General features: G+C 43.0%; 2 protein-coding genes across 2 annotated transcripts in view; both read left to right on the top strand.

Moving 5' to 3' along the window:
• LOC134077312 (beta-1,4-galactosyltransferase 1-like) overlaps window positions 1-1,007 on the top strand; it is an 11,621-nt gene extending 10,614 nt beyond the window's left edge. The window contains exon 6 of the mRNA XM_062532846.1: window positions 675-1,007. Within this exon, the coding sequence (XP_062388830.1) occupies window positions 675-804 (130 nt within the window). The 3' untranslated portion in view covers window positions 805-1,007. The remainder of the gene's footprint in view (window positions 1-674) is intronic.
• Window positions 1,008-7,511: 6,504 nt separating this feature from the next.
• On the top strand, window positions 7,512-40,825 carry LOC134077320 (beta-1,4-galactosyltransferase 1-like). The gene is made up of 6 exons (XM_062532859.1): window positions 7,512-7,767; window positions 38,216-38,451; window positions 39,107-39,294; window positions 39,766-39,888; window positions 40,216-40,320; window positions 40,696-40,825. The coding sequence occupies exons 1-6, from the start codon at window positions 7,512-7,514 to the stop codon at window positions 40,823-40,825; spliced, it is 1,038 nt and encodes a 345-aa protein (XP_062388843.1).
• The last annotated feature ends 26,675 nt before the right edge of the window (window positions 40,826-67,500 follow it).

The following is a 67,500-nucleotide window of genomic DNA, read 5'->3' on the forward strand; positions in this document are numbered from 1 at the left end:
AATCTGTCCACAATGGTCTAGATGGGCATGTTTACACCTCTGCAGTCGACATCACATGGATATCACATGGCCTTAACTTATCGCAGGAGCAAACTTCTGCTCCGCAGCAGAGCAGTTTCCCTCCAGGTACTGCGGAGCACAGACCGGCCTAGACCCTGCCTTCATGACGTCGGGACTGCCTATGGCTTTTACATCCCTGACGTAGGCCTATGTGCTGGCGTTTAGATGGCTCTTCATATCCACAAGGGCCTGTTTCGTCACATGGTCACTTCGAGACTACGGGAAGTAGAAAGTGTCCAACTTTATAGCAGTTTTTGTATCAGGTTTGTATCCCCGCCCCTGCTGGCACCGGCAGATCTCGCTGCTGCAAGAGGTGAACTTGAACGCGCCTATTAAGATAGGACGGTGACGAATGACAGGAAGCTAGGCCGTAAGGTCAGACTTGTACAAGCCGGTCCCAAACATGGTATGGACGAAGTAGCTAGCTGCACCACAGTGAAAAAGATCTTGTTGGGAAAAAAAGTGTCTGCTAATAAATTTCAATATGAACAAAATCAAAAATAAAACTACTGATTAATTGGAAAGATTCTGGCATTTACACATTAGTAGATAATGTGAGTGGTGGGAATGTCAGCTGATCATTCCCTGGTGTGTCGTCTTTGCTTCTGGTGCAGGTTCGACAACTTACAACTCACTATACGAACCTTCAAGAGCGACGGTCTGAATTCCCTGCAGTACCATGTTGTGAGTGTTGAGAAGAACCCTCTTTACACAAACGTCACAGTGGACATCGGCAGGACATGACGACCAAATACCCAAACATGGCTATGCTGCACCAGTGCTATGATGACCACAGACCCAAACTATGCTGCAGTGCTATGCCAGATAGCAAAACTACAGTGGGACAGAACTGGGAATCTACCACAACATTCGGCACGGATCTGCATAATGGACCTGATCCGATGTCCACACGCACATCGGTCCAACATTGTTTTGGATCTGTTTGACTGATCTGGTGGCAATAAGGGCTAAGACTGGCCCAGTTCCATATGCTACTCATGTTACTGACTTGTGCCAGATGCTCCCAACAAACATGATAACATCCTGGCAATGATTACAGAATTTCCACGACATGCACCCAGCTATAGCTTTTGACCTTAACTAGTTTCTCTGTGTGACAGTTATTAAGGGAGAGAAACATCTACACTGTAAAAAAAAAACTCTTAAAAAAACAGTAAATTTCCGGCAGCTGGGGCGCCAAAAAAATACTGTGCGGTACCAAAAAAACACTGTGAAGTAACAGAAAATTACTTTCTCGTAAAAATACGGTTATTTTTCATAATTAAAATACAGTTTGTAGTTGTAATTTTAAAAATATTTTGCCTCATTTTCATGTTTTTAATGTTTAATTAGAAATATTTTCACCTACATTACCTACAAATATGGTTAATAAATGTTGTATTACGGATAATAATGCTTACATTTACAGAAATGTGCTGTTATTAGTTGGTTTTCATGGATATTGGTTGTATTATAATTTATATTTGATGTGATATAACAGTATATGACACACAAAATAATGTGATTCATCTTTCAAAACATGTCGCAAAAATGTGGAAAAACATGATATTGGGTTTACTATTGCAATAATTTACTGTTAATTTTAAAATCCCATCAAATACATATTTAGAGGTCCCTCCCCAATAACGCCATATGTTAGAAACCCTTCCACAATAATACTAACATTATTGTGGGGCCCGGGTTTCTCCAGCAGCGCCTCTGCAGACACATAATGCAAGTAAGCATTGAGTGCCCAACTTTGTGACACTGCCAAGGGGGCAAAATAATGCTATTGAAAAAGTATTAAATTTCGCATTGCACCCAAGAAGAAATACACATTCTCTCCAAAATGTCCATGTATTTTAATCATGGTCTTCTCTATAGTGGTAATCCTGACAAATCCCTTACACAGTCATTTTCTGTGGAATGTTCAATCAGTTGTTCTATGACATACAGTACACATCCCAAAAAGCCACAATAAAGAGTAATGAGGAAAAATTAAACATTATAAACAAATGTGAGCCCTAAGTACTAAGGACTAAAGACTCAGACTTAATTGATCTCAGGTGCTAAGTGTGTGAGGCCTCATAGACCTCTGAAGTTCGCCTACAAAAAAGCCACCATCTTTGCCCAAATAAGGAGATCCGGCATCTTGAGATTTTTTTCTCAAATAACATGGGGATTTTGAATTATCGCAAATGTTAAACTATCACGAGGACGAGTGCAGACGTTTTGCACTACAAAGTTGTGTCCTCTGCCTTAGTGCATACTGTGATCTTCGAAAGGTGAAGATGGCACACTTTGATCTTTGCTATCCCAGAGCTAACTTACAATGCAACTTGCCATAGGCAGTTAGCTTCAATTAACACCCGGAACTCCTTATATGGGCAAATTTGGCAGCATTGGATCCTATTTGTAGGCGAACTTCAGAGGTCTATGGGATCTCAGATAGGTATTTGAGATTGGGACAACACTTCACAAGATCACATGTGTCAGTATAGTTGAAAATCCAATGTTGATTCAACGTTATACAGAGGGGACACTTTCAATATCACTTCAACATCAGGCTTCAACATAGTTTCAATGTGTCAAACCATATGAAATTACGAAAGATTTGTTAACGTTTTTCAATTAGAAATATATGCATTTCTGATGGGTTTTTTTTGTAAAAGAACATGAATATAGTGTTTTTCACAGTTACAGTGATTTCTTGCTATTTTAAATTTGACATGTGAAATCACAGTCTATTTTTGTAAAATAAATGGCATTTCCAAAAATAATTTATTCCAGACAAAATCTGTAAAAAAACACAGTAAAATCCTGACATATCACATTTATTTTTTACAGTGTATCGTCATTGCTAACTAGCACACGTTACTGACTATGAATTGCACATTTATCAACTCATTTATTTTCTTAACACTTGGAGGTCCGGGGCCTTTTCAGGCACTTTGAGGCAGTCAGCTATACCTTGAGATTTATAAGTTTTTTATCTAACTAAAAACATATATGCAAAAGTGGCATATATGGTTATATTCTAGAGGTCCTCCACAATTGAGAGTAAAGTGGATGTAATGAAATTACTTTTTAATCATAATTCAGTGTAAACACAACTATTTAAAAAACGATGTGTGTTTAGAACAGTTTTTTAGACTTTAGAGGGTTAATTTATCTTTGGTTGCTTCTTTTATTTCAACGATCATGTCCAGATGATTATTTCAGACATTTGTCAGCTGGATGTTTATACTAGGTTAGGTCTAATACTTTAATGTCTACGGTGTCTGTTTTCCCAAATAAACTACTACGTCAATGGTCATATCAGGTCATTTTATTGTTCAAAACATCAGTAGAGTAGGTTTATATCTAAAACATGAAGTTTATAAAGTCATACAATTGTGATAAGCCATGTCGTGAATGTCTGCCTAAATTCATATGGAATAGGGCTCAACAGTCCCGCCCCTCCTCCAAGATAGCTTATGTTCCGGATGTAAGTTTGTCATTCATTTCCCAAATTGACGTCTGTGCAGTGTCTGTGCATTTGTTCATTTCAACAATTAGCCAGGTCTTGACAGGTCTCCCAGCCTGCACAATAAAACCCCTTCAAAAGATCCAGAATGCAGCACACTTAATTGGTCTACAATCAACCCAAAAGGGCACATGTCACCCCACTGCTCATCTACCTACACTGGCTACCCGCATCAAATTCAAGACTCTAACGCTTGCCTACAAAGTACTCTCCGGCTCTGCTCCCACCTATTTGGATGCCCTCATACAGGCATATGCGACCACACAACCGTTGCACTGCTCAGCTAAGCGACATCTAGCTCTTCAGAACACTCAGGCCAATCCAAACTTTTTTTCATCTGTTGTTCCTCCTTGGTGAAACGTTCAACCAGTTCCTACTATAGTAGTGACATCCACCTAGCCTGGCAAGCCAAACTACACAGAAATGTATAGTCTGGGGTCGGACCATTCACAGAGTTGATGAAGCCTGTGGGTGGGATGAATAGTTGTCTTTCAAACTGCCTCTGCACGTAATAGGCCAGCATTTGTGACCAATCGTAGCCGGTTGGCAAAACGGCAACAGGGCTGCCAAGTTTCAGAAAATGGCAAGAGTGAGATGCGTTCGTCGAACATTTTTTTGACTGTCACACTCAAAGCGTGACACTTGGCAGCTCTGATTAGAGTCGCTTTTTCAAGTGTGAACTTACCAAGACAGAGGCAAATAGATGTTATACAGCTCTGCAACAAGTATAGGACAATGACAGACGTAGCAGCCTTAACGTTAACTTGGAAACTCAAGGAGAAACAGCGAATCAACAGTGAACAAAATCTAGCAAGCAGGAGAACGTTTTAAATCTAATTATCGGAGTCGGCGCTGTTGTGTGTGAAAGATAAGTTAGATGCCAAGATCCGCCTTTCGCTGCTTCTGATTTGTTTATTGCGTGAAGCCTTCCGTGGTTGGTTAGATTTAGGCACAAAGGACTGATGGATTGGTTATTGCGGTCAGTCAATCAGAGTTGGCAAGGCAAGGACCAACGTTTATTATCATCAAAACAAAAAATATATAGCGCACTGAATGGGGAAATATTTTGCGTGAGAATGCCAAGTCTCAAAGCGTGAGACTTGGCAGCCCTTCGGCAAATACATCCTTCTTTAAAATGACTTGAGTGCTTCTTTCTGCTCAAACTTCAAAGAATAGAAAAGCCCAAGTCTAACTCTTCCAAAGCCGAGCGCGCTTCGTTACTCTCATCCATCTTTTGTTTTTCTCTGGTTGTGCGATATGGTCTCAAACCCAACTCGTCGAACAAGGACGCATTGTCCAGCCCCCTGGCGTCTTATCGGAAGCCGAAGGTGAGCTAAGGCGGGCTCAAGGACTCCGTACACAGATAGAGCGTTCTGATTGGCTAGGCTGAACTCGAGCCTGGCGCAGGCTTGTCCTCAACGGTGCGACCCTAGACCATCCCGCTAGGCAAAAATATTTTTGGCCACTAGGGTGCGTCTAGATTTCTAGGCTAGACATCCACCTCCATCTTCAAAAAACATCTGAAAACCCAGCTCTTCAGAGAACATCTCCTCTCATAGTCTCAGCAAAGACTATGAGAGGAGATGTTCTCTGAAGAGCTGGGTTTTCAGATGTTTTTTGAAGATGGAGGTGGATGTCACTACTATAGTAGGAACTGGTTGTGCATTCATTGATCCACTTATTGTGTTTTTTGTTTATTGCTCTAAAAAGCTTAAACATGTGTTTTTAGGGTGACCACCTCCAGTCAGACAAAATGTGGGACATGTAGCATGGTAAAGAGGGACAATGTGGGACAGACGTAATAACTTAACTTAAGATATATTGCCAGATCTAATTTACTAAGCAACATTTTTTTTTAATCTACCGACATAAGATTAAGACACTACCTAGGCTAAAAGACAAAACATTAATTTTGCAACATCTCATCTTTATTGGGACTATCAAAATTGTCAGCTGTCCAAGGGACCAGGCATTATGCAGCTGAAAGAATGCATTCAGTGAATCAAATTCTTAAAATACAACACACAAAAATATATTAGACCCACCTAGCCTAAGTTCAACCAAATACAAGGCCTATAGTCTATAGTTAAGGCTATAGTTAAGTTGAACTATTTCAGTGCAAATACTGTAGGTAAACCAGAATCTTTTATGATTTGCATGTTTCTTTGATGTGTTTTTTATTATCTGAGGTTATTTTCATCGGAGCTTGTTTGTCTGTTTGTTTGTCTGTCTGTTGGTTCGCAAGATAACTCAAAAAGTTAAGGATGGAATTTTCAGGAAAGGTCTGAAATGACCCACGGAACAAACGATTAAATGGGAGTTATCCAGGAGGCGGTAGTGTTTTCGCTCAGCCTCGGTCTGCGCTCTCGGAGTGTTTTTTTTAGTTTTGTTAGACTCACTTGCACCATGTCGCTTCACATCGTATTCTTCACCATGCCCCAGAGAAAAACGCAAATGCAAAATGCCCTCTCTGCTACAGGTCTTTGCCAAGAGTATATGTTGCGGTCCATTCGCTAAAAGTGCATCTTCACTTTCTCGTGGCCACACTGGCCATGGCTGCTTAACCTGACCGAAGAGCGCGCTCTCCAATTTGAGATCTTTGACAACATTGCGGAGGCGTTCATGCACCAGGCAACAGTTTGATTGAGTACGACTCAGCCTATCGACTACCTATTTTATTGCTCTCCTTTGAACTATTGGACATACAGTAAGTTAACACTACGCCTGTGGGCGTATCTGTGTATTTATTTTCAATTGGCCAGGGTCGAACGAAAAAGCGGGACAGATGCTCAATTTGCGTGAGGCGGGACAAAGGGTGAAATTGCTGTACAGTACAACGTAAAGCGGGACAGGTGGTCACCCTATGTGTTTTACCTTGTTGTATGTCGTCTGCAAAATGTCCGCCTCCTTTTTGTCCCAGTAATAGTCCGAAGCTGCCATCTTTGCCCATATAAGGAGCTCCGGGTGTTAATTGAAGCTAACTGCCTATGGCAAGTTGCATTGTAAGTTAGCTCTGGGGTAGCAAAGATCATAGTGTGCCATCTTCACCTACCGAAGATCACCGTAGCCACTTGAAGGCAGAGGACAAAACTTGAACTACAGTTACACAAGTAGTCACACGACCAAGTATGGTGAGACAAAATAAAACATGGTGCATTTCTAAGCAGGTAAAATAAAAGAGATAACTATATTGAGTGGCGGAATAATATTGGGAGCACTTACTTAAACTCTGCGCAGTAATATCCTCACTCCAAAGTGAAACTGAAAGTGCAGGAGTGAGGATATTACTGCGCCACACAATATAGTTATCCCTCTTACCTGCTTAGAAATGCGCCACGTTTTATTTTGTCTCACCATACTTGGTCGTGTGACTACTCGTGCAACTGTTTTTCAATAGGGAAAACATGGAGGTGTTTGGTCGCTTCTAACTTCATCTCTGTTTGGATCCTAATGAATGCATTGGGCTAGCGCGTCAGAGCCAGTGAGTGCACGCATTGAAACGTGAGAGGTATGTATCAACTCGTCTTAGTTAGGGGAATAACATAGTTTAATATGAAAAAACGGTGAAGTGTTCCTTTAATCATTTCATCTATTTAATTTGTGTGCCCTGTGTTTTAATTCATACGCTGAATACATTTATTGGCTTCACTGCTGCTTTACTGCCTCTGGCTTACGGCCTAAAATGCTGTCAGACATCTCCAACCACACAAGGAACTGTTTGTTTTTTTATTTAATTGCTACTTCCATATCCCATAAAGATACAGTCGTTATCACATCCAAATGCACATGCGCAGCAGGGTTGTGAATACAGGGGCAAAGTGCACCAGGTGCAAACCAGGTCAGATATGTTACTTCTGTGTGCCGTTGCTCCTGCGTAGACTTTCACAGACGGCTTGTCTTAACCATTACAAAGCAGCAGTTGATCATGAGTGTCTGGCCCTGTAACCTGAAAGGTGCCACCTGCACCTCGCTGTTTTGTCTTGGCGCCGTCAATCTTACTCTGGCCATGATCTACGTGCTGTTCTTTAAGGATGGCCGGCTGTTTGCCACTAGCTCCAGGCCGGCACACCTAGCTATGGTCGCACCCAAGACGAATATGGTCGCACCCACGAATTTGGTCGCACCCACGAATGTGACAGAAGCAGAAATGGACTTGTGTCCCGAAATCCCTTCACACTTGGGTAAGTAATTATTTATAATGTAGGCTATTTCTGACTCTCAACTTATATTATGTTGTGTCCTCAAATCGTTATGTTTGTGATGTGTAAAAAAAACAAACAAACAAACAAACAAAAAAAGCATTTTAGAAGACTGGTCTGGACTGTTTTTTAAATGTACACATTGTTATCACATCTGGTGTATAGCTACCTCCATTAATTATAGCGGAAGCTACTTGTTACAGCAGACACAACACGAACGGAACACTTCAGTTATGCACCTGGTGTACAGGTAGCTCCCCTGTAAGCGTGAATACCAGAGGAACAGACAATAAAGAGAGGGTGGTAACACTTTACATTACAGATCGGTAATAAGTGGGTAATGTTATGGTAATATGTATGCAATTTCATGGTAATAATATTTTTAAACCACATGTTACAAACAATTAATGTACAAGTTGACAATTACTGTGCAATTACCATACAACAACAATGAAAAATATAGCCGCAAGCGGCGATGGCGGGCCCGAGCACCTGCGGTGCGGAGACCTATGAAATTTCGGAATGTAACAAAGCAACATGTGCGTGTTGGTGGGCATGTGCATGAGCAACACACATGCCCACCAAATTTGGTCAATTTTCCTGAATGTATGTGTCAACCACAACAGACAACACGCTAGGTGGCGCTATAGAGTCCCTAAGCCACACCCTAGGCCAGAGCTCTATCTGTGACTATCGATAGCAATAACGCACAAGCCCACCAAATTTGGTTCATTTTCGTGAATGAGTGTGTCAACCACAACAGACAATGCGCTAGGTGGCGCTATACAGTCTCTAAGACACCCTTGGCCAAAGCGCTGTCTCTGAATAGCTATAGCAATAACACACATGCCCACCAAATTTGGTTCATTTTCCTGAATGTATGCGTCAACAACAACACACAATCTGCTAGGTGGCGCTATAGTCCCTAAGCCACACCCTAGGCCAGAGCTCTGTTTCTGACTAGCGGCAGTAATAACAAACAAGCTCACCAAATTTGATTCATTTTCGTGAATGTATGTCAACCACAACAGGTAACACACTAGGTGGCGCTATAGAGTCCCTAAGCCACACCCTCGGCCAGAGCACTGTCTCTGAATAGCTAGAACAAAACACATGCCCACCAAATTTGGTTCATTTTTGTGAATGTACTGTACGTGTCAACCACAACAGACAATGCGCTAGATGGCGTTATTGAGTCCTTAAGCCACACCCTTGGCCAGAGCTCTGTCTTTGACTAGCAAAAACAATAACACACGAGCCCACCAAATTTGGTTAATTTTCGTGAATGTTTGTGTCAACCACAACAGACAATGCACTAGGTGGCGCTATAGAGTCCCTAAGCCACACCTGAGGCCAGAGCTCTGTCTCTGAATAACTTTAGCAATAACCCACATGCCCACCAAATTTGGTTCATTTTTGTGAATGTACGTGTCAACCACAACAGACAATGCTTTAGGTGGCGCTCTAGAGTCCCTAAGCCACACTCTAGGCCAGAGCTCTGTCTCTGACTACCGATAGCAATAACACACAAGCCCACCAAATTTGGTTAACTTTCGTGAATGTTTGTGTCAACCACAACAGACAACGAACTAGGTGGCGCTATAGAGTCTCTACACCACACCCTATGCCAAAACTCTGTCTCTGACTAGCTATAGCAATAACACACAAGTCCACCAAATTTGGTTCATTTTCGTGAATGTTTGTGTCAACCACAACAGATAACATGCTGCTAGGTGGCGCTATAGAGTCCCAAAGCCACACCTTAGGCCAGAGCTCTGTCTCTGACTAGCAGAAGCAATTCCACATGTAGCTTCCAAATTACATCCAATTCAAAACCTTTTTTCTGCCTATAACACCAACTTCCTGTTTCTTAATAAAACGCCATAATTCAAACCTTCGCCATTTCGATATACTTTTGAAATTCAAAAATCTGGTCGCAATTCCTCTCGGGCAACCCCTCAAGATCATTTTACTGCTTATATGACATGATTTCGATACACCGTCGAAGAGAAGTGTTTCAAAATACGTGATGTGCAAAAATCATAATCATAATCATAACTCAAATTCTTCTAAGATTTACTATATTGTTTAAATGTAACAGTTGTTCAGATTAATACAACACATATGCCCACCAAATTTGGTTCATTTTCGTGCATGTATGTGTCAAACACAACAGAAACCGCGCTAGGTGGCGCTATAGAGTCCCTGAGCCACACCCTAGGCCAAAGCTCTGTCTCTGAGTTTCGATTGCAATTCTACAAATGGCTGCCAAATTACAAGAGTTTTAGAGCATGCCAAGTTGGTGAAAAAAAAAAAACAGGTAAGACGGAAAAAGAATAATAATAATAATAATAAATATAGCCGCAAGCGGCGATGGCGGGCCCGAGCACCTGCGGTGCGGAGACCTGTGACATTTCGGAATCTAACAAAGCAACATGTGCGTGTTGGTGGGCATGTGCATGAGCAACACACATGCCCACCAAATTTGGTCAATTTTCCTGAATGTATGTGTCAACCACAACAGACAACACGCTAGGTGGCGCTATAGAGTCCCTAAGCCACACCCTAGGCCAGAGCTCTATCTCTGACTATCGATAGCAATAACGCACAAGCCCACCAAATTTGGCTCATTTTCGTGAATGTGTGTGTCAACCACAACAGACAATGCGCTAGGTGGCGCTATACAGTCCCTAAGCCACACCCGAGGCCAGAGCTCTGTCTCTGAATAACTATAGCAATAACACACATGCCCACCAAATTTGGTTCATTTGGGTGAATGTACGTGTCAACCACAACAGACAATGCTCTAGGTGGCGCTATAGAGTCCCTAAGCCACACCCTAGGCCAGAGCTCTATCTCTGACTATCGATAGCAATAACGCACAAGCCCACCAAATTTGGTTCATTTTCGTGAATGTGTGTGTCAACCACAACAGACAATGCGCTAGGTGGCGCTATACAGTCCCTAAGACACCCTTGGCCAGAGCGCTGTCTCTGAATAGCTATAGCAATAACACATATGACAACCAAATTTGGTTCATTTTCGTGAATGTATGTGTCAACCACAACAGACAATGCACTAGGTGGCGCTATAGAGTCCCTAAGCCACACCCGAGGCCAGAGCTCTGTCTCTGAATAACTTTAGCAATAACACACATGCCCACCAAATTTGGTTCATTTTGGTGAATGTTTGTGTCAACCACAAGAGACAACACACTAGGTGGCGCTATAGAGTCCCTACGCCACACCCTATGCCAAAGCTCTGTCTCTGACTAGCCATAGCAATAACACACAAGTCCACCAAATTTGGTTCATTTTTGTGAATGTGTCAACCACAATAGACAATGTGGTGGCGCTATAGAGTCCTTAAGCCATACCCTAGGCCAGAGCTCTGTCTCTGACTTGAGATTGCAATAACACACAAGCCCACCAAATTTGGTTAATTTTCGTGAATGTTTGTGTCAACCACAACAGACAATGCGCTAGGTGGCGCTATAGAGTCATTAAGCCACACCCTAGGCCAAGCTCTGTCTCTGACTAGCCATAGCAATAACACACAAGTCCACCAAATTTGGTTCATTTTCGTTAATGTTTGTGTCAACCACAACAGATAACATGCTGCTAGGTGGCGCTATAGAGTTCCGAAGCCACATCTTAGGCCAGAGCTCTGTCTCTGACTAGCGATAGCAATAACACACAAGCACACCAAATTTGGTTCATTTTCATCAATATATGTGTCAACCACAACAGACAATGTGCTAGGTGGCGCTATAGAGATCCTAAGCCACACCCTAGGCCAAAGCTCTGTCTTTGATAAGTAGTAGCAATAACACACAAGTCCACCAAATTTGGTTCATTTTCGTGAATGTTTGTGTCAACCACAACAGATAACATGCTGCTAGGTGGCGCTATAGAGTCCCGAAGCCACACCTTAGGCCAGAGCTCTGTCTCTGACTAGCAGAAGCAATTCCACATGTAGCTGCCAAATTACATCCAATTCATAACCTTTTTTCTGCCTATAACACCAACTTCCTGTTTCTTAATAAAACGCCATAATTCAAACCTTCGCCATTTCAATATACTTCAAAAATTCAAAAATCTGTTCGCAATTCCTCTCGGGCAACCCCGCAAGATCATTTTAGTGCTCATATGACATGATTTCGATAAACCGTCTAGGAGAAGTGTTTCAAAATACATGATGTGCAAAATTCATAATAATAATCATAACTCAAATTTGTCTAAGATTCACTATGTAGTCGCAATGTAAAAGTTGTTCAGATTAATAGAACACACATGCCCACCAAATTTGGTTCATTTCCGTGCATGTATATGTCAACCACAACAGACAGCTCAATAGGTGGCGCTACAGAGTCCCTGAGCCACACCCTAGGCCACAGCTCTGTCTCTGAGTAGCGACTGTAATTCCACATGTAGCTGCCAAATTACAAGAGTTTTGGAGCATGCCAAGTTGGTGTAAAAAGGCCGCACGTGCTAAGACGAAGAGAGAATAATAAGAAGAATCTGATCAAAAACAATAGGGCCTTGCACCTACGGTGCAGCCACTTTCAGTGGCCGCACCTCGGTGCTCGGGCCCTAATAAATATAGCCGCAAGCGGCGATGGCGGGCCCGAGCACCTGCGGTGCGGACGTGTGACATTTCGGGATCTAACAAAGCAACATGTGTGGGTTGGTGGCCATGTGCCTGAGCAACACACAAGCCCACTAAATTTGGTTATTTTTTGTGAATATATGTTTCAATCACAACAGACAACATGCTATGTGGCGCTATAGAGTCCCTAAGCCGCACCCTATGCCAGAGCTCTGTCTCTGACTAACGATAGCAATGACGCACAAGTCCACCAAATTTGGTTCATTTTCATGAATGTATGTGTCAACCTCAACAAACTATGCACTAGGTGGCGCTATAGAATCCCTAAGCTACACCCTAGACCAGAGCTCTGTCTCTGTCTAGCGATAGCAATAACACAGAAGCCCACCAAATGTGGTTCATTTTCATCAATGTATGTGTCAACCACAACAGACAATGTGCTAGGTGGCGCTATAGAGTCCCTAAGCCACACCCTAGGCCAGAGCTCTATCCCTGACTAGCGGTAGCAATAACACACATGCCCACCAAATGTGGCTCATTTTCGTGAATGTATCAACCACAACAGACAATGCGCTAGGTGGCGCTATAGAGTCCCTAAGCCACACCCTAGGCCAGAGCTCTGTTTCTGACTTGCGGCAGTAATAACACACAAGCTCACCAAATTTGATTCATTTTCGTGAATGTATATGTCAACCACAACAGGTAACACACTAGGTGGCGTTATAGAGTCCCTAAGCCACACCCTCGGCCAGAGCTCTGTCTCTGAATAGCTGTAGCAAATATGCCCACCAAATTTGGTTAATTTTCGTGAATGTACGTGTCAACCACAACAGACAATGCGCTAGGTGGCGCTATGGAGTCCCTAAGCCACACCCGAGGCCAGAGCTCTGTCTTTATCTTGCGGCAGCAATAACACTCAAGCCCACCAAATGTGGTTCATTTTTGTCAATGTTTGTGTCAGCCACAACAAACAATGCTCTAGGTGGCGCTATAGAGTCCCTAAGTCAGACCTTTGGCCAGAGCCCTGTCTCTGACTAGCAATAGGAATAACACACAAGCCCATAAAATTTGGTTAATTTTCGTGAATGTACGTGTCAACCACAACAGGCAATGCGCTAGGTGGCGCTATAGAGTCCCTAAGCCACACCCGAGGCAAGAGCTCTGTTTTTATCTAGCGGCAGCAATAACACACAAGCCCACCAAATTTGGTTCATTTTTGTGAATGTTTGTGTCAACCACAACAAACAATGCTCTAGGTGGCGCTATAGAGTCCCTAAGTCAGACCTTTGGCCAGAGCTCTGTCTCTGACTAGCAATAGGAATAACACACAAGCCCATAAAATTTGGTTAATTTTCGTGAATGTACGTGTCAACCACAACAGGCAATGCGCTAGGTGGCGCTATAGAGTCCCTAAGCCACACCCGAGGCAAGAGCTCTGTCTCTGACTAGAGATAGCAATAACACACAAGCCCATCAAATTTGGTTCATTTTTGTGAATGTATGTGTCAACCACAACAGACAACCCGACAGAGCGTTCTTAAGCCTTCTTTAATCATTGTCTAATATTAAGGAAAGTTTAAGATCTATTAACCAAGGTGTTGTCACACACACACATGGCAAATAAGTTGCAGGATTGTGGTGCCTTCTCTCATCCTCAAGTTGGGTTATCATCTGTTGGCCTTCTTACCACCACCAGAGAGGCATGGGGGATGGGTGAGAGAGTGTGTGGGGGGTCGGTATGCAAATGAGGGAGGGGGGGGGCATGGGGCTAAGATAGAGAGAGAGATAGAAAGAGAGAGAGGGAGGGAGGCAGAGGGGTCAAGGGGGATGCCATGTGTGTGCGTAACTCTCTGGAAAGCTTGCGCGTGTGTAATGTGTGTGCGGTTAAATGTGGTTCTGTGTGTGTGTAACAGGACCAACATGAAGGCGCGGATGAGAAAAGATCGTAACACAGAGCCATCCTCATAAGAAAACCTAAATAACTCACTTTCTGTTAATATGGTTAAAGTCAAAATTGCAGCATAGGTTAATATGATTATTATTATTCATCAACTCGCTTCAAAATATTTTAGCTAAAACTGTGTCCACCACAATCATTAATGCGCTTTTAAAAATCACAAACAACACCAAATTCAAAACTTTGTATATGACTGTCACTACAAACACACTAACTAATACTCCATCAAATTTCATCCAAATTAGTCACTGTTTTCTGCCTATAACACCAACTTTTTGTTTCTTTTATAAGACACCTAGATTCAAACCTTCGCCATTTCAATATACTTTTGAAATTCAAAAATCTGGTCGCAATTCCTCTCGGGCAACCCCTCAAGATCATTTTAGTGCTTAAATGACATAATTTCGATAAACCGTCTAGGAGAAGTATTTCAAAATACATGATGTGCAAAATTCATAATCATAACCATAACTCAAATTCTTTGAATATTTACTATAGAGTGTAAATGTAAAAATTGTTCAGATTCATACATAACACATGTCCACCAAATTTGGTTCATTTTCGTGTATGTATGTGTCAAACACAACGGAAACCGCGCTAGGTGGCGCTATAGAGTCCCTGAGCCACACCCTGGGCCAAAGCTCTGTCTCTGAGTTTCGATTGCAATTCTACAAATGGCTGCCAAATTACAAGAGTTTTAGAGCATGCCAAATTGGTGAAAAAAAAAAAACAGGTAAGACGGAAAAAGAATAATAATAATAATAATAATAATAATAATAATAATAATAATAATCTGAGCAGAAACAATAGGGCCTTGCACCTACGGTGCAGCCACTTTCAGTGGCCGCACCTCGGTGCTCGGGCCCTAATAAATATAGCCGCAAGCGGCGATGGCGGGCCCGAGCACCTGCGGTGCGGACCCGTGACATTTCGGAATCTAACAAAGCAACATGTGTGGGTTGGTGTGCATGTGCATGAGCAACACACATGCCCACTAAATTTGGTTAATTTACGTGAATGTATGTGTCAACCATAACAGACAACACGCTACGTGGCGCTATAGAGTCCCTAAGCCACACCCTAGGCCTAAGCTCCGTCTCTGACTAGCGATGGCAATACGAAAGAACTCCACTAAATTTGGTTCATTTTTGTGAATGTACACGTCAACCACAACAGACAACACACTAGGTGGCGCTGTAGAGTCCTTGAGCCACACCCTAGGCCAGAGCACTATCTTTCAGTAGCGGCAGCAATAACACACAAAATCACCAAATTTGATTCATTTTCGTGAATGTATGCTTCCACCACAACACACAATCTGCTAGGTGGCGATATAGAGTCTCTAAGCCACACCCTAGGCCAGAGCTCTGTCTCTGACTAGCAATAGCAATAACAAACAAGCCCACCAAATTTGGTTCATTTTCGTGAAAGTTTGTGTCAACCACGACGGACAACTCGCTGCTAGGTGGCGCTATAGAGTCCCAAAGCCACACCTCAGGTCAAAGACCTGTCTCTGACTAGCAGTAGCAATTCCACATGTAGCTGCGAAATTGCATCCAAATTATTACCTTTTTTCTGCCTATAACACAAACTTCCTGTTTCTTTAATAAGTCGCCATAATTCAAACCTTCGCCATTTCAATATACTTTTGAAATTCAAAAATCTGGTCGCAATTTCTCTTGGGCAACCCCTCAAGATCATTTTACTGCTGAAATGACATGATTTCGATAAACCGTCTAGGAGAAGTGTTTCAAAATACATGATGTGCAAAAATCATAATCATAACCATAACTCAAATTCTTTTTATATTTACTATAGAGTGTAAATGTAAAAGTTGTTTAGATTAATTGAACACACATGCCCACCAAATCTGGGCAGTTTTCGTGAATGCATGTGTCAACCACAACAGACAGCGCGATAGGTGGCGCTATAGAGTCCCTGAGCCACACCCTAGGCCAGAGCTCTGTCACTGAGTAGCCACAGTAACTCCACATGTAGCTGCCAAAATACAAGAGTTTTGGAGCATGCTAAGTTGGTGAAAAAAGGGCGCACGGGGTAAGAGGATGAAAGAATACGAATAAATATAGCCGCAAGCGGCGATGGCGGGCCCGAGCACCTGCGGTGCGGAGACATGTGACATTTCGGAATGTAACAAAGCAACATGTGCGTGTTGGTGGGCATGTGCATGAGCAACACACATGCCCACCAAATTTGGTCAATTTTCCTGAATGTATGTGTCAACCACAAAAGACAACACGCTAGGTGGCGCTATAGAGTTCCTAAGCCACACCCTAGGCCAGAGCTCTATCTCTGACTATCGATAGCAATAACGCACAAGCCCACCAAATTTGGTTCATTTTCGTGAATGTGTGTGTCAACCACAACAGACAATGCGCTAGGTGGTGTTATACAGTCCCGAAGACACCCTTGGCCAGAGTGCTGTCTCTGAGTAGCTATAGCAATAACACATGCCAACCAAATTTGGTTCATTTTTGTGAATGTATGTCTCAACCACAACAGACAATGCACTAGGTGGCGCTATAGAGTCCCTAAGCCACACCCGAGGCCAAAGCTCTGTCTCTGAATAACTATAGCAATAACACACATGCCCACCAAATTTGGTTAATTTGGGTGAACGTACACAGACAATGCGCTAGGTGGCGCTATAGAGTCCCTAAGCCACACCCTAGGGCAGAGCTCTATCTCTGACTATCGATAGCAATAACGCACAAGCCCACCAAATTTGGTTCATTTTCGTGAATGTGTGTGTCAACCACAACAGACAATGCACTAGGTGGCGCTATAGAGTCCTTAAGCCACACCCGAGGCCAGAGCTCTGTCTCTGAATAACTATAGCAATAACATACATGCCCACCAAATTTGGTTCCTTTGGGTGAATGTACGTGTCAACCACAACAGACAATGCGCTAGGTGGCGCTATAGAGTCCCTAAGCCACACCCTAGGCCAGAGCTCTATCTCTGACTATCGATAGCAATAATGCACAAGCCCACCAAATTTGGTTCATTTTCGTGAATGTTTGTGTCAACCACAACAGACAACGCACTAGGTGGCGCTATAGAGTCCCTACGACACACCCTATGCCAAAGCTCTGTCTCTGACTAGCCATAGCAATAACACACAATACCACCAAATTTGGTTCATTTTCGTGAATGTTTGTGTCAACCACAACAGATAACGTGCTGCTAGGTGGCGCTATAGAGTCCCAAAGCCACACCTTAGGCCAGAGCTCTGTCTCTGACTAGCAGAAGCAATTCCACATGTAGCTGCCAAATTACATCCAATTCATAGCCTTTTTTCTGCCTATAACACCAACTTCCTGTTTCTTAATAAAACGCCATAATTCAAACCTTCGCCATTTCGATATACTTTTGAAATTCAAAAATCTGGTCGCAATTCCTCTCGGGCAACCCCTCAAGATCATTTTAGTGCTGATATGACATGATTTCGATAAACCGTCTAGGAGAAGTGTTTCAAAATACATGATGTGCAAAAATCATAATCATAATCATAACTCAAATTTGTTTAAGATTCACTATGTAGTGTAAATGTAAAAGTTGTTCAGATTCATGCAACACATCTGCCTACCAAATTTGGTTCATTTTCGTGCATGCACGTGTCAACCACAACAGACAGCGCGGTAGGTGGCGCTATAGAGTCCCTGAACCACACCCTTGGCCAGAGCTCTGTCTCTGAGTAGCGTTACCGATTCCACATCTTACTGCCAAATTTCAAGAGTTTTAGAGCATGCCAAGTTGGTGAAAAAAGGCCAAACATGACCTGTAAGAGGATTCCACAGACATAATAATAATAATAATAATAATAATAATAATAATCTGAGCAGAAGCAATAGGGCCTTGCACCTACGGTGCAGCCGCTGCTACAGCGGCCGCACCTCGGTGCTCGGGCCCTAATAATAATAATCTGAGCAAAAACAATAGGGCCTTGCACCTACGGTGCAGCCGCTGCTTCAGCGGCCGCACCTCGGTGCTCGGGCCCTAAATATAGCCGCAAGCGGCGATGGCGGGCCCGAGCACCTGCGGTGCGGACCCGTGACATATTCGGAATCTAACAAAGCAACACGTACTTGTTGGTGGGCATGCGCATGAGCAACACACATGCCCACCAAATTTTGTTAATTTTCATCAATGTATGTGTCAACCACAACAGACAACAAGCTAGGTGGCGCTATAGAGTCCCAAAGCCACACCCAAGGCTAGAGCTCGGTCTATGACTAGTGGCAGCAATAACACACAAGTGTACCTAATTGTCGTGAATGTAGGTGTCAACAATAATAGACAATGTGCTAGGTGGCGCTATAGAGTCTCTAAGCCACACCATAGGCCAGAGCTCTATCCCTGACCAGCTGTAGCAATAACACTCATGCCCACCAAATGTGGTTCATTTTCGTGAATGTGTCAACCATAATAGACAATGTGCTAGGTGGCGCCATAGAGTCCCTAAGCCACACTCTATGCCAGAGCTCTATCCCTGACTAGCAGTAGTAATAACACACATGCCCACCAAATGTGGTTCATTTTCGTGGATGTATCAACCACAACAGACAATGCGATAGGTGGCACTATAGAGTCCCTAAGCCACACCCTCGGCCAGAGCTCTGTCTCTGACTAGTGGTAGCAATAACACACAAGCCCACCACATTTGATTAATTTTCGTGAATGTATGTGACAACTACAACAGCCTATATGCTAGGTGGCGCTATAGAGTCCCTAAGCCACACCCTTGGCTAGAGCTCTGTCACTGACTAGCAATAGCAATAACACACATGCCCACCAAATTTGGTTCATTTTCGTGAATGTATGTGTCAACCACAACAGACAATGCGCTAGGTGGCGCTCTAGAGTCCCTAAGCCACACTCTAGGCCAGAGCTCTGTCTCTGACTAGTGGTAGCAATAACACACAAGCCCACCACATTTGATTAATTTTCGTGAATGTATGTGACAACTACAACAGCCTATATGCTAGGTGGCGCTATAGAGTCCCTAAGCCACACCCTTGGCTAGAGCTCGGTCTATGACTAGTGGCAGCAATAACACACAAGTGTACCTAATTGTCGTGAATGTAGGTGTCAACAATAATAGACAATGTGCTAGGTGGCGCTATAGAGTCTCTAAGCCACACCATAGGCCAGAGCTCTATCCCTGACCAGCTGTAGCAATAACACTCATGCCCACCAAATGTGGTTCATTTTCGTGAATGTGTCAACCATAATAGACAATGTGCTAGGTGGCGCCATAGAGTCCCTAAGCCACACTCTATGCCAGAGCTCTATCCCTGACTAGCAGTAGTAATAACACACATGCCCACCAAATGTGGTTCATTTTCGTGGATGTATCAACCACAACAGACAATGCGATAGGTGGCACTATAGAGTCCCTAAGCCACACCCTCGGCCAGAGCTCTGTCTCTGACTAGTGGTAGCAATAACACACAAGCCCACCACATTTGATTAATTTTCGTGAATGTATGTGACAACTACAACAGCCTATATGCTAGGTGGCGCTATAGAGTCCCTAAGCCACACCCTTGGCTAGAGCTCTGTCACTGACTAGCAATAGCAATAACACACATGCTCACCAAATTTGGTTCATTTTCGTGAATGTATGTGTCAACCACAACAGACAATGCGCTAGGTGGCGCTCTAGAGTCCCTAAGCCACACTCTAGGCCAGAGCTCTGTCTCTGACTAGTGGTAGCAATAACACACAAGCCCACCACATTTGATTAATTTTCGTGAATGTATGTGACAACTACAACAGCCTATATGCTAGGTGGCGCTATAGAGTCCCTAAGCCACACCCTTGGCTAGAGCTCGGTCTATGACTAGTGGCAGCAATAACACACAAGTGTACCTAATTGTCGTGAATGTAGGTGTCAACAATAATAGACAATGTGCTAGGTGGCGCTATAGAGTCTCTAAGCCACACCATAGGCCAGAGCTCTATCCCTGACCAGCTGTAGCAATAACACTCATGCCCACCAAATGTGGTTCATTTTTGTGAATGTGTCAACCATAATAGACAATGTGCTAGGTGGCGCTATAGAGTCCCTAAGCCACACTCTATGCCAGAGCTCTATCCCTGACTAGCAGTAGTAATAACACACATGCCCACCAAATGTGGTTCATTTTCGTGGATGTATCAACCACAACAGACAATGCGATAGGTGGCACTATAGAGTCCCTAAGCCACACCCTCGGCCAGAGCTCTGTCTCTGACTAGTGGTAGCAATAACACACAAGCCCACCACATTTGATTAATTTTCGTGAATGTATGTGACAACTACAACAGCCTATATGCTAGGTGGCGCTATAGAGTCCCTAAGCCACACCCTTGGCTAGAGCTCTGTCACTGACTAGCAATAGCAATAACACACATGCCCACCAAATTTGGTTCATTTTCGTGAATGTATGTGTCAACCACAACAGACAATGCGCTAGGTGGCGCTCTAGAGTCCCTAAGCCACACTCTAGGCCAGAGCTCTGTCTCTGACTAGTGGTAGCAATAACACACAAGCCCACCACATTTGATTAATTTTCGTGAATGTATGTGACAACTACAACAGCCTATATGCTAGGTGGCGCTATAGAGTCCCTAAGCCACACCCTTGGCTAGAGCTCTGTCTCTGACTAGCAATAGCAATAACACACAAGCCCACCAAATTTGGTTCATTTTCGTGAATGTTTGTGTCAACCACAACAGATAACGTGCTGCTAGGTGGCGCTATAGATTCCCTAAGCCACACCCTTGGCTAGAGCTCTGTCTCTGACTAGCAATAGCAATAACACACATGCCCACCAAATTTGGTTCATTTTCGTGAATGTTTGTGTCAACCACAACAGATTACGTGCTGCTAGGTGGCGCTATAGAGTCCCTATGCCACACCCTAGGCCAAAGCTCTGTCTCTGACTAGCCACAGCAATAACACACAAGTCCACCAAATTTGGTTCATTTTCGTGAATGTTTGTGTCAACCACAACAGATAACGTGCTGCTAGGTGGCGCTATAGAGTCCCAAAGCCACACCTTAGGCCAGAGCCCTGTCTCTGACTAGCAGAAGCAATTCCACATGTAGCTGCCAAATTACAGACAATTCCTAACCTTTTTTCTGCCTATAACACCAACTTCCTGTTTCTTAATAAAACGCCATAATTCAAACCTTCGCCATTTCAATATACTTCAAAAATTCAAAAATCTGGTCGCAATTCCTCTCGGGCAACCCCTCAAGATCATTTTAGTGCTTATATGACATGATTTCGATAAACCGTCTAGGAGAAGTATTTCAAAATACGTGATGTGCAAAAATCATAATCATAATCATAACTCAAATTCTTCTAAGATTCACTATATAGTTTGAATGTAAAACTTGTTCAGAATAATACAACACACATGTCCACCAAATTTGGTTCATTTCCGTGAATGTATGTGTCAACCACAGTAGACGGCGCGCTAGGTGGCGCTATAGAGTCCCTGAGCCACACCCTAGGCCACAGCTCTGTGTCTGAGTATCAAATGCAATTCTACATATGCCAGCTAAATTGCAAGAGTTTTAGAGCATGCCAAGTTGGTGAAAAATGTTACTGGTAAGATAATTATACTATAATAATAATAATAAGAATAATCTGAGCAAAAACAATAGGGCCTTGCACCTACGGTGCAGCCACTTTCAGTGGCCGCACCTCGGTGCTCGGGCCCTAATAATAATAATAATAATCTGAGCAGAAACAATAGGGCCTTGCACCTACGGTGCAGCCACTTTCAGTGGCCGCACCTCGGTGCTCGGGCCCTAAATATAGCCGCAAGCGGCGATGGCGGGCCCGAGCACCTGCGGTGCGGAGACCTGTGAAATTTCGGAATCTAACAAAGCAACATGTGCGTGGTGGTGGGCATGTGCATGAGCAACACACATGCCCACCAAATTTGGTCAATTTTCCTGAATGTATGTGTCAACCACAACAGACAACACGCTAGGTGGCGCTATAGAGTCCCTGAGCCACACCCTAGGCCAGAGCTCTATCTGTGACTATCGATAGCAATAACGCACAAGCCCACCAAATTTGGTTCATTTTCGTGAATGAGTGTGTCAACCACAGCAGACAATGCGCTAGGTGGCGCTATACAGTCTCTAAGACACCCTTGGCCAAAGCGCTGTCTCTGAATAGCTATAGCAATAACACACATGCCCACCAAATTTGGTTCATTTTCCTGAATGTATGCGTCAACAACAACACACAATCTGCTAGGTGGCGCTATAGTCCCTAAGCCACACTCTAGGCCAGAGCTCTGTTTCTGACTAGCGACAGTAATAACAAACAAGCTCACCAAATTTGATTCATTTTCGTGAATGTATGTCAACCACAACAGGTAACACACTAGGTGGCGCTATAGAGTCCCTAAGCCACACCCTCGGCCAGAGCTCTGTCTCTGAATAGCTATAACAAAACACATGCCCACCAAATTTGGTTCATTTTTGTGAATGTTTGTGTCAACCACAACAGACAATGTGCTAGGTGGCGCTATAGAGTCCTTAAGCCACACCCTAGTCAGGAGCTCTGTCTCTAACTAGCAAAAACAATAACACACGAGCCCACCAAATTTGGTTAATTTTCGTGAATGTTTGTGTCAACCACAACAGACAATGCGCTAGGTGGCGCTATAGAGTCCTTAAGCCACACCCTAGGCCAAAGCTCTGTCTCTGACTACCGATAGCAATAACACACAAGTCCACCAAATTTGGTTCATTTTCGTGAATGTATGTGTCAACCACAACAGACAACGCACTAGGTGATGCTATATAGTCCCTATGCCACACCCTAGGCCAAAGCTCTGTCTCTGACTAGCCATAGCAATAAGACACAAGTCCACCAAATTTGGTTCATTTTCGTGAATGTTTGTGTCAACCACAACAGATAACATGCTGCTAGGTGGCGCTATAGAGTCCCGAAGCCACACCTTAGGCCAGAGCTCTGTCTCTGACTAGCGATAGCGATAACACACAAGCACACCAAATTTGGTTCATTTTCATCAATGTATGTGTCAACCACAACAGACTATGTGCTAGGTGGCGCTATAGAGTTCCAAAGCCACACCCTAGGCCAAAGCTCTGTCTCTGACTAGCAGAAGCAATTCCACATGTAGCTGCCAAATTACATCCAATTCATAGCCTTTTTTCTGCCTATAACACCAACTTCCTGTTTCTTAATAAAACGCCATAATTCAAACCTTCGCCATTTCGATATACTTTTGAAATTCAAAAATCTGTTCGCAATTCCTCTTGGGCAACCCCTCAAGATCATTTTAGTGCTGATATGACATGATTTCGATAAACCGTCTAGGAGAAGTGTTTCAAAATACATGATGTGCAAAAATCATAATCATAATCATAACTCAAATCCTTCTAATATTTACTATAGAGTGTAAATGTAAAAGTTGTTCAAATTAATAGAACACACATGCCAACCAAATTTGGTTCATTTTCGTGCATGCACGTGTCAACCACAACAGACAGCGCGGTAGGTGGCGCTATAGAGTCCCTGAGCCACACCCTTGGCCAGAGCTCTGTCTCCGAGTAGCGTTACCAATTCCACATCTAACTGCCAAATTTCAAGAGTTTTAGAGCATGCCAAGTTGGTGAAAAAAGGCCAAACATGACCTGTAAGAAGATTCCACAGACATAATAATAAATATAGCCGCAAGCGGCGATGGCGGGCCCGAGCACCTGCGGTGCGGAGACCTGTGAAATTTCGGAATCTAACAAAGCAACATGTGCCTGTTGGTGGGCATGTGCATGAGCAACACACATGCCCACCAAATTTGGTCAATTTTCCTGAATGTATGTGTCAACCACAACAGACAACCCACTAGGTGGCGCTATAGAGTCCCTACACCACACCCTAGGCCAAAGCTCTGTCTCTGACTAGCCATAGCAATAACACACAAGCCCACCAAATTTGGTTCATTTTCGTGAATGTATGTGTCAACCACAACAGACAACGCACTAGGTGGCGCTATAGAGTCCCTACGCCACACCCTAGACCAAAGCTCTGTCTCTGACTAGCCATAGCAATAACACACAAGTCCACCAAATTTGGTTCATTTTCGTGAATGTTTGTGTCAACCACAACAGATAACGTGCTGCTAGGTGGCGCTATAGAGTCTCAAAGCCACACCTTAGGCCAGAGCTCTGTCTCTGACTAGCAAAAGCAATTCCACATGTAGCTGCCAAATTACATCCAATTCATAACCTTTTTTCTGCCTATAACACCAACTTCCTGTTTCTTAATAAAACGCCATAATTCAAACCTTCGCCATTTCGATATACTTTTGAAATTCAAAAATCTGGTCGCAATTCCTCTCGGGCAACCCCTCAAGATCATTTTAGTGCTTATATGACATGATTTCGATAAACCGTCTAGGAGAAGTGTTTCAAAATACGTGATGTGCAAAAATCATAATCATAATCATAACTCAAATTCTTATAAGATTCACTATATAGTTTCAATGTAAAACTTGTTCAGATTTATACAACACACATGTCCACCAAATTTGGTTCATTTCCGTGAATGTATGTGTCAACCACAATAGACGGCGCGCTAGGTGGCGCTATAGAGTCCCTGAGCCACACCCTAGGCCAGAGGTCTGTCTCTCAGTAGAGGCATCAATTCCACAGGTAGCTGCCAAATTTCAATAGTTTTAGAGCATGCCAAGTTGGTGAAAAAGGGCAAAACATGTCCGGTAAGAGGAAAATACTATAATAAGAATAATAATAATAAATATAGCCGCAAGCGGCGATGGCGGGCCCGAGCACCTGCGGTGCGGAGACCTGTGAAATTTCGGAATCTAACAAAGCAACATGTGCCTGTTGGTGGGCATGTGCATGAGCAACACACATGCCCACCAAATTTGGTCAATTTTCCTGAATGTATGTGTCAACCACAACAGACAACCCACTAGGTGGCGCTATAGAGTCCCTACGCGACACCCTAGGCCAAAGCTCTGTCTCTGACTAGCCATAGCAATAACACACAAGCCCACCAAATTTGGTTCATTTTCGTGAATGTATGTGTCAACCACAACAGACAACGCATTAGGTGGCGCTATAGAGTCCCTACGCCACACCCTAGACCAAAGCTCTGTCTCTGACTAGCCATAGCAATAACACACAAGTCCACCAAATTTGGTTCATTTTCGTGAATGTTTGTGTCAACCACAACAGATAACGTGCTGCAAGGTGGCGCTATAGAGTCCCAAAGCCACACCTTAGGTCAGAGGTCTGTTTCTGACTACCGATTGCAATAACACACAAGCCCACCAAATTTGGTTCATTTTTGTGAATGTATGTGTCAACCACAATAGACAACCCACTAGGTGGCGCTATAGAGTCCCTACGCCACACCCTAGGCCAAAGCTCTGTCTCTGACTAGCCATAGCAATAACACACAAGCCCACCAAATTTGGTTCATTTTCGTGAATGTATGTGTCAACCACAACAGACAACGCACTAGGTGGCGCTATAGAGTCCCTACGCCACACCCTAGACCAAAGCTCTGTCTCTGACTAGCCATAGCAATAACACACAAGTCCACCAAATTTGGTTCATTTTCGTGAATGTTTGTGTCAACCACAACAGATAACGTGCTGCTAGGTGGCGCTATAGAGTTTCAAAGCCACACCTTAGGCCAGAGCTCTGTCTCTGACTAGCAGAAGCAATTCCACATGTAGCTGCCAAATTACATCCAATTCATAACCTTTTTTCTGCCTATAACACCAACTTCCTGTTTATTAATAAAACGCCATAATTCAAACGTTCGCCATTTCAATATACTTTTGAAATTCAAAAATCTGGTCGCAATTCCTCTCGGGCAACCCCTCAAGATCATTTTAGTGCTTATATGACATGATTTCGATAAACCGTCTAGGAGAAGTGTTTCAAAATACGTGATGTGCAAAAATCATAATCATAATCATAACTCAAATTCTTATAAGATTCACTATATAGTTTCAATGTAAAACTTGTTCAGATTTATACAACACACATGTCCACCAAATTTGGCTCATTTCCGTGAATGTATGTGTCAACCACAATAGACGGCGCGCTAGGTGGCGCTATAGAGTCCCTGAGCCACACCCTAGGCCAGAGGTCTGTCTCTCAGTAGAGGCATCAATTCCACAGGTAGCTGCCAAATTTCAAGAGTTTTAGAGCATGCCAAGTTGCTGAAAAAGGGCAAAACATGTCCGGTAAGAGGAAAATACTATAATAAGAATAATAATAATAATAATCTGAGCAAAAACAATAGGGCCTTGCACCTACGGTGCAGCCACTTTCAGTGGCCGCACCTCGGTGCTCGGGCCCTAATAATCTGAGCAAAAACAATAGGGCCTTGCACCTACGGTGCAGCCACTTTCAGTGGCCGCACCTCGGTGCTCGGGCCCTAAATATAGCCGCAAGCGGCGATGGCGGGCCCGAGCACCTGCGGTGCGGAGACCTGTGAAATTTCGGAATCTAACAAAGCAACATGTGCGTGTTGGTGGGCATGTGCATGAGCAACACACATGCCCACCAAATTTGGTCAATTTTCCTGAATGTATGTGTCAACCACAACAGACAACACGCTAGGTGGCGCTATAGAGTCCCTAAGCCACACCCTAGGCCAGAGCTCTATCTGTGACTATCGATAGCAATAACGCACAAGCCCACCAAATTTGGTTCATTTTCGTGAATGAGTGTGTCAACCACAACAGACAATGCGCTAGGTGGCGCTATACAGTCTCTAAGACACCCTTGGCCAAAGCGCTGTCTCTGAATAGCTATAGCAATAACACACATGCCCACCAAATTTGGTTCATTTTCCTGAATGTATGCGTCAACAACACACAATCTGCTAGGTGGCGCTATAGTCCCTAAGCCACACCCTAAGCCAGAGCTCTGTTTCTGACTAGCGGCAGTAATAACAAACAAGCTCACCAAATTTGATTCATTTTCGTGAATGTATGTCAACCACAACAGGTAACACACTAGGTGGCGCTATAGAGTCCCTAAGCCACACCCTCGGCCAGAGCTCTGTCTCTGAATAACGATAGCAATAACACACAAGCACACCAAATTTGGTTCATTTTCGTGAATGTTTGTGTCAACCACAACAGACAATGCGCTAGGTGGCGCTATAGAGTCCTTAAGCCACACCCTAGGCCAAAGCTCTGTCTCTGACTACCGATAGCAATAACACACAAGTCCACCAAATTTGGTTCATTTTCGTGAATGTATGTGTCAACCACAACAGACAACGCACTAGGTGGCGCTATAGAGTCCCTACGCCACACCCTATGCCAAAGTTCTGTCTCTGACTATCCATAGCAATAACACAAAAGTCCACCAAATTTGGTTCATTTTCGTGAATGTTTGTGTCAACCACAACAGATAACGTGCTGCTAGGTGGCGCTATAGAGTCCCAAAGCCACACCTTAGGCCAGAGCTCTGTCTCTGACTAGCAGAAGCAATTCCACATGTAGCTGCCAAATTACATCCAATTCATAACCTTTTTTCTGCCTATAACACCAACTTCCTGTTTCTTAATAAAACACCATAATTCAAACCTTCGCCATTTCGATATACTTTTGAAATTCAAAAATCTGGTCGCAATTCCTCTCGGGCAACCCCTCAAGATCATTTTAGTGCTGATATGACATGATTTCGATAAACCGTCTAGGAGAAGTGTTTCAAAATACGTGATGTGCAAAAATCATAATCATAATCATAACTCAAATTCTTGTAAGATTCACTGTGTAGTGTCAATGTAAAAGTTGTTCAGATGAATACAATACATATGCCCACCAAATTTGGTCCATTTTCGTGCATGTATGTGTCAAACACAACAGAAACCGCGCTAGGTGGCGCTATAGAGTCCCTGAGCCACACCCGTGGCCAGAGCTCTGTCTTTGAGTAGAAGCATCAATTCCACAGGTAGCTGCCAAATTTCAAGAGTTTTAGAGCATGCCAAGTTGGTGAAAAAGGGCAAAACATGTCCGGTAAGAGGAAAATACTATAATAAGAATAATAAATATAGCCGCAAGCGGCGATGGCGGGCCCGAGCACCTGCGGTGCGGAGACCTGTGACATTTCGGAATCTAACAAAGCAACATGTGCGTGTTGGTGAGCATGTGCATGAGCAACACACATGCCCACCAAATTTGGTCAATTTTCCTGAATGTATGTGTCAACCACAAAAGACAACACTCTAGGTGGCGCTGTAGAGTCCCTAAGCCACACCCTAGGCCAGAGCTCTATCTCTGACTATCAATAGCAATAACGCACAAGCCCACCAAATTTGGTTAATTTTCGTGAATGTGTGTGTCAACCACAACACACAATGCGCTAGGTGGCGCTATACAGTCCCTAAGACACCCTTGACCAGAGCACTCTCTCTGAATAGCTATAGCAATAACACATATGCCAACCAAATTTGGTTCATTTTCGTGAATGTATGTGTCAACCACAACAGACAATGCACTAGGTGGCGCTATAGAGTCCCTAAGCCACACCCGAGGCCAGAGCTCTGTCTCTGAATAACTATAGCAATAACACACATGCCCACCAAATTTGGTTCATTTTGGTGAATGTACGTGTCAACCACAACAGACAATGCATTAGGTGGCGCTCTAGAGTCCCTAAGCCACACTCTAGGCCAGAGCATTGTCTCTGACTACCGATGGCAATAACACACAAGCCCACCAAATTTGGTTAATTTTCGTGAATGTTTGTGTCAACCACAACAGACAACGCACTAGGTGGCGCTATAGAGTTCCAAATCCACACCTTAGAACAGAGCTCTGTCTCTGACCATTGATAGCAATAACACACAAGCCCACCAAATTTGGTTAATTTTCGTGAATGTTTGTGTCAACCACACCAAACGTGCTGCTAGGTGGCGCTATAGAGTCCCGAAGCCACACCTTAAGCCAGAGCTCTGTCTCTGACTAACGGTAGTAATAACACACAAGCCCACCAAATTTGGTTCATTTTTGTGAATGTATGAGTCAACCACAGACAACGTGCTAGGTGGCGCTATAGAGTCCTTAAGCCACACCCTAGGCCAGAGCTCTGTCTCTGACTACCGATAGCAATAACACACAAGCCCACCAAATTTGGTTCATTTTCGTGAATGTATGTGTCAACCACAACAGACAACGCACTAGGTGGCGCTATAGAGTCCCTACGCCACACCCTAGGCCAGAGCTCTGTCTCTGACTAGCGATAGCAATAACACATAAGTCCACCAAATTTGGTTCATTTTCGTGAATATTTGTATCAACCACAACAGATAACGTCCTACTAGGTGGCGCTATAGAGTCCCGAAACCACACCTTAGGCCAGAGCTCTGTCCCTGACTAGCAGAAGCAATTCCACATGTAGCTGCCAAATTACATCCAATTTATAACTTTTTTTCTGCCTATAACACCAACTTCCTGTTTCGTAATAAGACGCCATAATTCAAACCTTCGCCATTTCGATATGCTTCGAAAATTCAAAAATCTGTTCGCAATTCCTCTCGGGCAACCCCTCAAGATCCTTTTACTGCTCATATGACATGATTTCGATAAACCGTCTAGGAGAAGTGTTTCAAAATACATGATGTGCAAAAATCATAATCATAATCATAACTCAAATTTGTTTAAGATTCACTATGTAGTGTAAATGTAAAAGTTGTTCAGATTTATACAACACATCTGCCTACCAAATTTGGTTCATTTTCGTGCATGCACATGTCAACCACAACAGACAGCGCGATAGGTGGCGCTATAGACCCCCTGAGCCACACCCTAGGCCAGGGCTCTGTCTCTCAGTATCAAATGCAATTCTACATATGCCTGCCAAATTACAAGAGTTTTGGAGCATGCCAAGTTGGTGAAACGGCCAAACGGGCTAAGACGAAGAAAGAATAATAATAATAATCTGTACAAAAACAATAGGGCCTTGCACCTACGGTGCAGCCACTTTCAGTGGCCGCACCTCGGTGCTCGGGCCCTAATAATAAATATAGCCGCAAGCGGCGATGGCGGGCCCGAGCACCTGCGGTGCGGACCTGTGACATTTCAGAATCTAACAAAGCAACATGTGTGGGTTGGTGGGCATGTGCATGAGCAACACACATGGCCATTAAATTTGGTTATTTTTTGTGAATGTATATTTCAATCACATCAGACAACACGCTACGTGGCGCTATAGAGTCCCTAAGCCACACCGTATGCCAGAGTTCTGTCTCTGACTAACGATAGCAATGACGCACAAGCCCACCAAATTTGGTTCATTTTCGTGAATGTATGTGTCAACCTCAACAAACTATGCACTAGATGGCGCTATACATTCCCTAAGCTACACCCTAGACCAGAGCTCTGTCTCTGACTAGCGATAGCAATAACACAGAAGCCCACCAAATTTGGTTCATTTTCATCAATGTATGTGTCACCCACAACAGACAATGTGCTAGGTGGCGCTATAGAGTCCCTAAGACACCCTTGGCCAGTGCGCTGTCTCTGAATAGCTATAGCAATAACACATATGCCAACCAAATTTGGTTCATTTTCGTGAATGTATGTGTCAACCACAACAGACAATGCACTAGGTGGCGCTATAGAGTCCCTAAGCCACACCCGAGGCCAGAGCTCTGTCTCTGAATAACTTTAGCAATAACACACATGCCCACCAAATTTGGTTCATTTTGGTGAATGTACGTGTCAACCACAACAGACAATGCATTAGGTGGCGCTCTAGAGTCCCTAAGCCACACTGTAGGCCAGAGCTCTCTCTCTGACTACCGATAGCAATAACACACAAGCCCACCAAATTTGGTTAATTTTCGTGAATGTTTGTGTCAACCACAACAGACAACGCACTAGGTGGCGCTTTAGAGTCCCTATGCCATACCCTATGCCAAAGCTCTGTCTCTGACTAGCCATAGCAATAACACACAAGTCCACCAAATTTGGTTCATTTTCGTGAATGTTTGTGTCAACCACAACAGATAACGTGCTGCTAGGTGGCGCTATAGAGTCCCAAAGCCACACCTTAGGCCAGAGCTCTGTCTCTGACTAGCAGAAGCAATTCCACATGTAGCTGCCAAATTACATCCAATTCATAACCTTTTTTTGCCTATAACACCAACTTCCTGTTTCTTAATAAAACGCCATAATTCAAACCTTCGCCATTTTGATATACTTTTGAAATTCAAAAATCTGGTCGCAATTTCTCTCGGGCAACCCCTCAAGATCATTTTAGTGCTTATATGACATGATTTCGATAAACCGTCTAGGAGAAGTGTTTCAAAATACGTGATGTGCAAAAATCATAATCTTAATCATAACTCAAATTATTTTAAGATTCACTATATAGTTTAAATGTAAAACTTGTTCAGATTCATACAACACACATGTCTACCAAATTTGGTTCATTTCCGTGAATGTATGTGTCAACCGCAACAGACAGCGCGCTAGGTGGCGCTATAGAGTCCCTGAGCCACACCCTAGGCCAGAGGTCTGTCTCTAAGTAGAGGCATCAATTCCACAGGTTGCTGTAAAATTTCAAGAGTTTTAGAGCATGCCAAGTTGGTGAAAAAGGGCAAAACATGTCCGGTAAGAGGAAAATACTATAATAAGAATAATAATAATAATAATCTGAGCAAAAACAATAGGGCCTTGCACCTACGGTGCAGCCACTTTCAGTGGCCGCACCTCGGTGCTCGGGCCCTAATAATCTGAGCAAAAACAATAGGGCCTTGCACCTACGGTGCAGCCACTTTCAGTGGCCGCACCTCGGTGCTCGGGCCCTAAATATAGCCGCAAGCGGCGATGGCGGGCCCGAGCACCTGCGGTGCGGACCCGTGACATTTCGGAATCTAACAAAGCAACATGTGTGGGTTGGTGTGCATGTGCATGAGCAACACACATGCCCACTAAATTTGGTTAATTTACGTGAATGTATGTGTCAACCATAACAGACAACACGCTACGTGGCGCTATAGAGTCCCTAAGCCACACCCTAGGCCTAAGCTCCGTCTCTGACTAGCGATGGCAATACGAAAGAACTCCACTAAATTTGGTTCATTTTTGTGAATGTACACGTCAACCACAACAGACAACACACTAGGTGGCGCTGTAGAGTCCTTGAGCCACACCCTAGGCCAGAGCACTATCTTTCAGTAGCGGCAGCAATAACACACAAAATCACCAAATTTGATTCATTTTCGTGAATGTATGCTTCCACCACAACACACAATCTGCTAGGTGGCGATATAGAGTCTCTAAGCCACACCCTAGGCCAGAGCTCTGTCTCTGACTAGCAATAGCAATAACAAACAAGCCCACCAAATTTGGTTCATTTTCGTGAAAGTTTGTGTCAACCACGACGGACAACTCGCTGCTAGGTGGCGCTATAGAGTCCCAAAGCCACACCTCAGGTCAAAGACCTGTCTCTGACTAGCAGTAGCAATTCCACATGTAGCTGCGAAATTGCATCCAAATTATTACCTTTTTTCTGCCTATAACACAAACTTCCTGTTTCTTTAATAAGTCGCCATAATTCAAACCTTCGCCATTTCAATATACTTTTGAAATTCAAAAATCTGGTCGCAATTTCTCTTGGGCAACCCCTCAAGATCATTTTACTGCTGAAATGACATGATTTCGATAAACCGTCTAGGAGAAGTGTTTCAAAATACATGATGTGCAAAAATCATAATCATAACCATAACTCAAATTCTTTTTATATTTACTATAGAGTGTAAATGTAAAAGTTGTTTAGATTAATTGAACACACATGCCCACCAAATCTGGGCAGTTTTCGTGAATGCATGTGTCAACCACAACAGACAGCGCGATAGGTGGCGCTATAGAGTCCCTGAGCCACACCCTAGGCCAGAGCTCTGTCACTGAGTAGCCACAGTAACTCCACATGTAGCTGCCAAAATACAAGAGTTTTGGAGCATGCTAAGTTGGTGAAAAAAGGGCGCACGGGGTAAGAGGATGAAAGAATACGAATAATAATAATAATCTGAGCAAAAACAATAGGGCCTTGCACCTACGGTGCAGCCGCTGCTTCAGCGGCCGCACCTCGGTGCTCGGGCCCTAATAATCTGAGCAGAAGCAATAGGGCCTTGCACCTACGGTGCAGCCGCTGCTACAGCGGCCGCACCTCGGTGCTCGGGCCCTAATAATCTGATCAAAAACAATAGGGCCTTGCACCTACGGTGCAGCCACTTTCAGTGGCCGCACCTCGGTGCTCGGGCCCTAATGAAAGGTTTTCTGTGCGGTGGGGAGTTGTTGAAATCCTTTCGAAAAGACAGTATTTTACAGCCCTGGCTGATACCATATAGTTATTGTGAAATGATCTTATTCATTTCATCATAATAACAGATAACAGGTCACATTTTACCATCAAACTAACTACTACAAAAACTGTGACCACTATGTAATTGTGCCATAACACTTAGAAGTTACTATGTAATTTAGTCCTTCATAGCACCATGTTGGTATAATTACAGAAATATATGTCACAATAAGTAAATCCTAAATATGTATTGCTTCGGTAGTACATATTTACAGCAGTTATTACCATTTTATCTTACCCAAGTTATTAGGGCCCGAGCACCGAGGTGCGGCCGCTGTAGCAGCGGCTGCACCGTAGGTGCAAGGCCCTATTGTTTTTGCTCAGATTATTATTATTATTAGGGCCCGAGCACCGAGGTGCGGCCGCTGTAGCAGCGGCTGCACCGTAGGTGCAAGGCCCTATTGTTTTTGCTCAGATTATTATTATTAGGGCCCGAGCACCGAGGTGCGGCCACTGAAAGTTTGCTCAGTTTTTGCTCAGATTATTATTATTATTATTATTATTATTATTATTATTATTATTATTATAGTTTTTTCCTCCTTACCTGTCCCACGGCCTTTTGGCCCTTTTTCACCAACTTGGCATGCTCTAAAACTCTTGAAATTTGGCAGATACGTGTGGAATTGGTAAAACTACTCAGAGACTGAGCTCTGGCCTAGGGTGTGGCTCAGGGACTCTATAGCGCCACCTATCGCGCTGTCTGTTGTGGTTGACACGTGCATGCACGAAAATGAACCAAATTTGGTGGACATGTGTGTTATGTTAATCTGAAAAACTTTTACTTTTACACTCTGTAGTAAATATTAAAAGAATTTGAGTTATGATTATGATTATGATTTTTGCACATCATGTATTTTGAAACACTTCTCCTAGACGGTTTATCGAAATCATGTCTTTTCAGCAGTAAAATGATCTTGAGGGGTTGCCCAAGAGAAATTGCGACCAGATTTTTGAATTTCAAAAGTATATCGAAATGGCGAAGGTTTGAATTATGGCGTTTTATTAAGAAACAGGAAGTTGGTGTTATAGGCAGAAAAAAGGTTAGGAATTGGATGTAATTTGGCAGCTATATGTGGAATTGCTTCTGCTAGTCAGAGACAGAGCTCTGGCCTAAGGTGTGGCTTTGGGACTCTATAGCGCCACCTAGCAGCACGTTATCAGTTGTGGTTGACACAAACATTCACGAAAATGAACCAAATTTGGTGGGCATGTGTGTTATTGCTATTGCTAGTCAGAGACAGAGCTCTAACCAAGGGTGTGGCTTAAGGACTCTATAGCGCCACCTACTGCATTGTCTGTTGTGGTTGACACAAACATTCAAGAAAATTAACCAAATTTGGTGGGCTTGTGTGTTATTGCTATCGGTAGTCAGAGACAGAGCTCTGGCCTTGGGTGTGGCTTAGGGACTCTATAGCGCCACCTAGTGCGATGTCTGTTGTGGTTGACACAAACATTCACGAAAATGAACCAAATTTGGTGGACTTGTGTGTTATTGCTATGGCTAGTCAGAGACAGAGCTTTGGCATAGGGTGTAGTGTAGGGACTCTATAGCGCCACCTAGTGTGTTGTCTCTTGTGGTTGACACAAACATTCACCAAAATGAACCAAATTTGGTGGGCATGTGTGTTATTGCTAAAATAATTCAGAAAAAGAGCTCTGGCCTCGGGTGTGGCTTAGGGACTCTATAGCGCCACCTAGTGCATTGTCTGTTGTGGTTGACACATACATTCACGAAAATGAACCAAATTTGGTTAGCATATGTGTTATTGCTATAGCTATTCAGAGACAGCGCTCTGGCCAAGGGTGTCTTAGGGACTGTATAGCGCCACCTAGCGCATTGTCTGTTGTGGTTGACACACACATTCACGAAAATGAACCAAATTTGGTGGGCTTGTGAGTTATTGCTATCGATAGTCAGAGATAGAGCTCTGGCCTCGGGTGTGGCTTAGGGACTCTATAGCACCACTTAGTGCATTGTCTGTTGTGGTTGACACACACATTCACGAAAATGAACCAAATTTGGTGGGCTTCTGCGTTATTGCTATCGATAGTCAGAGGTAGAGCTCTGGCCTAGGGTGTGGCTTAGGGACTCTATAGCGCCACCTAGCGTGTTGTCTGTTGTGGTTGACACATACATTCAGGAAAATTGACCAAATTTGGTGGGCATGTGTGTTGCTCATGCACAAGCCCACCAACACGCACATGTTGCTTTGACAGATTCCGAAATGTCACAGGTCTCCGCACCGCAGGTGCTCGGGCCCGCCATCGCCGCTTGCGGCTATATTTATTATTATTATTATTATTATTATAGTTTTTTCCTCCTTACCTGTCCCACGGCCTTTTGGCCCTTTTTCACCAACTTGGCATGCTCTAAAACTCTTGAAATTTGGCAGATACATGTGGACTTGGTAAAACTACTCAGAGACAGAGCTCTGGCCTAGGGTGTGGCTCAGGGACTCTATAGCGCCACCTATCGCGCTGTCTGTTGTGGTTGACACACGCATTCACGAAAATGGCCCAGATTTGGTGGGCATATGTGTTCTATTAATCTGAACAACTTTTACATTTATACTCTATAGTAAATATTAGATGAATTTGAGTTATGATTATGATTATGATTTTTGCACATCATGTATTTTGAAACACTCCTCCTAGACGGTTTATCGAAATCATGTCATTTTAGCAGTAAAATGATCTTGAGGGATTGCCCAAGAGAAATTGCGACCAGATTTTTGAATTTCAAAAGTATATTGAAATGGCGAAGGTTTGAATTATGGCGTCTTATTAAAGAAACAGGAAGTTGATGTTATAGGCAGAAAACAGTGACTAATTTGGTTGTAATTTGGCAGCTACATGTGGAATTGCTACTGCTACTCTGAGACAGAGCGCTGGTCTAAGGTGTGGCTTAAGGACTCTATAGCGCCACCTGGCAGCGCGTTGTCTGTTGTGGTTGGCACATACATTCACGAAAATGAACCAAACTTGGTGGACTTGTGTGTTATTGCTACTGATAGTCAGACAGAGCTTTGGCCCAGGGTGTGGCTTAGGGACTCTATAGCGCCACCTAGCAAATTGTTTGTTGTGGTTGACACATACAGTACATTGAAGAAAATGAACCAAATTTGGTAGGCTTGTGTGTTATTGCTATCGCTAGTCAGAGACAGAGCTCTGGCCTAGGTTGTGGCTTAGGGATTCTATAGCGCCACCTAGTGTAATGTTTGTTGAGGTTGACACATACATTCACGAAAATGAACCAAATTTAGTAGACTTCTTTCGTATTGCTATCGCTAGTCTAACACGGAGCTCAGGCCTAGGGTGTGGCTTAGGGACTCTATAGCGCCACCTAGTGTGTTGTCTGTTGTGGTTGACACATACATTCACGAAAATTGACCAAATTTAGTGGGCATGTGTGTTGCTCATGCACATGCACACCAACCCACACATGTTGCTTTGTTAGATTCCGAAATGTCACTGGTCCGCACCGCAGGTGCTCGGGCCCGCCATCGCCGCTTGCGGCTATATTTTGCATTGTTGTTGTATGGTAATTGCACAGTAAATGTCTAGAAATTACAAATTAATTATTTGTAATATGTGGTTTAAAAATACTATTACCATGAAATGGCATATATTACCATAACATCACCCACTTATTACCAATCTGTAATGAAAAGTGTTACCGAGAGGGCTAACAGCAGCTTTATTGAGCACCCTTTTGTGAACAACGCTGGCTTTTTGCCAGATTGATATAGCCTGGGTGTTCCCATGCTGCCTTGTGGGTGATTTGATTGCTATAGCAGCCAAACTACACTGTACATGTTGACAAGTTGACTTTACTTAAAAATTGTATGCAAACTCATTGCCTTGAAAAAACTAAGTTCAATGAACTTACATTTTTAAGTGAACACAGGTTGTTTACTCTGAGTAAGTAACTTAATAAGCTTACACTTTCTAAGTGAACACAACTTGTTCATATTAAGTAAATTGTACTTAATTAGCTCATGGTTTTTAAGTAAATACAACTTGTTTTTTCTGAGTAAACAATAGGCTACTTTCAGCTAACATTTTTTAGTACCACCCTAATGTTTGTCTCAGATAGGGGACCAATCAGAACAGGGTGGGGGGAAGCAAGACGATGATGAGCTATGCACAGACACATTTGATAGACATCCGTGGCGCCCAATGAACGGATCTGGGCATTTTTTTCAAATACGAGACAATGAACGTTTGGTTGCCAGACCATGTCTCATTGAGAAGTGGCAGGCGCTAGTCAGGCTAAGGTTGATATAGCATCACAAATGATCTGGAGTAGCTATGTTACACCGACGAGATGAAATGAACAAGTTAGCAGGACAACAAAGGGGCGGTAACCTACAAAACCTACCTACCAAAAAAATGCTGGTCTAGTTTCTCTCTCTCTCTCTCTCTCTCTCTCTCTCTCAATCTTGTTGATAGTGGGTCCTCTACGTATAGAGTTCAATAGCCCAGTCAGCATGGAGTTCATCCAAAAAGAGAACCCTGAGGTCGAAGGGGGACACTGGTGGCCTATTGACTGCATCGCCCGGCAGAAGGTGGCTATCATCATCCCCTTCAGAGACCGTGAGTCCCACCTCAGGTACTGGCTCTACTACCTCCACCCCATTCTGCAGAGACAGCTGTTGGACTACAGAATCTATGTCATCAATCAGGTAAATAGTATTAGAAAGGCTGGAGAATAACTCCTTATAGCACCAGCATACTGTAAGAAGGAGCCCAAAATTGCAAACAGTGGATTGGCAAACAATCACTTTTTAAAATCATATTTCTCAGAACAACACCAAACCTCGTCAGTAGCTTGCTCTGGGTCCCCATATAGAGTAAAACGAAGCACCAACAATGTAGTTTGCAAACACGCAAGTTTGTAACAGAAGACTTCTCAGAACACTTACAGTACCAACTGGATTTATGAAAGAAAGGCAAGATCATATTTGCCTTTTATGGGTTTTCCTTTGAGAGACGCTGGTAAAGGAAGAGCTAGTGCTTGTTCAACAAAAAAATGCTGTCCCCACGGCTTATATGATTTCATTCAGAAAAATATACCTTTCGTCAATTTCCTTTTTCACATTTATCTTGTATTTCTAAACACTTTCAAACCACAGCCTTTTGAAATGTTTCCAGATTTTTTTGTTCTTCGCTTCAAGGGTTAATAACCATTTATTGTTATACGCAGCTGTGATGAGGCATAAAGAGTCACATCTCGCTGAGATGAGTTGTGACACGTGTGTTTGTGTGTGTGTTCAACAGGGCCAAGCTGATGAGTGTGCGTGTGCGTGTGCGTGCGTGTGTGTGTGTGTGTGTGTGCAGTATGGTGAAACAACATTCAACAGAGCCAAGCTGATGAACGTGGGCTATGCAGAAGCCAGGAAGCAGTATGACTATGAGTGCTTCGTCTTCAGTGACGTGGATGTTATCCCCATGGACGACCGGAACTTCTACCGGTGCTACAGTCAACCCAGGCACATCTCTGTGGCTTTGGACAAGTTTGGGTTTCGGTAGGCAGACAATCAGTTTTATAGTCAGGGTCTTGTTTCATGTTATATTTATCGTCTGTATAGCTTCATCAATGCTATGCTATGATGATTTTCATTTTAATAGTAATAATAATAATAATAACACAAATCATCATCTTTATTTTCATCTTAATTGTCAAAAAACAAAAATCGTAAAATAAAATAAAACAGTATAATACAATATCAACAAGTCATACAGATTAAAAACAAACAAATAAAACAATACAATTGCATAAATAAAACCAAATAAATCATAACTAAATAGCTCATACTTAAACAAAACTTTGTTTTTTCTGTATATTTGCAGTAGCATATATACATTTATGTATGCAAATATGTTATATTATTTACATAATATATGTATTAATTGATTGCCTTATTTATAAAACACAATTACTAATTTATGAAAAACATCATCTTTTCTCTTGTCCTTTTTCTCATTTTCATTCAAAGTCTAATATACACTGGCATCTTTGGTGGCGTAACAGCACTCAGCAAAAAGCAGTTCAACACCATCAATGGGTTTCCTAACAAGTACTGGGGCTGGGGCGGAGAAGACGATGATATCTCTTACAGGTAAAATATGCAGCTGACTTGTAACATCTGGTTCTGGTTCAACTGAAAAACTGTTCACGGAGCATAAACATAGTTTAAGAGGACATTTTCAAAAAATGTTTACATGCCTATTGTGTCTGGTATAGACAGTTCCATTGATTATATTAGAAGCTAATTATGTACACAATGTGTACACACATTGTGTACATCATACTTCAGTTGTGCACCCAGTATGACCTCCCTGTTATTGATAGCTCACTGATGCTACGTTCAACGTTCACACATGTAGGGAACTATAGACACACTCGACGCAAACCTACAGATCTTTTATTTGTTCTGGTCTTACAGGCTGTCCTTCAACAATTTGTCCATCTCCAGGCCTGACATGATAACAGGGAGGTGCCGCATGATCCGTCATGGACCTGACTTGAACAATGAGCCTAATCCAAGCAGGTACTGTATGTCACTTAGCTAGAGCTAGCGATCCGTAATCCTTGGTAAACAAGTACCCACACAGGGTACACTCAAATTATTTTTTTGAGGCTTCCTTTAGTCTTATAGGACAGTGAGGAGAGTGTCAGGAAGCTAATGAGAGAGAGAGAGAGAGAGAGAGAGAGAGAGAGAGAGAGAGAGAGAGAGAGAAAGAAAGAGGGAGATGGGGTGGGATGGGATTAGGAAATGAGTCAAATGTGGTATGGACACTATAGTCAGTTTTAGAACTTTGGATTGTACACTTTGCTTGCCTCTTGTATTACGGTCCACAGGGGGAACGTAGCTTGATGATACACATGAACATCCCACAACAGAAGGATATCATTGTCATTGCAGGTTTGATTATATAGAAAAGACCAGATCGACTATGGCAACAGATGGCATCAACTCCCTGGAATATAAGGTCATCAAAGTGGAAAAACATCAGCTTTACACCAACATCACTGTGGACATTGGGAAACCATGACATTGAACACCTCTATCAAGTAGAAATACAAATGTTAACAATGACTGGTAGTATAGAGCTCAGTAAACTGATTTGAGAAAAGGGGACAAATCGAGTGCGTTTCTAGAAAGTTTCGTTGACTATCCTCCATTGCAGTCTCTGTAGTTAGAACTTGCATTGTTGGTCTTTTCGTATTTCTAGAAAGCTTCAATGATTTTGATTGAAAGCATGGGCGGAAGGTTTGGTGGTTGGTACGAGAGTATGGCTGTCTTGCGTGTATAATAGCTTACTGCCAATAGTTAGGCTATCAATGTCTTGCTTTGTTTTGGTCTTTTTTAAATAAACATGATGGGCCAAAATAAACATGTGACGGATGCCAGGAAGCTTAGTTAAACCTCACTCCCCGACTTTTCAAGAGTGTTGCTGGCATGAAAGCTTAGGCTAGGATTTTAGCTTGATTTTATGCTCCCAACTTTGTGGGAACAGTTTGGCGATGTTCCCTTCCCTCCCCGAAGAGTTGAAGCTATAGCAGCAAAGGGTGGACCGACGTCATATTAAACCCTATTAAGAATGGCAGACATCCCAAGTCTCCCGGAAGTTCCGGGAGTCTCCCGCATATTAATAGCGACTCACTGATGCCCGCAAATCACTTAAAATCTCCCGGAATCTAGAGCGAGCGGGCAAGATCGCGCACACACGACACAGACTGTGCTCAAAACCGCGCACAGCATCTGTGTAGCGCGCACACGACAGAGAGGCAGAGCGAGAGACTGTTCATGTGTGTGATAGTGTGCGTGTGTGTCTCATGAAGCATCCTGATTGGCATGTTTCGGTAAGTCAACCAATCAATTTCCAGTGTGGGCGGGATTATATCTCTTCTCCCGACCCGTATCAATAGTGCATAGTGCCGTTTCATTTCAAGTGCATGTTATTCAGGCCGGCTAGTTGCCAGGGCTACATGAAAAAAACAAACTCCTTAGACCTGTTTAAAGTTGCAATGGAATAAGAATAAAAGCCGTTTACATTAATAGTATAAGCAGCCCATAAAGTAATCTACATATTCTTACATGATTAGAAGTGCATTGGGCTATAGCCTGTATTATTGCCTTGCTTATTGCTTTTTTTTTTTTGCGGGGGGGGGGGGGGGTAGGGATACCTCCCTGAAATGACTTTTTGTAGGTTGGGATGCCTGGAATGGGATGTGACTAAAGTTCATTTGAGAGTCAAGGCAGGTGAGCAAATATTTTTGCCAATATGTGACTCTCCACGGCAAAACCAGTCGCTTGTCACGCAACAGGCGTTACAAAAAAAATGCCGCGAGTTTCTTGAGGTAAGAAATTTAACTCCAGCAGGAAGTTAAAGGCGTCTCGTTTTTACCGCTCTATTCTAATATTTACGGTAAATGCACTCATTGACAACCACTAAGCTATCCGTGTGCTGTGTCATTTTAAATACAAGTAAGTACCGTAAATCTTAAAGTAGCGGCGACCTTACAAAGCGTTCGTGATTGTTGAGCCGACAGTTAACTTCAGAGGCAGATTTCTCAGTTTCTCTCTTGGCATGACAGGAAGAACTCAACTCCTTTGAATGTTTATATTTCAGTAATATGACGTTCAATTCATTAGATATTATCGTTTTGAAGGTTGATTTTGCCCTTTCGTGAAAACTTAACTGTAATTTTGAAAATGTGAACAATGTGACTGATTTCCCTGTGGAAGGTCACACAATGTCACATGGGTGGATGGGATATGTGTTACATGTTGAATGTGTTTATGTGTCGTGCTGTGCTATAGATCCTGAAAAGAAGGTGGGTGAATTGGAAATGATTATCCCTATGGGGACAGTAAAGACAATCTATATGTCATCAAATGAATGTGAATAAAGTCACTGTAAACAAACTTGTGCCCTGTCTCTGTCTCTGTCTCTGTCTGTATCTCACACAATTGTTTTATTCTTTCTTTCACAATTTCCTTCCTAGCGATCACTTGCACTCTTGCTAACACAGAGGGGATGACGTTAGTCCCAAAGCCCAATGTGAAAATACTGAAATCAGCCTTATGAATGTATGTGCTATGATGTTTGTATAAGCAAAGTGAGACATACTGTATCCAAACAGATTGATGGCTTTAATGAAAGCAAAAGGACGCTCTTTTAATTATTAAGTCAGGGGTATGAGGACTTTTCCAGCCCTGTTATTCTATTTTTTAATTTTTTAGTAATTTTCAGAACTGTTGGCCTTTTTCATTATTTTGATGTTGTACAGCTAAATGTGTAAATGAAACTGGAAAAAGTCTCTTTTTTTTCTTTAATGGGTGTTGATTTCAGGCTGTTAGACAAAAAAAGTAGCTATTTAATTTAAGGGTATGATGACTCACTGCACTGTGCTGTACATTTATCTAGTCAATAAATTAGTTGAGAGCAGCCATTGAGGACAAAACAAGAAAAAAAAATTACCCACAGTATGCAAAAGTGCAAAAAGGTTGAATTGTGCTGTGCAAACATTTCAGTCCTGTCGTCAATGCAAAAGAGCATGAGGAGCCACCTTATAAAACAGTCCAGAGCAGGTACAGTACATGTGATCAGTTGCCAATGGCCTAGTACTGTAGATCACAGCTCATTCAATGGGCACATCACATGATTGGACACAGTGATAATACAAGATACAAACACAATCAGATGCATACATTTGGTACGATTACAGAAAGCATGACACATCTATTCTCCATTTATACCACTAGGGTGCAGTATTTTAAAATAGATGATATATCTGTGTGCATATTGCAATAAAAAGTTGATGCTGATGCCGCATGCCATAGCGATTAAGAGCACACATTGAGACGTGAGCTCTATGTATCGTCTTAGTTGAGGGAATGACATAGTTTAATATGAAGGGAAAAAAACGGTGGAGTGTTCCTTTAAGTAGCTAAATTAGGAGTATTGAGAGATGTGTATTAGGTTTGATCAAGTGCACAGAGGATGTATACAAACTTATGCAGCCATGGCAACGATAATATTCAATGGTGACCACTAGGTCTCTCTTTCACACTTTCAAATACCAGCATTTTGAAAAAAATATCAGCTTTTAGTGAGATCAACCTTTATTCAATATCTCTCTCTCTCTCTCTCTCTCTCTCTCTCTCTCTCTCTCTCAAGTATGTACACACACTTCCTGTATTTTGGCCCACTGGTGCAGATAGTATATTGGTGAAGGGTTACATGCAGAGGAAGTTGCCAAACTGTACCAGATCAAAAAAAGTGTGAAAATGTCTCATCCACCACCCAACTGACAGTCTATTTAGTCGCGCTGATAGTTTGATTTCTCATGTTGTCTCACTGACCTACACTGAGAGACACAATAAATACATTCGCCTCATCTTCAGGATGAAGATGCTAATCTTCCTCCTCCTCCTCCACTACATAAGTTCAGGTAAGTGTCATCGCATTGTTGTCTTCATTTCTCATAGTCCTCCTGATACATAGTTATCACACTCGAAGACATGACTGTGAAACACTAGCTTCAGATGTAGCAATGCACTTGTAAATGGGCAAAATATACGACAATATATTTCCCACTTTTATACGTGTTCTGTCTACGTCCGGCGCTTCGATGAGGTTGAATTGGACTGTAAAAATATCTGAGAAGTTAGATGGCAATTGTATTAGGAATTTCACCAAGAATCTGACTCCATAGATATATTGTACCTCTAATACATTACCAAATAACTAGTTTGTTTAACTATGGCAGAGAATGAAATGGCACACTAAACTTTTAGAGATATGCAAACTGAGCGAGGAGAATTAACCATTTATTAGGCCTTAAGCCTTAGGTAAGAGTAAAAGTATCAGTAATTATCCTTAAACAAAGTAACAAAGGATAAGTAATCTTAACCTCAAAACAAACAATAAACTTGGACTTAAACCTTAACACGTTACCAAGTTAAAATGCTACATACACCAGATAAAACAATATATCAAATAATGAAAATAACAAACCCCATAAAGAAATCAAAAGATAGAGAGAGAGAGAGAAAGGCAGGGAGAGAGAGAGAGAGAAAGAGAGGGGCAGAGAGGTCAGTGTGACCTCTTGCCTAGACCAGAGCAGAGCAGGAAGAGAGAGCTCTTGCCCAAAGCTGAGAAAGTGAGAGAAGAGAGCGAGGTGAGAAATTCTCAACCTTAAACTATCATGCAGGTCACCCCCCAACCCTGTGGGTGGGATGTGGGTGTGTCTACCACCTGAAGTTCTCCCGTGTAGTTCTTACTCTACAATTATGTATACATACATTAGAGTGCAATGAAAGCGTGATCAGGCTGTTGCCCACATTACAAGTATTAATTCAAGACCAAACATGGATGTATTATCATTTGTCATGAAACAGATACATTTCAGTTTCCAACATTAATTCATCAGAGGCATGGAGAGGGGGAGAAGAGGTGTGTCCGAGGGCCTTTTCCCAAATGGCCGGCCACACACACAATGGGAACAGTTCAAATGCAAATAGATCACCTGGACACAAAGGAGTCTAACTGTGAGGTCGTCTCCCCCGTTCTGAACTTTAGGGATGTTTCTCAGATGGAAAATTTACCAGCTTACAGTCGCCCCATTGACACTGTGAAGTCATTATCTCATAAGTGTCAAAAAATTAAAGCTGGTCATCCATATTCACATATTTGTCCATAGTGTCCGAAGGAATCTCTCAGAGTAGTTTTGACATTAGTTGACCGAGCTTCTCCGGTCTGAAACAAGTTCTCAGGATCAGGTGAGCATTGCTGTAGCGTGGAACATTCTTCTTTGTGTAAAAGCAATCTGGAGTTGAGCAGAATCGTGAGAGTATCGTCTGTCTGCTGTAACATTAGAATATCAATAGTCTTTTGCTTTTCAATGAGTTGGGCATGTATATAGGGAAAAGACAGGAAAGAGAGAAAGAGCAAAACAAACAAACCAATATACAAATTTTAAAATAAATGGAATTAAACACATTCTGGTGTATCTCAAATTGAAAAAAATGTTTCATAAGATAAATCATCTTTGTCACTGGCATTATTTGCATACTGAATACAAATCTATCAAGAAAATCAAATCAAATAATCAAAGAATGTATATAAAATGATAGAAGTTAAAAGGAAAGCAAATTAGTTCATCCCAGCAGTTAAAATTCTTCAATTTGAATCATTAATAGAAAATGTACTTGTGTGTGTGTATGTGCTTTATCACTTCTGGACATTCAACAATAGACTTAACATTTAGTTGGTATAAGAATGTCGGCATGATGTGTCTGCCACACAGTCAGCTGCACATGGGCCTCCTTTTGGCAGAGACATATACAGACATTCAAATTTCAGGTGGTAGTCATACTAAGCAACAATCTACAACATTGCATTTCCCATTTTTTTTTTTTTTTTTTTTTTAATATACATTTTTATGGGCATTATTTGTTAGTCACGAGAGATCCAACCTAACATTCATTCAGCAGATACTCTTTGGTTCAGTGACCGTTCATTTGGTTTAACCGGTGAGTATAAAGAAAAACAAAAAGTGTGAAGAATAATCATGCTACTAGCATCTGCACAGTTAAATGCTTTCAAGCCTCAACACTTACAGAGTCTACACACTCACTATACATGAGCATACAACAAGCTAGCAAATACCATTATCTTCAAAGTAAATTAAAACACTGTCTGAATATCTGACTAACAAATTTCCCATCAGAGCACCTTGGGAGAACAATGCTACAGGTTGTTGCATGGACTTATCTGTGCTATTATTAGTATAGGTTAATGTTATCATGTTCAGTTTACAAATATAAAACTCTGTCTTACCATGGTCTTGAATGGTTAGTCTGCATCATTACATTGTCCTTCAGTGAAAGCACACACACACACAGCAATTTTGCGCCTTAACACCTAGAACAATGGATGGGTCCAGAGGCATGTGGGTTGTTAGGAGAAGCAAAGGTGTTAGATGATTGGACTCTGCGTTGGCGGTGTTTTCGAAAGCCTGTCGACCAACATGTCTGCATCTCATGTTCTGATTTTCCACATGAGTTGCAGACAATGCTAGGGTCGTTTGCGTCCATGTGTTGGATAGCCTCCTTTTCGCAGTCTGTTTGCGCTGTTCCAGTGGTGTTAGAAGAGACGTCGTTGCTTGAGTCGGCTGTGAACGACAATTCTGACGAAGCAACATATTCTGACATCGCTTTGTTGGGGATAGCCACATATCTCGCATCAGAGAAAGGTTTCAATGACTGCGCGGTGTTCAATAATGAATAAATGCAAATAATGAGAAGTAACAAGATAACACCGTCCATCATTGCATGTTTTTTTGTTTGTAACGCATGTATTTCAATGGAAAATCGCCAGTTGCATATCTCTATCCCATTAGAGTAAGAAGTAATGTCTTCAGTTTCAACAATTTTAGCCATTTTCTGTCTTAATGTATTAAACAAAGAAATATTATCACGTGTCTACATCTGTCCATGTTCGTATTTCCGTATAACGGAGAGAGCAAAGTTTCTGAATCTTTAGGTGAGTTGATGCGTAGGCCTAAGCGTGTGCTTTCTGCTACACGTCTTTAAGAAGTTTTTCTACTCACCAAATTTCAGAAATATAGGTACATCCCGTCATAACGTTCACGGTCGAGGTCGCCACTTGTAAGAGGGTGCAAAAAACAGTCCCAAACGCGCTACACAAACACATCGGACGTTCTCCCTTTACATGCGTGAAGAACAATGGATCAGTAGCCATGTGGAGTTAAATGATAATGTTATTAGGAAATTCACCACGTTAAATCTGACTCCATAGATTGTATTGTACCTCTAATACATTACCAAATAACTATTTTGTTTAACTATGGCAGAGAATGAAATGGCACACTAAACTTTTAGAGATATGCAAACTGAGCGAGGAGAATTAACCATTTATTAGGCCTTAAGCCTTAGGTAAGAGTAAAAGTATCAGTAAATATAGCCGCAAGCGGCGATGGCGGGCCCGAGCACCTGCGGTGCGGAGACCTGTGAGATTTCGGAATCTAACAAAGCAACATGTGCGTGTTGGTGGGCATGTGCATGAGCAACACACATGCCCACCAAATTCGGTCAAGTTTCCTGAATGTATGTGTCAGCCACAACAGACAACATGCTAGGTAGCGCTATAGAGTCCCTAAGCCACACCCTAGGCCAGAGCTCTATCTCTGACTATCGATAGCAATAACGCACAAGCCCACCAAATTTGGTTCATTTTCATGAATGCGTGTGTCAACCACAACAGACAATGCACTAGGTGGCGCTATACATTCCCTAAGACAACCTTGGCCAGAGCGCTGTCTCTGAATAGCTATAGCAATAACACACATGCCCACCAAATTTGGTTCATTTTCGTGAATGTATGTGTCAACCACAACAGACAATGCGCTAGGTGGCGCTCTAGAGTCCCTAAGCCACACTCTAGGCCAGAGCTCTGTCTCTGACTAGTGGTAGCAATAACACACAAGCCCACCACATTTGATTAATTTTCGTGAATGTATGTGACAACTACAACAGCCTATATGCTAGGTGGCGCTATAGAGTCCCTAAGCCACACCCTTGGCTAGAGCTCTGTCTCTGACTAGCAATAGCAATAACACACATGCCCACCAAATTTGGTTCATTTTCGTGAATGTATGTGTCAACCACAACAGACAATGCGCTAGGTGGCGCTCTAGAGTCCCTAAGCCACACTCTAGGCCAGAGCTCTGTCTCTGACTAGTGGTAGCAATAACACACAAGCCCACCACATTTGATTAATTTTCGTGAATGTATGTGACAACTACAACAGCCTATATGCTAGGTGGCGCTATAGAGTCCCTAAGCCACACCATTGGCTAGAGCTCTGTCTCTGACTAGCCACAGCAATAACACACAAGTCCACCAAATTTGGTTCATTTTCGTGAATGTTTGTGTCAACCACAACAGATAACGTGCTGCTAGGTGGCGCTATAGAGTCCCAAAGCCACACCTTAGGCCAGAGCCCTGTCTCTGACTAGCAGAAGCAATTCCACATGTAGCTGCCAAATTACATACAATTCCTAACCTTTTTTCTGCCTATAACACCAACTTCCTGTTTCTTAATAAAACGCCATAATTCAAACCTTCGCCATTTCGATATACTTTTGAAATTCAAAAATCTGGTCGCAATTCCTCTCGGGCAACCCCTCAAGATCATTTTAGTGCTTATATGACATGATTTCGATAAACCGTCTAGGAGAAGTGTTTCAAAATACATGATGTGCAAAAATCATAATCATAATCATAACTCAAATTCTTCTAAGATTTACTATATTGTTTAAATGTAAAACTTGTTCAGATTCATACAACACACATGTCCACCAAATTTGGTTCATTTCCGTGAATGTATGTGTCAACCACAACAGAAACCGCGCTAGGTGGCGCTATAGAGTCCCTGAGCCACACCCTAGGCCAAAGCTCTGTCTCTGAGTTTCGATTGCAATTCTACAAATGGCTGCCAAATTACAAGAGTTTTAGAGCATGCCAAGTTGGTGTAAAAAAAAAAACAGGTAAGACGGAAGAAGAAGAAGAAGAAAAATAATAATAATAAATATAGCCGCAAGCGGCGATGGCGGGCCCGAGCACCTGCGGTGCGGACCCGTGACATTTGCGGAATCTAACAAAGCAACACATACTTGTTGGTGGGCATGTGCATGAGCAACACACATGCCCACCAAATTTGGTTCATTTTCATCAATGTATGTGTCAACCACAACAGAAAACAAGCTAGGTGGCGCTATAGAGTCCCAAAGCCACACCCAAGGCCAGAGCTCTGTCTCTGACTAGTGGCAGCAATAACACACAAGCGTACCTAATTGTTGTGTATGTGTCAACAATAATAGACAATGTGCTAGGTGGCGCTATAGAGTCCCTAAGCCTCACCCTAGGCCAGAGCTCTATCCCTGACAAGCAGTAGCAATAGCACACATGCCCACCAAATGTGGTTCATTTTCGTGAATGTGTCAACCATAATAGACAATGTGCTAGGTGGCGCTATAGAGTCCCTAAGCCTCACCCTAGGCCAGAGCTCTATCCCTGACAAGCAGTAGCAATAGCACACATGCCCACCAAATGTGGTTTATTTTTTTGGATGTATCAACCACAACAGACAATGTGATAGGTGGCGCTATAGAGTTCCTAAGCCACACCCTAGGCCAGAGCTCTGTTTCTGACTTGCGGCAGTAATAACACACAAGCTCACCAAATTTGATTCATTTTCATGAATGTATGTGTCAACCACAACAAGTAACACACTAGGTGGCGCTATAGAGTCCCTAAGCCACACCCTCGGCCAGAGCTCTGTCTCTGAATAGCTATAGCAAAACACATGCCCTCCAAATTTTGTTCATTTTCGTGAATGTACGTGTCAACCACAACAGACAATGCGCTAGGTGGCACTATAGAGTCCCTAAGCCACACCCTAGGCCAGAGCTCTATCTCTGACTATCGATAGCAATAACGCACAAGCCCACCAAATTTGGTTCATTTTCCTGAATGTGTGTGTCAACCACAACAGACAATGCGCTAGGGGGCGCTATACAGTCCCTAAGACACCCTTGGCCAGAGCGCTGTCTCTGAATAGCTATAGCAATAACACACATGCCCACCAAATTTGGTTCATTTTCGTGAATGTATGTGTCAACCACAACAGACAATGCGCTAGGTGGCGCTCTAGAGTCCCTAAGCCACACTCTAGGCCAGAGCTCTGTCTCTGACTAGTGGTAGCAATAACACACAAGCCCACCACATTTGATTAATTTTCGTGAATGTATGTGACAACTACAACAGCCTATATGCTAGGTGGTGCTATAGAGTCCCTAAGCCACACCCTTGGCTAGAGCTCTGTCTCTGACTAGCAATAGCAATAACACACATGCCCACCAAATTTGGTTCATTTTCGTGAATGTATGTGTCAACCACAACAGACAATGCACTAGGTGGCGCTCTAGAGTCCCTAAGCCACACTCTAGGCCAGAGCTCTGTCTCTGACTAGTGGTAGCAATAACACACAAGCCCACCACATTTGATTAATTTTCGTGAATGTATGTGACAACTACAACAGCCTATATGCTAGGTGGCGCTATAGAGTCCCTAGGCCACACCCTTGGCTAGAGCTCTGTCTCTGACTAGCAATAGCAATAACACACAAGCCCACCAAATTTGGTTCATTTTCGTGAATGTATGTGTCAACCACAACAGATAACGTGCTGCTAGGTGGCGCTATAGATTCCCTAAGCCACACCCTTGGCTAGAGCTCTGTCTCTGACTAGCAATATCAATAACACACATGCCCACCAAATTTGGTTCATTTTCGTGAATGTTTGTGTCAACCACAACAGATTACGTGCTGCTAGGTGGCGCTATAGAGTCCCTATGCCACACCCTAGGCCAAAGCTCTGTCTCTGACTAGCCACAGCAATAACACACAAGTCCACCAAATTTGGTTCATTTTCGTGAAGGTTTGTGTCAACCACAACAGATAACGTGCTGCTAGGTGGCGCTATAGAGTCCCTAAGCCACACCTTAGGCCAGAGCCCTGTCTCTGACTAGCAGAAGCAATTCCACATGTAGCTGCCAAATTACATACAATTCCTAACCTTTTTTCTGCCTATAACACCAACTTCCTGTTTCTTAATAAAACGCCATAATTCAAACCTTCGCCATTTCAATATACTTCAAAAATTCAAAAATCTGGTCGCAATTCCTCTCGGACAACCCCTCAAGATCATTTTAGTGCTTATATGACATGATTTCGATAAACCGTCTAGGAGAAGTATTTCAAAATACATGATGTGCAAAAATCATAATCATAATCATAACTCAAATTCTTCTAAGATTCACTATATAGTTTGAATGTAAAACTTGTTCAGAATAATACAACACACATGTCCACCAAATTTGGTTCATTTCCGTGAATGTATGTGTCAACCACAGTAGACGGCGCGCTAGGTGGCGCTATAGAGTCCCTGAGCCACACCCTAGGCCACAGCTCTGTGTCTGAGTATCAAATGCAATTCTACATATGCCAGCTAAATTGCAAGAGTTTTAGAGCATGCCAAGTTGGTGAAAAATGTTACTGGTAAGATAATTATACTATAATAATAATAAGAAGAATAATCTGAGCAAAAACAATAGGGCCTTGCACCTACGGTGCAGCCACTTTCAGTGGCCGCACCTCGGTGCTCGGGCCCTAATAATCTGAGCAAAAACAATAGGGCCTTGCACCTACGGTGCAGCCACTTTCAGTGGCCGCACCTCGGTGCTCGGGCCCTAAATATAGCCGCAAGCGGCGATGGCGGGCCCGAGCACCTGCGGTGCGGACCCGTGACATTTGCGGAATTTAACAAAGCAACACGTACTTGTTGGTTTGCATGTGCATGAGCACACACATGCCCACCAAATTTGGTTAATTTTCATCAATGTATGTGTCAACCACAACAGAAAACAAGCTAGGTGGCGCTATAGAGTCCCAAAGCCACACCCAAGGCCAGAGCTCTGCCTCTGACTAGTGGCAGCAATAACACACAAGCCTACCTAATTGTCGTGTATGGATGTGTCAACAATAATAGACAATGTGCTAGGTGGCGCTATAGAGTCCCTAAGCCTCACCCTAGGCCAGAGCTCTATCCCTGACAAGCAGTAGCAATAGCACACATGCCCACCAAATGTGGTTCATTTTCGTGAATGTGTCAACCATAATAGACAATGTGCTAGGTGGCGCTATAGAGTCCCAAAGCCACACCCAAGGCCAGAGCTCTATCCCTGACAAGCAGTAGCAATAGCACACATGCCCACCAAATGTGGTTCATTTTCGTGAATGTATCAACCACAACAGACAATGCGCTAAGTGGCGCTATAGAGTCCCTAAGCCACACCCTAGGCCAGAGCTCTGTTTCTGACTTGCGGCAGTAATAACACACAAGCTCACCAAATTTGATTCATTTTCGTGAATGTATATGTCAACCACAACAGGTAACAAACTAGGTGGCGTTATAGAGTCCCTAAGCCACACCCTCGGCCAGAGCTCTGTCTCTGAATAGCTATAGCAAAAGATATGCCCACCAAATTTGGTTCATTTTCGTGAATGTACGTGTCAACCACAACAGACAATGCGCTAGGTGGCGCTATGGAGTCCCTAAGCCACACCCGAGGCCAGAGCTCTGTCTTTATCTAGCGGCAGCAATAACACTCAAGCCCACCAAATGTGGTTCATTTTTGTGAATGTTTGTGTCAACCACAACAAACAATGCTCTAGGTGGCGTTATAGAGTCCCTAAGTCAGACCTTTGGCCAGAGCTCTGTCTCTGACTAGCAATAGGAATAACACACAAGCCCATCAAATTTGGTTGATTTTCGTGAATGTACGTGTCAACCACAACAGGCAATGTGCTAGGTGGCGCTATAGAGTCTCTAAGCCACACCCAAGGCCAGAGCTCTGTTTTTATCTAGCGGCAGCAATAACACACAAGCCCACCAAATTTGGTTCATTTTTGTGAATGTATGTGTCAACCACAACAGGCAATGCGCTAGGTGGCGCTATAGAGTCCCTTAGCCACACCCTAGGCCAGAGCTCTGTCTCTGACTAGAGATAGCAATAACACATATGCCCACCAAATTTGGTTCATTTTTGTGAATGTATGTGTCAACCACAACAGACAAACCGACAGAGCGTTCTTAAGCCTTCTTTAATCATTGTCTAATATTAAGGAAAGTTTAAGATCTATTAACCAAGGTGTTGTCACACACACACATGGCAAATAAGTTGCAGGACTGTGGTGCCTTCTCTCATCCTCAAGTTGGGTTATCATCTGTTGGCCTTCTTACCACCACCAGAGAAGCATGGGGGATGGGTGAGAGAGTGTGTGGGGGATCGGTATGCAAATGAGGGGGGGGGCTAAGATAGAAAGAGAGAGAGGGAGGGAGGCAGAGGGGTCAAGGGGGAGGCTGTGTGTGTGCGTAACTCTCTGGAAAGCTTGCGCGTGTGTAATGTGTGTGCGGTTAAATGTGGTTCTGTGTGTGTAACAGGACCAACATGAAGGCGCGGATGAGGAAAGATCGTAACACAGAGTTATCCTCATAAGAAAACCTAAATAACTCACTTTCTGTTAATGTGGTTAAAGTCAAAATTGCAGCATAGGTTAATTAGGGCCCGAGCACCGAGGTGCGGCCACTGAAAGTGGCTGCACCGTAGGTGCAAGGCCCTATTGTTTTTGCTCAGATTATTATTAGGGCCCGAGCACCGAGGTGCGGCCACTGAAAGTGGCTGCACCGTAGGTGCAAGGCCCTATTGTTTTTGCTCAGATTATTAGGGCCCGAGCACCGAGGTGCGGCCACTGAAAGTGGCTGCACCGTAGGTGCAAGGCCCTATTGTTTCTGCTCAGATTATTATTATTAGGGCCCGAGCACCGAGGTGCGGCCACTGAAAGTGGCTGCACCGTAGGTGCAAGGCCCTATTGTTTCTGCTCAGATTATTATTATTATTATTATTATTATTATTATTCTTTTTCCGTCTTACCTGTTTTTTTTTTTTCACCAACTTGGCATGCTCTAAAACTCTTGTAATTTGGCAGCCATTTGTAGAATTGCAATCGAAACTCAGAGACAGAGCTTTGGCCTTGGGCGTGGCTCAGGGACTCTATAGCGCCACCTATCACGCTGTCTGTTTTGGTTGACACATGCATTCACGAAAATGGCCCAGATTTGGTGGGCACATGTGTTGTATTAATCTAAACAATTTTTACATTTACACTCTATAGTAAATATTCGAAGAATTTGAGTTATGGTTATGATTATGAATTTTGCACATCATGTATTTTGAAACACTTCTCCTAGACGGTTTATCGAAATCATGTCATATAAGCACTAAAATGATCTTGAGGGGTTGCCCGAGAGGAATTGCGACCAGATTTTTGAATTTCAAAAGTATATCGAAATGGCGAAGGTTTGAATCTAGGTGTCTTATAAAAGAAACAAAAAGTTGGTGTTATAGGCAGAAAACAGTGACTAATTTGGATGAAATTTGATGGAGTATTAGTTAGTGTGTTTGTAGTGACAGTCATATACAAAGTTTTGAATTTGGTGTTGTTTGTGATTTTTAAAAGCGCATTAATGATTGTGGTGGACACAGTTTTAGCTAAAATATTTTGAAGCGAGTTGATGAATAATAATAATCATATCAACCTATGCTGCAATTTCGACGTAAACCACATTAACAGAAAGTGAGTTATTTAGGTTTTCATATGACTATGGTCTCTCCTATCCGCTCCTTGCTGCCCGCGCGTGTTACACACAGAACTACCTAGCTGCTCCCTCACTGTGGCTCACCCACTCTCCACCTCCTTGTCTCTTTCCTTCCCCCCACAGTTATTCACACTTTCCCCTCTCTCCCAGCTGGATGTCTCTCTCTCCTCCCCCGCTCTCCACACAGAGACACAGACACAGACACAGACACAGACACACACACACACACACACACAGAGTCAAGAATGACAGTGTGATGCAAAGTAAAAGGTAAAAAAAGATCATGTGTATAAAGATTTTATTCAGGTTAAGTCATTTTTGTGATTGAATTGGGGACTGACTGAGTAAGACCCAAGTTCTAATCCTCATAAAAATGTGGTGGCTTTGTGTGTTGCCACCTCTAGTCTGAGACAGAGCCCTGGCCTAGCGTGTGGCTTAGGGACTCCTGGTCACACACACACACACACACACACACACACACACACACACACACACACACACACACACACACACACACACACACACACACACACACACACACACACACACACACACACACACACACACACACACACACACACACACACACACACACACACACACACACACACACACACACACACACACACACACACACACACACACACACACACACACTTGGGGCAGCCGTGGCCTACTGGTTAGGGCTTGGGGCTTGTAACTGGAGGGTTGTCGGTTCGATCCCCGACTAGTCCACAGCTGAAGTGCCCTTGAGCAAGGCACCTAGCCCCTCACTGCTCCCGGAGTGCGCTATTTTTTTGTACTGTATGGCTCCATTTGTCTCTACCCTGTCTGTCTGTCTGTCTGTCTGTCTGTCTGTCTGTCTGTCTGTCTGTCTGTCTGTCTCTCTCTCTCTCTCTCTCTCTCTCTCTCTCTCTCTCTCTCTCTCTCTCTCTCTCTCTCTCTCTCTCTCTCTCTCCCGCATTTTTCTCCCTCCCCCATTCTTTCCACACAGACACAAACACACACACACACACACACACACACACACACACACTCTCTCCCTTCCTTGAACCACCTGAAAATGAATGGCCATCTAGCGCATTGTCTGTTGCGGTTGACACACACATTCACGAAAATGAACCAAATTTGGTGGGCTTGTGCGTTATTGCTATCGATAGTCAGAGAAAGAGCTTTGGCCTAAGGTGTGGCTTAGGGACTCTATAGCGCCACTTAGCGTGTTGTCTGTTGTGGTTGACACATACATTCAAGAAAATTGACCAAATTTGGTGGGCATGTGTGTTGCTCATGCACATGCCCACCGACATGCACATGTTGCTTCGTTAGATTCCGAAATGTCACAGGTCTCCGCACCGCAGGTGCTCGGGCCCGCCATCGCCGCTTGCGGCTATATTTATTATTATTATTCTTTTTCCGTCTTACCTGTTTTTTTTTTTTCACCAACTTGGCATGCTCTAAAACTCTTGTAATTTGGCAGCCATTTGTAGAATTGCAATCGAAACTCAGAGACAGAGCTTTGGCCTAGGGTGTGGCTCAGGGACTCTATAGCGCCACCTAGCGCGGTTTCTGTTGTGTTTGACACATACATGCACGAAAATGAACCAAATTTGGTGGGCATATGTGTTGTACTAATCTGAACAACTTTTACATTTAAATGATATAGTAAATCTTAGAGGAATTTGAGTTATGATTATGATTATGATTTTTGCACATCACGTATTTTGAAACACTTCTCCTAGACGGTTTATCGAAATCATGTCCTTTCAGCAGTAAAATGATCTTGAGGGGTTGCCCGAGAGGAATTGCGACCAGATTTTTGAATTTCAAAAGTATATTGAAATGGCGAAGGTTTGAATCTAGGTGTCTTATAAAATAAACAAAAAGTTGGTGTTATAGGCAGAAAACAGTGACTAATTTGGATGAAATTTGATGGAGTATTAGTTAGTGTGTTTGTAGTGACAGTCATATACAAAGTTTTGAATTTGGTGTTGTTTGTGATTTTTAAAAGCGCATTAATGATTGTGGTGGATACAGTTTTAGCTAAAATATTTTGAAGCGAGTTGATGAATGATTATAATCATATCAAGCTATGCTGCAATTTTGATTTTAACCATGTTAACAGAAAGTGAGTTATTTTTAATTTCATATTTGCCCAATTACACAGCCCCTCCTCTCTGTCCTTCTCTGCCTCTCTCTCTGTTGCAACTAACAGACACACGCACGCACACTGTCACCCCCCTTCTCGGGTCCTCCCTAACTAACACACACACATTGACACACGCACGGCTTTCTAGAGACACAGAGAGAGAGAGAGACAGACACAGACACACACACACACACACACACACACACACACACACACACACACACACACACACACACACACACACACACACACACACACACACACACACACACACACACACACACACACACACACACACACACACACACACACCCCCTTTGGGCAACCGTGGCCTACTGGTTAGGGCTTGGGGCTTGTAGCTGGAGGATTGCCGGTTCGATCCCTGACCAGTCCACAGCTGAAGTGCCCTTGAGCAAGGCACCTAACCCCTGACTGCTCCCTGAGCGCCGCTGGTTGGGCAGGCAGCTCACTGCTCTGAGTATAGTATATTAAAAAGTATACAAAAGTATATTGAAATGGCGAAGGTTTGAATCTAGGTGTCTTGTAAAAGAAACAGAAAGTTGGTGTTATAGGTAGAAAACAGTGACTAATTTGGAGGAAATTTGATGGAGTATTAGTTAGTGTGTTTGTAGTGACAGTCATATGCAAAGTTTTGAATTTGGTGTTGTTTGTGTTTTTTAAAAGTGCATTAATGATTGTGGTGGACACAGTTTTAGCTAAAATATTTTGAAGCGAGTTGACGAATAATTATAATCATATCAACCTATGCTGCAATTTTGAAATTTTGACTTTAGCCATGTTCACAGTAAGTGAGTATTTAGGTTTATTTGTGTTTGCATGTGTCTTATACTCCATCCATTTAGCTGAGCAGGAGTAGGTGCTCTCTCTCTCAGCTGCATGTCTCTCTCGTCCCCTGCTAATTCTCTACACAGACTCACAGACACTCTCTCACCCCTCCCCCGTCATTCTCTCTCTCTCTCACGCCAAACGTGCGTGCGCACACACACACACACACACACAAACAGACGCACACACACACACACACACACACACACACACACACACACACACACACACACACACACACACACACACACACACACACACACACACACACACACACACACACACACACACACACACTCCCTCCCTCTTTCCTCCCTCCCTCCTTCCCTCTGGGCAGCCGTGGCCTACTGGTTAGGGCTTGGGGCTTGTACCTGGAAGGTTGCCGGTTCAATCCCCAACCAGTCCACCACTAAAGTGCCCTTGAGCAAGGCACCTAACCCCTCACTGCTCCCCCAGCACCGCTGGTTGGGCAGGCAGCTCACTGCTCTGGGTCAGTGTGTGATTCACCTCACTGTGTGTTCACTGTGTGCTGTGTGTGTTCACTAATTTGGTTAAATTGGGTTACATGCAGAGAAATAAATTTCCCTCACGGGATCAAAAAAGTGTATATTCTATTCTATTGATCCATTTGTCTCTACCCTCTCTGTCTGTGTCTGTCTAGCGTTATTGCTATCGATAGTCAGAGATAGAGCTCTGGCCTAGGGTGTGGCTTAGGGACTCTATAGCGCTACCTAGCATATTGTCTGTTGTGGCTGACACATACATTCAGGAAAATTGACCAAATTTGGTGGGCATGTGTGTTGGTCATGCACATGCCCACCAACACGCACATGTTGTTTTGTTAGATTCCGAAATCTCACAGGTCTCCGCACCGCTGGTGCTCGGGCCCGCCATCGCCGCTTGCGGCTATATTTAGGGCCCGAGCACCGAGGTGCGGCCACTGAAAGTGGCTGCACCGTAGGTGCAAGGCCCTATTGTTTTTGCTCAGATTATTATTATTATTATTATTATTATTCTCTCTTCCTCTTAGCCCGTTTGGCCGTTTCACCAACTTGGCATGCTCCAAAACTCTTGTAAATTGGCAGGCATATGTAGAATTGCATTTGATACTCAGAGACAGAGCCCTGGCCTAGGGCGTGGCTCAGGGGGTCTATAGCGCCACCTACCGCGCTGTCTGTTGTGTTTGACACACACATGCACGAAAATGAACCAAATTTGGTGGGCATGTGTGTTGTATTAATCCGAACAACTTTTACATTGAAACAATATAGTAAATATTAAAAGAATTTGAATTATGTGAGATTTTCTGATTTTTGCACATCATGTATTTTGAAACACTTCTCCTAGACGGTTTGTCGAAATCATGTCATTTTAGCAGTAAAATGATCTTGAGGGGTTGCCCAAGAGAAATTGCGAACAGATTTTTGAATTTCAAAAGTATATCGAAATGGCGAAGGTTTGAACCTAGGTGTCTTATAAAAGGAACAAAAAGTTGGTGTTATAGGCAGAAAACAGTGACTAATTTGGATGAAATTTGATGGAGTATTAGTTAGTGTGTTTGTAGTGACAGTCATATACAAAGTTTTGAATTTGGTGTTGTTTGTGATTTTTAAAAGCGCATTAATGATTGTGGTGGACACAGTTTTAGCTAAAATATTTTGAAGCGAGTTGATGAATAATGATAATCATATCAACCTATGCTGCAATTTCGACGTAAAGCACATTAACAGAAAGTGAGTTATTTAGGTTTTCATATGACTATGGTCTCTCCTATCCGCTCCTTGCTGCCCGCGCGTGTTACACACAGAACTACCTAGCCGCTCCCTCACTGTGGCTCACCCACTCTCCCCCTCCTTGTTTCTTTCCTTCCCCCCACAGTTATTCACACTTTCCCCTCTCTCCCAGCTGGATGTCTCTCTCTCCTCCCCCGCTCTCCACACAGAGACACAGACACAGACACAGACACACACACACACACACACACACAGAGTCAAGAATGACAGTGTGATGCAAAGTAAAAGGTAAAAAAAAGATCATGTGTATAAAGATTTTATTCAGGTTAAGTCATTTTTGTGATTGAATTGGGGACTGACTGAGTAAGACCCAAGTTCTAATCCTCATAAAAATTTGTCTTTGCCTTGTGTGTTGCCACCTCTAGTCTGAGACAGAGCCCTGGCCTAGCGTGTGGCTTAGGGACTCCTGGTCACTCACTCACTCACTCACTCACTCACTCACACACTCACACACACACACACACAATATTATTATTCTCTCTTCGTCTTAGCCCGTTTGGCCGTTTCACCGACTTGGCATGCTCCAAAACTCTTGTAATTTGGCAGGCATATGTAGAATTGCATTTGATACTGAGAGACAGAGCCCTGGCCTAGGGTGTGGCTCAGGGGGTCTATAGCACCACCTATCGCGCTGTCTGTTGTGGTTGACATGTGCATGCATGAAAATGAACCAAATTTGGTAGGCAGATGTGTTGTATAAATCTAAACAACTTTTACATTTACACTACATAGTGAATCTTAAACAAATTTGAGTTATGATTATGATTATGATTTTTGCACATCATGTATTTTGAAACACTTATCCTAGACGGTTTATCGAAATCATGTCATATGAGCAGTAAAAGGATCTTGAGGGTTTGCCCGAGAGGAATTGTGAACAGATTTTTGAATTTTCGAAGCATATCGAAATGGCGAAGGTTTGAATTATGGCGTCTTATTACGAAACAGGAAGTTGGTGTTATAAGCAGAAAATAGGTTATAAATTGGATGTAATTTGGCAGCTACATGTGGAATTGCTTCTGCTAGTCAGGGACAGAGCTCTGGCCTAAGGTGTGGCTTCGGGACTCTATAGCGCCACCTAGTAGCACGTTATCTGTTGTGGTTGACACAAACATTCACGAAAATGAACCAAATTTGGTGGATTTATGTGTTTTTGCTATCGCTAGTCAGAGACAGAGCTCTGGCCTAAGGTGTGGCTTCGGGACTCTATAGCGCCACCTAGTAGCACGTTATCTGTTGTGGTTGACACAAACATTCACGAAAATGAACCAAATTTGGTGGATTTATGTGTTTTTGCTATCGCTAGTCAGAGACAGAGCTCTGGCCTAAGGTGTGGCTTAGGGACTCTATAGCGCCACCTAGTAGCACGTTATCTGTTGTGGTTGACACAAACATTCACGAAAATGAACCAAATTTGGTGGACTTATGTGTTATTGCTATCGCTAGTCAGAGACAGAGCTCTGGCCTAGGGTGTGGCTTAGGGACTCTATAGCGCCACCTAGTAGTACGTTATCTGTTGTGGTTGACACAAACATTCATGAAAATGAACCAAATTTGGTGGACTTATGTGTTATTGCTATCGCTAGTCAGAGACAGAGCTTTGGCCTAGGGTGTGGCTTAGGGACTCTATAGCGCCACCTAGTGCGTTGTCTGTTGTGGTTGAAACATACATTCACGAAAATGAACCAAATTTGGTGGACACATGTGTTATTGCGATCGCTATTGAGGGTGTGGCTTAGGGACTCTATAGCGCCACCTAGCGTGTTAGCCGTTTTGGGTTGACATTTACATTCACAAAAATGAATCAAATTTCATGAGCTTGTGTGTTATTACTGCCGCTAGTGAAAAACAGCTCTGGCCTAGGGTGTGGCTTAGGGACTCTATAGCGCCACCTAGCGCGTTGTCTGTTGTGGTTGACACATACATTCAAGAAAATTGACCAAATTTGGTGGCCATGTGTGTTGCTCATGCACATGCCCACCAACACGCCTCATGTTGCTTTGTTAGATTCCGAAATGTCACAGGTCTCCGCACCGCAGGTGCTCGGGCCCGCCATCGCCGCTTGCGGCTATATTTATTATTATTATTATACTTCTATTCCTCTTACTCTTAACTTTTTCGCCCTTTTTCACCAACTTGACATGCACTAAAACTCTTGTAATTTGGCATCTAGATGTGGAATTGTTAACTGTACTTAGAGACAAAGGTTTGGCCTAGGGTGTGGCTCAGGGACTGTATAGCGCCACCTAGCGCGCCGTCTACTGTGGTTGACGCATACATTCACGGAAATGAACCAAATTTGGTGGACATGTGTGTTGTATTATTCTGAACAAGTTTTACATTTAAACTATATAGTGAATATTAAAAGAATTTGAATTATGTGAGATTTTCTGATTTTTGCACATCATGTATTTTGAAATACTTCTCCTAGACGGTTTATCGAAACTATGTCATTTCAGCAGTAAAATGATCTTGAGGGGTTGCCCAAGAGAAATTGCGACCAGATTTTTGAATTTCAAAAGTATATTGAAATGGCGAAGGTTTGAATCCAGGCGTCTTGTAAAAGAAACAGGAAGTTGGCGTTATAGGCAGAAAACAGTGACTAATTTGGATCAAATTAAGTGGAGTATTAGTTAGTGTGTTTGTAGTCACAGTCATATACAAGTTTTGATGTGGCATTAATTCTGTCACTCAATAGTGTATTAATGATCGTGGTTGACACATAGTTTTACCTAAAATATTATGAAGTGAGTTTACAAATATTAATACTCATATGAACCTATGCTGAAATTTTGGCGTTAGCCACATTAACAGAAAGTGAGTTATTCAGGTTTTCATATGACTATGGTCTCTCCTATCCGCTCCTTTCTGCCCGCGCGTGTTACACACAGAACTACTGTCTTAGCCCCATGACCCCCCTCTCTCCCAGCTGGATGTCTCTCTAACCTCCCCCGCTTGCTACACAGAGACTCAGACACAGACACAGACACAGACACACACACACACACACACACACACACACACAGAGTCAAGAATGACAGTGTGATGCAAAGTAAAAGGTAAAGAAAAGATCATGTGTATGAAGATTTTACTCAGGTTAAGTCATTTTTGTGATTGAATTGGGGAGTGACTAAGTCAGACCGAAGTTCTAATCCTCGTAAAAATGCTTGGTTGGAATGGCATGTAATAACCAGAATACAGTAAAGTCATGTATTTTGAAACACTTAGACGGTTTATCGAACCATATCATATCAGCAGTAAAATGATCTTGAGGGGTTGCCCAAGAGGAATTGTGAAGTATATTGAAATGGTGAATGTTTGAATTGGGGTGTCTTTTAAGACACAAAAAGGCCGCAAGGGGCATTGATGGGCCCAAGCACCTGCGGTCCGTGACCCAAATGGGACTCCTGGTCACTCAATCACTCACTCACACACACACACACACTCTCACTCACACACACACACTCTCCTCACTCACTCACTCACACACACACACACACACACAAACACACACACACACACACACACACACACACACACACACACACACACACACACACACACACACACACACACACACACACACACACACACACACACACACACACACACACACACACACACACACAACCTCTCACTGCTCTCCCAGCACCGCTGGTCAGTGTGTGATTCACCTCACTGTGTGTTCACTGTGTGCTGTGTGTGTTCACTAATTCGGTTAAATTGGGTTACATGCAGAGAAATTAATTTCTCTCACAGGATCAAAAAGTGTATATTCTATTGATCCATTTGTCTCTACCCCCTCTGTCTCTCTCTCTCTCTCTCTCTCTCTCTCTCTCTCTCTCTCTCTCAGATGCATTGTTCCCCCTCCCCCGTTCTTTCCACACAGACACACACACACACACACACACACACACACACATATACACACACACTCTCTCTCCCTTCCTTGATCCACATGAAAATGAATGGCCAGATTTGCCATGAGTCGGTCAAGAATGACAGTGTGATGTAAAGTAAAAGGTAAAGAAAAAGTCATGTGTATGATGATTTTATTCAGGTTAAGTCATTTTTAGTGATTGAATTGGGGACTGACTAAGCCAGACCCAAGTTCTTATCCTCACAAAAATGCTTGGTTGGAATAGCATGTAATAACCAGAATACAGAAAAGTCAAACAATCATGACTTAGTTATGTTTTGTTTACATCAAGACACACACACACATTAAATACAGCAACAGGTTTTATGAATTCAATGATCTGAAGCAAAGATATTGATGTAAGCCTTACAGATGCATGATTTACAGTACACCAATCAACACACTGGTTATCTGGTGTTAGTGCTACCACTAGTCAGAGACAGAGCTTTGGCTTAGAGTGTGGCTTAGGGACTCTAGAGCCCACCTAGCGCATTGTCTGTTGTGGTTGACACATACATTCACGAAAATGAACCAAATTTGGTGGGCATGTGTGTTATTGCTATAGCTATTCAGAGACAGCGATCTGGCCAAGGGTGTCTTAGGGACTGTATAACGCCACCTAGCGCATTGTCTGTTGTGTTTGACACACATTCACGAAAATGAACCAAATTTGGTGGGCTTGTGCGTAATTGCTATCGATAGTCAGAGATAGAGCTCTGGCCTGGGGTGTGGCTTAGGGACTCTATAGCGCCACCTAGCGTGTTGTCTGTTGTGGTTGACACATACATTCAGGAAAATTGACCAAATTTGGTGGGCATGTGTGTTGCTCATGCACATGCCCACCAACACGCACATGTTGCTTTGTTAGATTCCGAAATGTCACATGTCTCCGCACCGCAGGTGCTCGGGCCCGCCATCGCCGCTTGCGGCTATATTTATTATTATTTTTCTTCTTCTTCTTCTTCCGTCTTACCTGTTTTTTTTTTTTCACCAACTTGTCATGCTCTAAAACTCTTGTAATTTGGCAGCCATTTGTAGAATTGCAATCGAAACTCAGAGACAGAGCTTTGGCCTAGGGTGTGGCTCAGGGACTCTATAGCGCCACCTAGCGCGGTTTCTGTTGTGTTTGACACATACATGCACGAAAATGAACCAAATTTGGTGGGCATATGTGTTGTATTAATCTGAACAACTGTTACATTTAAACGATATAGTAAATCTTAGAAGAATTTGAGTTATGATTATGATTATGATTTTTGCACATCACGTATTTTGAAACACTTCTCCTAGACGTTGTATCGAAATCATGTCATATAAGCACTAAAATGATCTTGAGGGGTTGCCCGAGAGGAATTGCGACCAGATTTTTGAATTTCAAAAGTATATCGAAATGGCGAAGGTTTGAATTATGGCGTTTTATTAAGAAACAGGAAGTTGGTGTTATAGGCAGAAAAAAGGTTATGAATTGGATGTAATTTGGAAGCTACATGTGGAATTGCTTCTGCTAGTCAGAGACAGAGCTCTGGCCTAAGGTGTGGCTTTGGGACTCTATAGCGCCACCTAGCAGCATGTTATCTGTTGTGGTTGACACAAACATTCACGAAAATGAGCCAAATTTGGTGGACTTGTGTGTTATTGCTATAGCTAGTCAGAGACAGAGTTTTGGCATAGGGTGTGGTGTAGAGACTCTATAGCGCCACCTAGTTCGTTGTCTGTTGTGGTTGACACAAACATTCACGAAAGTTAACCAAATTTGGTGGGCTTGTGTGTTATTGCTATCGGTAGTCAGAGACAGAGCTCTGGCCTAGAGTGTGGCTTAGGGACTCTAGAGCGCCACCTAAAGCATTGTCTGTTGTGGTTGACACGTACATTGACGAAAATGAACCAAATTTGGTGGGCATGTGTGTTATTGCTAAAGTTATTCAGAGACAGAGCTCTGGCCTCAGGTGTGGCTTAGGGACTCTATAGCGCCACCTAGTGCATTGTCTGTTGTGGTTGACACAAACATTCACGAAAATTAACCAAATTTGGTGGGCTCGTGTGTTATTGTTTTTGCTAGTCAAAGACAGAGCTCTGGCCGAGGGTGTGGCTTAAGGACTCAATAACGCCATCTAGCGCATTGTCTGTTGTGGTTGACACGTACAGTACATTCACAAAAATGAACCAAATTTGGTGGGCATGTGTTTTGTTCTAGCTATTCAGAGACAGTGCTCTGGCCGAGGGTGTGGCTTAGGGACTCTATAGCGCCACCTAGTGTGTTACCTGTTGTGGTTGACATACATTCACGAAAATGAATCAAATTTGGTGAGCTTGTTTGTTATTACTGCCGCTAGTCAGAAACAGAGCTCTGGCCTAGGGTGTGGCTAAGGGACTATAGCGCCACCTAGCAGATTGTGTGTTGTTGTTGACGCATACATTCAGGAAAATGAACCAAATTTGGTGGGCATGTGTGTTATTGCTATAGCTATTCAGAGACAGCGCTTTGGCCAAGGGTGTCTTAGAGACTGTATAGCGCCACCTAGCGCATTGTCTGTTGTGGTTGACACACTCATTCACGAAAATGAACCAAATTTGGTGGGCTTGTGCGTTATTGCTATCGATAGTCACAGATAGAGCTCTGGCCTAGGGTGTGGCTTAGGGACTCTATAGCGCCACCTAGCGTGTTGTCTGTTGTGGTTGACACATACATTCAGGAAAATTGACCAAATTTGGTGGGCATGTGTGTTGCTCATGCACATGCCCACCAACACGCACATGTTGCTTTGTTACATTCCGAAATTTCATAGGTCTCCGCACCGCAGGTGCTCGGGCCCGCCATCGCCGCTTGCGGCTATATTATGATTATTATTATTCATCAACTCGCTTCAAAATATTTTAGCTAAAACTGTGTCCACCACAATCATTAATGCGCTTTTAAAAATCACACACAACACCAAATTCAAAACTTTGTATATGACTGTCCCTGCAAACACACTAACTAATACTCCATTAAATTTCATCGAAATTATTCACTGTTTTCTGCCTATAACACCAACTTTTTGTTCCTTTTAAAAGACACCTAGGTTCAAACCTTCGCCATTTCGATATACTTTTGAAATTCAAAAATCTGGTCGCAATTCCTCTCGGGCAACCCCTCAAGATCATTTTAGTGCTTAAATGACATGATTTCGATAAACCGTCTAGGAGAAGTGTTTCAAAATACATGACGTGCAAAAATCATAATCATAATCATATCTCAAATTCTTCTAAGATTCACTATATCGTTTAAATGTAAAAGTTGTTCAGATTAATGAAACACACATGTCTACCAAATTTAGTTCATTTTCATGTATGTATGTGTCAACCACAACAGACAACACGCTAGGTGGCGCTATACTGCTCCTGAGCCACACCCTAGGCCAGAGCTCTGGTTCTGAGTAGCGTTACCAATTCCACACGCAGCTGCCAAATTTCAAGAGTTTTAGAGCATGCCAAGTTGGTGAAAAAAGGAATTCGGTAAGACGGAAAAACTATAATAATAATCTGAGCAAAAACAATAGGGCCTTGCACCTACGGTGCAGCCACTTTCAGTGGCCGCACCTCGGTGCTCGGGCCCTAATTATCCTTAAACAAAGTAACAAAGGATAAGTAATCTTAACCTCAAAACAAACAATAAACTTGGACTTAAACCTTAACACGTTACCAAGTTAAAATGCTACATACACCAGATAAAAC

Source organism: Sardina pilchardus, chromosome 1 (assembly GCF_963854185.1).
Source record: "Sardina pilchardus chromosome 1, fSarPil1.1, whole genome shotgun sequence".
In the NCBI taxonomy this organism is placed as follows: Eukaryota; Metazoa; Chordata; class Actinopteri; order Clupeiformes; family Clupeidae; genus Sardina; species Sardina pilchardus.

What these genes read in the sequence shown, in the direction of transcription:
- LOC134077320 (XM_062532859.1), top strand. Translation starts at nt 7,512, where the DNA reads ATGAGTGTCTGGCCCTGTAACCTGAAAGGTGCCACCTGCACCTCGCTG. An exon ending in GAATCTATGTCATCAATCAG is followed by an intron (nt 38,452 to 39,106) that starts GTAAATAGTATT and finishes GTGTGTGTGCAG; the next exon opens with TATGGTGAAACAACATTCAA. An exon ending in AATGAGCCTAATCCAAGCAG is followed by an intron (nt 40,321 to 40,695) that starts GTACTGTATGTC and finishes TTGTCATTGCAG; the next exon opens with GTTTGATTATATAGAAAAGA.